General features: G+C 37.2%; 1 pseudogene; it reads left to right on the plus strand.

The window, feature by feature from the left end:
- Positions 1-25867: 25867 nt before the first annotated feature.
- On the plus strand, positions 25868-27450 carry LOC111883599 (CENP-B homolog protein 2-like; annotated as a pseudogene).
- Positions 27451-72089: the final 44639 nt, after the last annotated feature.

Genomic DNA, 72089 nt, shown 5'->3' on the forward strand with positions numbered 1-72089 from the left:
TGAGCCATAGTACTCACTAGTCAGAGGTTGTTGTGATGTTGTGGGAAGCCGTAGTACTCACTATTCAGAGGTTGTTGTGATGCTACGGGAAGCCATGGTTCTCACTAATCAGAGGTTGTTGTGATGCTACAGGAAGTCGTAGTACTTACTAGTCAGAGGTTGTTGTGCTGCTACGGGGAGCCTTAGTACTCGCTAGTTAGAGGTTGTTGTGATGCTAAGGGAAGCCTTAGTGCTCACTAGTCAGAAGTTGTTGTGATGATATGGGGAGCCATAGTACTCATTAGTTAGAGGGAGGTTGTTGCGATGCTATGGGGAGCCATAGTACTCTTTAGTCAGTGAGAGGTGGTTATAAGGAAGTACTCTTTGATCAAAGCACGACGCAGAAGATTTTTGGGCGAGGGTAGCCCTAATAGTTGAGTTTTTGGGAGCCTGGCGGTCGAACCAGGAAAGAGACGGGGGTCCCAATATTTTTCAGGAATCGTTAACTTCTGACTTGAGTTGTGGTTGTCGCATCATGAGGGAATTGGAAAAAGTGGTATTCGCATGGATTGCAGGTTGAGTCATGAGATGATTGTTTCATTGGGACAAGTGGTTCTAACTTTGGGTCGGACCAGACTCTCGAGTTTGAGTTTGGCTTTGGTAGTGCGTTGGATAGGCGAGAGGAGATTCTAGATTCTGAGGTAGATTATTGGTTGAGGGGTATTGTTGTCACCCGATATCTTAGACTTGAGTGAGGTCAGTTCTTTAGTACGGGAGATACCATGAGGTGCATGAGGCAAATGATTATTAATTCGGCTGAGGTCGAGGGTGAGACGATTTCAGATGGGAGTATAGTATTCGTTGGGATAAAGAGGACTTCGTGACTTGTGTGTCACTGGGCCGAGATAGTTGATGTGAGAAGGAAGTCAGTGAGACACTTGGAACATGTTAGGAGTAACCTTTGGAAGTTAATGGCTGGTTGAGAGATGACCTAGTACCTAGTGTGGAGTAGGGATCATTGAGAGTAAGTTGGGGGTTTATGATTATAGATGTTATAGGACATTTTTGAGGGAGCATGATTACTTTCTTATATATAAAGGTAGGGTGTTGAAAATTCATTGAACCGGTGGGGTTCGATTTCAGGGCAGGAGACGATTCTCTGGTGTAATGTGCCCCTTTCGTCTATAGAAGTGTATTCGAGATTGTTGGGTACGTATGGCATGGGTGATCGGTAACCGATTGTTGGGTTTATATTTGGAAGTCAAAAGGGATATCTTAGCGGCTGAGGGGCCGGTTTTGTTTCGAATTTAGGAGTTCCTGATCGGGTTTAGGTATCCATGGAGGAAGACATCGTATTGGTGTGAGATCCTTTCAGTGGTGCTTTTTGGGCGTTAGCTTTCTATCTATGTGGTTTGAGAAGCGATTTCGAGGGCGAAATCAAATTAAGTGGGGGAGATTTGTAACATCCAAAATTTCGGGTATGATAGTTCGTGTTTCAATTTTGAGGATTTAGGAGGGACTCAACGGGTCGTAGGTCTGACTCGCCGAGTCACGTCGAGTTGATCACGTGTATTTAATGAGAGCGGACTCGATGAGTCCAAGTATGGACTCACCGAGTAGGTACTGGGTAGAGAAAACCCTAAGTTCCGGTGTTGGAGCCTATTTAAAGGAAGTTATGACCTTGGATGTACCTCATATCTCCTGTGTGAAACCCTAAATCACCATTGGAGCCAAGGGAGAGTTCTTATGATGAAATCAAGTAATTTTGGGGTGATTTTGCAAAGGACGAGAAGGGATTCAGCTAGAAGGACCAAAGGAGGTTGTTATTCTAAGACATCCACGCAAGGATCTGCATTCTGAGGTAGTATTTTGCCCCTTCCTTCTGTTTTGTGTAGAATCCTTGAATCTAGGGTTTTCGTTACCCTTTCTTGGATAGTATATGATGCGTATGAGGTCCCAATGTGGAAAAAGTATTAGATCTGGACCTTAAGATGTCCATAGAGTCCCAGTCTTTCGACTTTTTTGCAGTTTCGTTAGAGTTATGAATCTAGGATGCCATTTTTAGAGCTATTTGTCCATACAGAGCCATATACGTGTTGCATGAGTATAAAGATTGGACCTTTATGTGATTATTGGGTGTTAGAAGGTCAGATCTATAAGTTAGAGAAACAAATCTGACCTCAGAAGGTCATTTGAGTGTTGACATGGAGGGAACTCGCCGAGTCCATAAAAGGACTCGACGAGTCGAGTCGAGTTGCCCTACGATTCGTGACCAGTGGTAACCCGTTGAGTGAAAGGTTGACTCGACGAGTTGAGTGAGGCCTTAGGAGGATTCAAAGGACACGCATGGACTCGCCGAGTCACCCGAGTGCACTCGACGAGTCTGGTCAAAGTTTGACCGATGACTGCAGTTGAGTTCAGTTGACCTTAGGGTTTTGGTCAAACTGATTCAAGGGAGGTCAGGGAGGGGTAGAATGATCTTCTACCCATTCTATAGAGATGATGACTAGAGGAAGTATTATTTAGAAATGTTTGCCTTATGTGTTAGGCGGAGGCTCGATCGAGGTTATCAAGCTAGAAGGTTTACTAAACATCATGTGAGGTGAGTCTTCTCACTATACTTTACCTAGAGTGGTAATTATGTGTTATGATAAGTATGTAATGTATGTTGCTATATGATATGTATGTGCTATGTTATGTTATGAGTATTATGATATGGACCGGAAGGTCAACAGTGTATGGTCCAGAAGGTCAAGATGATGCGAACCGGAAGGTCAGAGAAGTGGGACCGGAAGGTCTACCAGGATTATGGGACGGAAATCCCCTAAGACACATTGACGGGAAGGTACTAGTGAGGATCGCGGGAAGGCGTCGGCATGATCTGTACACACTGATGAAGATCCATGTGTTTGAGATTCTGGGATATGATTTCTGGGATATCATTTAATTGAATGAGTTTATAAATTCTTTTATGAAATTTATTATCTTGGAATGAAAAATTGTATTTAGATTTTACGTCGTTACAGCTTACTAACTTGTTGAGATAGCAATAACTCCTAAAAGCACAAAGCAAGTAGCATTCTAGCATCAAGTTAACAGAACTGAGCATAACCTAATCATGTCATCCTATCACTGACTGTTCCGTACTAGCATGCAAATCTGCAAGCTCATACAACAGGCATACAAAGGCATATCTCCTAGATCCTTTGCCCTAATCTAGCATGCGATTCACAATTTCACAATTCATATCATATATAAACATGTATGGATATTTTGGGATAACTTACTTGATCTCGGCTAATTGCATGCACCACACCCTTTTCTATTTTAGAAATTATTTTTATAAAAATGTTTCCTTTGAAAATTTCTACCAAGTCCTTAGTTTGAGTTCAGACACATCCGAGAGAGTACCCGAATCCCTCAATCCAAGGCTCTAATACCACCTTGAAACATCCAAAAATATGGTCCCAAAAATTTCAATTTAATAATAAATATAATAGTGTTTTCCCATAACATCCGAACACATGAATAAAACCAATGTATCAATTTATCGTAAATCAGAGTAAAACATCATTGCAGAATCTCAATGGTGTGTGTGCAATGCAGTCATCCCGAGCTCTCCCCTTTACAACCGGAAGTACCTTAAACATAAACTAAAAATTGTAAGCACAAATCTTAGTGAGTTTTCCCAAAATACCACATATCAAACATACATTAAACATATAGTAGGCCCTGCTTGGCTTCGGACACCGTCCGACATCGGGCCCCGCCCGACATCAAGCTGAGATCAGTAAAACGGGCCCCGCCTTACACACAACAACATATATCAAAGTAAACACATACTTATACAATAATCACAAAGATACATGGCATACAGAAATCCATCAGGCCTCGCCCAACATCGATCCTTAGCCCGAAAAACATATAAACACAAGCACATGCAAGAGTCACGAAGACAACTAGCATACTTACAACATAATATAAACATGGGTCGGCCTTAGTGCCTTCGACCCACTAAACCTAGTAAGGAAGCTCACGTTGAATACAGAAAGGCAGTTGAACGGATCCCGACTCCGAATATCGACTCTACTCAACCCCCTAAACATAAAAGATTTCCTTAATTTCATAGCTCTGAAAGAATAGCACTTGGGACGTCCTACAACCCCATCAACCACCCAAACATGACTAAAAGCATCTAAACTAACCCAAAAGAGATCTAATCACATATTGAGCAAGGTTAGAACTTTATACCTGAAATAAGTTGGAAATGGTGCAAATAATCAAGATCTAAGAGCTCCTTCTTGAACCACCACCTTGAACCAAGCTTTTCTTCCTTCCAAGAGCTTCAAACAAGCCCACAATAAGCTCAAAACACTCAAGGAGGCTCTATGGTTTCGAGATTAGGGTTAGAGGCTATGGAGGCTGGAAATGAGGCCAACGCCTAGGACTTAAGGTGTTTAAATAGGGTGCAAAACCCTAAAATTATGGTTTCCTCCCTTGCTGCTAACTCGCTGAGTTGAGGCACCTCAACTCATCGAGTTGACTCATTAGACTTCATGGCCAAAATAACTTCAACATGTCGAGTTGAGGCTTCCTACTCAAAGAGTCCTCTAGGAAAAATGCAATAATTTGAAATAAAAACATACCATAAACAAGGCATTACACTCGGATATTGGGCCTTCTTGTGGCCCTTCTGATTGCACTGAAAGCAAATCAGATCATATACTGGGGTGATGGTGGTGGTAGCAGTACAATCCCTATCATATGACCAGTTCGGCCACGCTTGAAGCAGCTAGAACCACCCACCATGCACGTCCCCTCGTGCGAATTGTCGCACTTGCCACAGTGGCCTCGACCCTGCTAGCCCTTCCCTCTCATATCAACTACCTCGGGCCTCTTGCCCAAAACCTCAACACTGGATATAGAATTTGGCTTCCTCTTCTTCTCCATATCCAAATCAATATCCCTCTCTCTGGCCCTCTCTATCATATCTTCCGGCGTCTTACAGCTGGATCGGCTGACAAACTGTCTAATATCACTCCTCAACATCTCATGGTATTGGGTCTTCTTCATATCCTCGTCTGCCACATACTGCAGAACCATAAGTTCCCTATCCCTAAACATAGTTGTCATCTCAGCCACTGTCTCAGTAGTCTGGCGGAGATCCTGGAACTCTCGTGCCAGCTGCTACACCTCAACCATCGTTGCAAACTCGGCTCGGAACCTGGTCGAGAAATCACTCCAGGTCATCGAATCAATAGCAGAATCATCTTCGATAGCACACCCTACCTCCTCCCACCAGTCACGTGCCCTGTCCTTCAAGAGGCAGGAAGCTAGTCTGACCTTGTCCCCCTCGGGACAACGGTTGGTACAGAAGGCATTAGCAACATCTGCCAATCACCTGCTGCTCCCAATGGGGTCCCTCGCCCCATGATAATATGGCGCTCCACATGCCCAAAACTAAACGAAAGTCAAAGAGTGTGTCCCAACCAAAGCCACAATCTCAGCACGAAAGGCGCTCAACTACTCATCAAGAAGCTCCATAATGCCCTCATTGACTGAGCCAAAAATCACATGAGTCTAGTAAAGAATACTACATGTAATCTTAGACGAGATGAACCCCCTCTTCTGGTCATCGAGCTACCCGGCTCCAGATCCTGAGCCTCAACCTTCCCCAGCACCAGAACTGCCCACTGGCCTGCCTCGCAATACCACCATACTGAAAATAGACCATATAAACCATTAGAATATGCATTAAATATACACATCAGGAAATCACAACTCTACAAGCTCCTTGGCTTCATTACAGCCCACCTTGAATCATGTATGAATCCTATGTTTCCAATAGTACGGGCCCATACTACCTTCCACATCCATCCGTACTTTCCTCAAGAAGTGCCTTAACTCAGCCAAGTCACTTTATATCTAACAATTCCGTCAAAAATAAGGCTCCCAACACTAAATGTCATCCTAGGTTTTCCTCATGCAAACTCCACACCACTCTCCGCCATCAGTTTCAGAAGGAACTCCCACTAACTTCATCTAACTAGCTCACGAATACAATTAATTACATAATACAAAAACTAGTTAATTCTTCGAATGAGAGGTTTCACACTACAATCGTTCAAATCAAAAAGGAGTTGCCTAATAGAGTTAAAACCTAACCCTCTAAAATTATTTAGTTCCCATAATATGTAACTTAGCATATTCGCTTACTAGTTAGCTGAAGCTAGTTAAAACTTCTAAAGCAATATTCAAGCATCAAGTAATCAAAACCAATCATACCCTAATCAGGCCATCCTATTACTAACTAATCGGTATTAGCTTGCAAATCTATAAGCTCATATAACAGGCATACAAAGGCATCTCTCCTATATCCTTATCCTTAAGTAGCACGCGATCACAATACACAGTTCAAACATATCATAACATGTATAGGTGTTTTGGGATACTTACTTGAGCTCAACTGATTGCATGCACCACTGCCTTTCTTATTTTAGAAAAGCTTTTCTTAATTATGTTTATTATTTTTTTTTAAAACTTACCAAATCCTTGGTTTGAGTTCAAACACCCCCGAGAGCGTGCCTGGATACCTCAAACCAAGGCCCTTATACAAATTTGAAACATCCAAAAATATTGTCCCAAAAATTTCGTTTTTATAATAGATAAAATAGTATCTTCAAACATCATCCATACATATCAACAAAATCAATGTATCAAATGTATCAAAATCAGAGTAAATATCATATACGTAATCCCAATGGTGTGTGCGATATAGTCAACCCGAGCTCTTCCTTTTGCAACCGAAAGTACCTGAAATGTAAACTGAAAAACGTAAGCACAACGCTTAGTGAGTTCCCCAAGATACCACATACCAACATATCATATAAATGGCCCCGCCCAATAAGCATACAATCCAAGCACATACAAGTATCACATAGACAACGAGTATATCAACATAATCAACAAAGTTCGGCCTTGGTGCCTTAGACCTACGAAACCAGGTGAGCAAAACTCACCTCGAAAAGTTGAATGAAACGAATGATCTCTGCTTGTTGGTCCTACATCCCCTAAGCTATCAATTACTAAATAAAATCTAATTAATATAGGGATCTACATCATTAACCAAACATACCTACTTAGGGTAAAAAGACTATTTTACCCTTAACATACCTTGGTCCAAGAATGAAACTCTAAATCATAAACCAATGGCCCAAAAGAGATAAACAATCCACCAAGGCACAACATATGGCCCAATTTCTAATTGGGCCCAATCCCTTCGCATAGGCCCTAGTGTAAGGCCCAATAATTCTTCCTTAGCCCAAAGGTTAGATTCCAGATGGCCCGCTAAGGCCTAAGACAAAAAGCCCGTGAAAGTGGTCCAACCCAATGCCCACACGACGCAAAGCCCAAATCCAATGACTACGTTGGCCGTACTCAACTCTACACTAAGCGTACAGGCTGCATGGCTAGTACGTTGTGCATACGAGCTTGTATGCCCAACGTACTTACTCATTAATCCATATTCCCATAAAGAACTTAAATCCTTAAGACCTAGGGTTCCAATCACCGATCTAAGTCATATGAAGTACCTAAAACCATAAAGTCGACAACTTGGTGGCTTGCATGCCCCCAAATGAACCTAAACTGGAAATATGACAATCAAATTCCATAAAAATGACCAATAATCATGCATGGATTATCTAAAGCCTCAAAGATGGCAACTTTGTGACTCTAGTACCTAAATAATACCAAGAGAGGGAACTCTAAGCTTCATAAACGGTATGGGATCACAAGATCTCACTAATGGGACCAAAAGGGTCCAAAACTCAACCAAAAGAGATCTAGGATATGAAGTATCAAGTTCAAGACTTTTAACCTTGCACAAGCTTGAAATGAAGCAAACAACTCGGATCTATAAGCTTTTCTTGAACCACCACTTTGCTCCAACCTTCTTTTCCTTGGAAATGGAACGAAACACCAAAAATGCACTCAAGGGACCTTCCAAGCTCAAGAACACACAACAATAGGGTTAGGGTTTCGTGGAGGCTGATAAGGGACAAGAGGGAGGCTGATAAAAGAGGTCCTTCTAGCATAATGTTTTCTAAATAGTGCTGAAACCCTAAAATGTAGGGGTTTGGGTCTAGACACATACGTTGCACGTACTCCTTTGTATGCAGCGCGTACATGCATGACACCCGTGTTGTAACGACATGAAAATTTAAAACAAATTTTCATTTTTCAACATAACATGTCTCATACAAATCATCTCAAAACTCAAGTGTATCCAATGTTATCACGGTAAAACATATCCCAAAATCTCAAATACAAAGTCCTCTATCAGTGTGTACAAATCATGTCGACGTCTTCCCACGATCCTCGCTAGGGTTTCTGTCCACAGCCCGGCCTCGTCGAGTCGACTTGCCGACTCGTCGAGTCCACTCATTAATCCGAGTCATCAGTCGCGATCCTACTCAACGTGTTTAGGCGTCAACTCGACGAGTCCCTCTTCTTAACTCAAAAATAAATACTTAAATTATGATACCTGGAAATCTGGATGTTACAATTCTCCCCCACTAGAATCAGACTTCGCCCTCGAAGTCTCATTCTGCAAACAACTTTGGATGCTGGTCACGCATCTCCGTCTCCGGTTCCCAAGTCAGCTCGAACCCTCTCATTTGTTGCCACTGGACCTGAACCAGGGGCACATCTTTGTTCCTCAGAACCTTGATCTTCCGATCCATGATCGTAATCGGCCTCTCAATGTAATTTAGGCCTGCATCCACCTGAATATCCTCTAGCGGAACTACCGCCGTCTCATCAGTTATACGCTTCCTCAACTCGGATACGTGGAAGGTATCATGGATCTGACCCAACTCCTTGGGTAGCTCTAAACAGTATGCTACCTTGCCCACTTTGGAGATCACCCTGAAAGGACCAATGTATCGGGGCCCCAGCTTGCCCCTCTTCCTGAATCGAATCACTCCTTTCCAAGGAGATACCTTCAGGAGAACGAAATCTCCAACCTAGAACTCGAGCTCGGATCGTCGCCTATTCGCATAACTCTTCTGGCGGCTCTGGGCTGTCAGCAACCTCTACCTGACCTACTGTATCTGCATAGTCGTCTTAAGCACTATCTCAGTGCTACCCATCACTCGCTGCCCTACCTCTCCCCAACAGATAGGAGTTCGACACCTCCTCCCATATAAAAGCTCAAAGAGAGGCATACCTATACTCGAATGCTGGCTATTGTTGTAAGAAAACTCAGCCAAAGGTAGGTATATTCCACAACTTCCACCAAAGTCCATAACACATGCCCGAAGCATGTCCTCGAGCGTCTGTATCGTACGCTCGCTCTGTCCATCCGTCTGCGGGTGGTATGTAGTACTGAAGAGCAATCTCGTACCCAACTCCTCATGGAACTTCCTCCAGAACCTGTAAGTGAAACATACATCTCGGTCTGACACAATCGAGATCAGAACTCCATGCTGCGACACCACCTCTCTCACATATATCTCTTCTAGACTCTTCGCAGAAGAGCTCTCACAGATGGCAAGGAAGTGAGCGCTCTTCGTCAACCGATACACAATCACCCAAATTGAATAAACACCCCTCGCAGTCCTCGGCAATTTGGTGATGAAATCCATAGAAATTTGTTCCCACTTCCACTGGGGAACCTCTAGCGGCTGCAATTTGCCATGCGGACGTTGGTTCTTGGCCTTAACCCGGCGTTAGGTCAACCACCTCTCTACAACCCACACAACATTCCTCTTCATACAGGGCCACCAATAATCTCTCTTCAGGTCCAAATACATCTTAGTGGCCCCGGGATGGATCAATAATCTTGATCTATGCGCCTCCTCCATCAATATGCCACGTGCCCCGCCCACAAACGACACCCAACCCCGACTGTGAAAGGTAATAAGCCCTCGGCTATCAGTAACAAAATCGGATACCTGCCCAATCACCCGCTCTCTCTTGTGGTTCTCTAGTCTCACAGCCTTTGCCTGGGCCTCTCGGATGGTATCCAATACTGGAGTCATCACCGTCATCCTCATGCATATATCTCAAATCGGGGCACTCTCCGCCTTGCGGCTCAGAGCATCGGCTACCACGTTAGCCTTGCTCGGGTGGTATAGGATATCACAATCATAATCCTTTACCACTTCCAACCATCTCCTTTGGCACATGCTCAGGTTGGGCTGATCCATCAGATACTTCAAACTCTTGTGGTCCACGTATATGGTACACCGAACCCCATACAAATAATGGCGCCATATCTTGAGGGCAAATACTACTGCCCAAACTCCAGATCGTGGGTGGGATACCTTGTCTCATGAGGCTTCAACTGCCTCGATGCGTATGCTATCACGTGTCCTCTCTGCATAAGCACCGCACCCAACCCCGATATAGAAGCGTCACAGTACACCATAAAATCATCCATTCCCTCAGGAAGGGCTAACACCGGGGCTTCGCAAAATCTCTGGTGAAGCGTCTCAAACGCGGTCTGCTGCTCTGAACCCCAAGCAAAAACCACGCCCTTCCGGTTCAATCTGGTGAGGGGAACGACAATCTTGGAGAAATCCTTGATAAATCTCCAATAATAGCCGGCCAACCCTAGAAAAATCCTGATTTTGGTGGGGGATCTCGGCACCTCCCAACTCACAACAGCCTCAATCTTGGCCGGATCGACCGATATCTCATTCTGATTAATAAGATGCCCCAAGAACTAGACCCCTCGTAACCCGAAATCACACTTAGAGAATTTGGCATAAAGCTTCTCCGATCTCAACACTCCAAGGATCTCCCTCAGATGCTCCTCATGCTGCTCTCTGGATCTCGAATACACTAGAATATCGTCGATGAACACAATCACCGATCGATCCAACATCGGCCTGTATACTCGGTTCATGAGATCCATGAATGCTGTTGGTGCATTGGTGAGCCCAAAAGGCATCACCACGAACTCGTAATGCCCATAACAAGTCCTAAACACCGTCTTCTAAATATCCTCATCACGCACCCTCATCTAGTGATATCCAGACCGCAAGTCTATCTTGGAGAACCAAGAAGCTCCCTGCAACTGATAGAACATATCGTCGATCCTCGGTAGTGGATAACGGTTCTTGACCGTCAACTTGTTCAACTCCCAGTAATCAATGCACATCCGGTATGAACCATCCTTTTTCTTGACAAAAAGGATTGGTGCTCCCCACGGCGAGCTACTCGGTCGGATGAAACCCTTCCTAAATAGCTCCTGAAGCTGAGAGGATAACTCCTGCATCTCCGATGGCGCAAGGCGATAAGGTGCCTTGGCAATAGGCGCCGCCCCCGGAACCAAATCGATGCGAAACTCCACCTGTCTCTCGAGAGGCATACCCGAAAACTCCTCGGGGAAAACATCTGGAAACTCTCACACTATCGGAACCTCACCGACAAAACTCGGCCTTTCTGTGGCAACTCGTGTATCCATAACATAGGCTACAAACCCTCTACATCCCTACTATAGACTCTGTCTCACTCTGGCAGCCGAGCAAAATGCTGACCCAGATCGGGTACCCTCGCCATATACCGTAAGTACTCCCCCACTAGGGTCTCGTATGGTCACCAACTAACGCTCGCAGTCGATAACAGCTCCGAATCCGCTCAACCAGTCCATGCCCACGATGACACAAACATCCCTCATCGCAATCGGTACCAAATATATCGGAAAGTCAACACCGAAAATCTTGAGTACACATCCTCGAATCTCATCAGTAGCAAGAACCGCTCGCTCGTCAGCTACAAAAACTCGCAGAGGTCAACTCTATGCCTCTCGTTGGATACTGATGTGCTGACTAAATGCTAAATACACGAAATATCGACTCGCACCCATGTCAAATAACACCAAAGCAGGTACAAAATTCACAAGGAAAGTACCTAAGCATACCACAATATAAGCACAATATTTCAAACTCAGCATAAGTAAATAAAAAATACATACCAGCCATGACATCGGGTGTTGCACGGACCTCCTCTGCTGTCAACTGAAAGGCTCTCCCGCGAGCTTCGGTGTCTCGGCCTTCACTAGTCGGGCCTCGGTGGCTCTAGTAGCAGCAGGTGCAAATCCCTGTGTTGATCCCTGAAGTAGTTGTGGGCACTCGGCCTTCCGATGGCCAGTCTGGTTGCAGTGGAAGCAAACTGCAAACCCCTTGGGGGCTATCCCTCGTGAAATGCCCCTCATTGCCACACTTGTAGCACACGCCCGTCTTGCACACTCCCTCATGGCTCTTGCCGCACTTCCCACAAGTTCGGCCATTTGGTCCTGCGGATCTCGAATCAGGGGCTTTGCCCGCTTGGCTACCGGTAGAGACTGTACTGGCCGCCTATCCCTCCTCTAAGACTCGGCCTCCTCCTTGCCCTGAGTCTCTAGCTCGATCTCCCTCTTCCGGGCATTTTCCTGGAGCTCAGAAAATGTCCGGTATGACAAGTTTGCCATGAACTCACGAATCTCTCGCCTCAGTATACTCAGATATCGAATCATGCGTGCCTACTCAGAATACACATGCTCAGGGCAAAACAACGCCCTCTCGTGAAACATCCGTGTAATCACAGTCACGGATCTGTCCCCTGCTTGAGGAGCAAGAACTCCTGGGCCAAACGTTCCCTCTCCACCGAGGGAACATACTTGTCTCTGGACATTGTGGTGAACCTATCCCAGGTCACCGTGGTAAGCTCTGTAGGAGTAAAATCCGTCGTCACGAACTTCCACCAGTCCTTCACTCCCAAGCGAAGTTGGTTCAGCGGGAACCGTGCCCTCAGATGCTCATGACGTGAAAATGTGTAGAAGCATCCCTCGATGTCAGAGATCCACCTCATTGTGGCTATTGGATCCTGAGTCCTGTCAAACTCTGGTGGCTTCGTGTTGTTGAACTCTCGGTACAGCAACGAGTCAACCACTTGCGGCCTCGCGGCAGCGACAACCGCAGTGGCTGCAGCAGCAGCTACGTCAGGCATAGCAGCATATCGCTCGTCGAATGTCTCAATCAGCGTGCTCTTGATAGACCCAAACACCTCCGGTATCTCAGCTCGGATGGCGGGGGCCACCTCCTCGTGAATCATCGTACAGATCTCTTCATCACTAGTACCACTGGTCCCACTGCCTCATGGGTTGTGGCTCATCCTCACCATGATGCCTCTGAAATATGACATAAAGTAATCAGAGACTCGACCGAGATTAGTCACACTTGATCAACCGTTCTTACTTGTTCCTTAGCACCCTAAGGATTCTTACTTGGAATGTTTACCGATCAGGTGCTTTCAATAGTACGGGCCCAATACTACCTTCCGCACCATATATGTATCCACACCGAGCCCTCCTCCTAGGATCCCAATTTGCAAGTACTCTATACCCCCTGAATTCTACCTACTCTCAAGGAGACTTCTCACAAGCTACTGTTTGCTACCTACATGCACTCAAAGCAACTCACATCAGCATAAACTCCTAGGCTAAGGCATCACATATCAGACCACCTAGTCCTAAGATATGATTTACCTAGCCTACTCTAGCATGCATAGCACTTCACATAATATCTCATAACACATAATGTAAGGGTATTTTGGGAAATCACCGTTCGGGCGCTGGCTGATCGTACACACTGCTCCTTTTTGCTTTTCTCAAAATCTTTTACTCTTTTTTTTTTTTGAAACAGTGTTTATTTTATGAAAGTTTTTCTCAAATCCTCAGTTTGAATTCAGATACGCCCGGAGGTGCATCCTAATCCCTCAAACCAAGGCTCTGATACCAACTTGTAACGACGTGAAAATTTAAAACAAAATTTCATTTTTCAACATAACATGTCTCATACAAATCATCTCAAAACTCAAGTGTATCTAATGTTATCACGGTAAAACATATCCCAGAATCTCAAATACAAAGTCCTCTATCAGTGTATACAAATCATGTCGGCGCCTTCCCGCGATCCTCTCTAGTACCTGAAACACATATCACATAACACGGTAAGCATAAATGCTTAGGGAGTTCCCCAAAATACGCATACAACACATAAGCCACTCGAGGCTATAAATCGGTATGACCCTCCGGTGAATTTGTCTCAGCGGGACCCTCCAGTCCCGTAGCTCCTTGGACCTTCCGGTCCGGCCTAACTCATTGCACCCTTCGGTCCGGTCTGATCGAGGACCCTTTGGCCTCGTGAGTCGTTGGACCCTCTGGTCCGGTCTGTATAACACATAGCATACATATAACACAATGCACATAAATCTCAACCATACACATACACATAAGACCCTCCGGTCTGCACATAGATACCATTCATGGTAATGTATAGTGAGAAGACTCACCTCGGGTAATCTTTGAAAGTCTCAAACTCGAAATACTTATCTAGCCTCCGCCTAATCACATAAAGTAATTTACCTCTAATTAACAATGATTCTCAAAGGCTAGACTAATCCCTTCCTATAATCTCACAGAAGGAGAAAAGACCATTTTACCCCTCCAATGGTCCAAATGTCCAATTGTTGACCAAACCCTAAAAGTCAACGAAAGTTAACTCCAGTCAACGTTCCAACTTTGACCAAACTCGTCGAGTGCAATCGGGTGACTCGGCGAGTCCATGCGTGTTCTCTGAATCCTCCCAAGGCCTCACTCGACTCGTCGAGTTAACATTTCACTCGACGGGTTACCACTGATCATGAATCGCAAAGCAACCCGATCCGACTCATCGAGTCCTTCCATGGACTCGACGAGTTTCCTCCATGGAAATGCTTAAACGAACTTCTGAGGTCAGATCTGTTTCTCTAACTTGTAGATCTGACCTTCTAACACCCAAAAGTAACGTAAAGGTCCCATCTTTATTTTCATGCATCACACACATGGCTCTATTTAATGAAATAACTCTTATAATGGTAACCTAGAGTCAAACTCTTATGGGACTGCATAAAGCTGAATGATTGGGACACTGTGGACCTCTCAAGGTCCAAATCTAAGGTCTATTCCTCAATGGGACTCCACATGCTCCATATTCCAACTAAATAAAGGGGTAAAGAAACCCTAGATTCATGAGATCTACTATATACATGAAAATAGGCATGGATTCATACCTCAAACAGCAACCTTTGATGAAGTGATAGTATATCTGAGCTCCTCAATCAGCCTAGCTTGAATCTCCTCCTTCCTTCTTGCAAGAATGCACTAATGGTGATGAAATTAGCTCCTTCCCTCACTCTCTGGTTCGTTTGGGTTTATCAAGTGTGTGTGTGGCCGCAAATGAAAGCCATAAGGATCCTTGAATAGGGCGTAGGCCCAAAGATTTAGGGTTTCTGTCCATAGCGCGGACTCGTCGAGTCGACTTGCTGACTCGTCGAGTCCACTCATTAATCTGAGTCATCATTCGCTATCCTACTCGACGAGTTTAGGCGTCAACTAGTCGAGTCCCTCTTCTTAACTCAAAAATAAATACTTAAATTATGATACCTGGAAATCCGGATGTTACACATGTCCAACCTCCATTAGTACGCCCAGCGTATGACACCCCCCTAAGCCCAAAATGAAATATAAATCCCAAAACTTCAAAGCCCAAACGAAATATTTACGCAACCAACAATATAAAAACAGTACCTTGGGAACTGAGCGTTACATTTTTCATTTTGAAAACCTGGTGGTTGTTTGACATAAACATTTTCTTCTAAGACTCCATTGAGAAAAGCACATTTGACATCCATTTTTTGTACACATCAATGTCTTTTTGTGCTGCATATGCAAGAAATATTCAAACAACCTTAAGTCTTGCGACAGGGGCAAAGGTTTCATCATAGTGAACATTAGATTAACCCTTTGGAAAATCATTTTGCTTTGGAGTGGTATTATTTTGAGAAAATGTCTTAACTTGTTCAGATGATTTTTTCTTAAAAACATTTTGTTTTTGAAAAGTTTTGACATTTCTCCAATAGACTTTGTTTCGTGATTTTGACATCAAAACACCTTCCTCTTTTGCAACCTTTTGAACATTATCATTGAAAATTTATGCTTTTGTTTTCTTAGTTTTTGAAATTGGTTCATTTGTTTGATTATCAACTTTTGATTTTTCAGATTTAACTTCCCAAACTCGTTTCGGTTTTTTTCTTTGAAAAGTTGTTAAGTTCTTGTTTAGGGTATTTTCAACTGTGATTTGATTAGAAAAGAACCCTTCTTTTTTTGTTGCTTTGTTGTCTTCCTTAACAATTTTGTTGATTTCAGGATTCACTTTGTCACTATTTCCAGTGGCAACAGATACTTAATTTAGGAACATAACTTCATCGATGCATTTGAAATTCGGATAGACAACAAAGTTGGATTCAAGATAATGAGGACCCTTTTCTTTCATCACCTTTTTGAACTATTTTGTTTCCTTATAAACTTGTTCGACAACAACTCAGGGAATAGTTTTTTCAATCGAAATGTCATCCTCATCACTATCAGTCTCACAGTCTTCGACAACCACATGGCTATATTCATGAATTTTCGATGTAGAGGATTGATCAATGTTAACCTTATCCATTGAATCATGACAAATTTCTTTGCATTTGGCCATTGAAGTGACATCAATGGCAGATAATTGAGAACAATCAACAGTTTCCTCTTCCTCAATTTCACTGATATTGTCAGCATCATCTTCGATATCAACAAAATTTTTTTGAGAGTCTAAAGTCTTAGTCACAGTCATGTTCAAAATTTTGATTTGTTTAGTTTTACTAAGAATCTCATTCACAATATGCATAAATTCATTAGCATTAAAACATTCAACAATGCTAACAATTCCATAAGCATAAGAATCATTAGGGACTTTATCGAATTCTGAGATTTAATTTTCACAGTCATAAGAAGTTGTATCTATTTTCTCTCTTTCGTAAACCATGCAAGTCAATAACTTCCTATGTTGCTTTTTGCATATTTCAGACGAATCATGAAGTTCAGTTAATTTTACATACATTCTTTTAGCACTGTTACAATAAATATTTCGTTGTTTCATTAACATAACATTTTCTGCCCTAACCGAATCCCTATCTAAAGTAATATTATTCAGTTGTAGCTCTAGACTATCTATTCAATTTCTCTTAGACTCCAAGTGTTTTTTAGTATCTAGCAACAAAGTTTATGATCGCTCAGCTTCTCTACTAACAGAGATTAGCATATCATTAATATAAGAGAGTATCATGAAAATCAGATAAAACAGTAAGATAAGAACTTGAAGTAATGTTAAAAGATTCAAGAAGAGTACATACCTTAGATGTCATAGGATATTTGTCTACTCTTGTTGACACGAAGCATTTTCCAGTAAAGTTTTGCTCTTTTGAATTGCCCTTTTTGAATCTTGCATACATTGCAACATGGGTGGGGTTTCTCATTTCTTCATCGTCGGAACTAGAAGACCAAATCTAGTAGGTTTCATCCCCTTCAACACCACCCTTCGCAACCAGAGACAGCCCTTTTGTTTTAGCTCTCACCTCTTCTAACCTATCGACATAATGTACCTCATCCTTAACTCTCTCCTTCTTCTCCTCTCTCTTTCTCAGCATGCAATCTACTGCCAGATGGTTCATACCATTACAGTAACTGCAATCGAACCCAAAATCTCCTTTCAACTTCTTATCATCCTTCTCAACAACAATCTTGATCTCTTTCTTCTATTCCTTCGACTCCACTCTAGTTCCTTTCCCAAATGAGGTGTTTCCCTTGAATTCATTGTTGTTTTTTTTTTATTTTGGATTGAAAGGCTTCTTAAACAACTTTTTCACTTTATTGTTAGAATAGTAAGCCACAACCTCATCCTCCGAATTCATAAAGAATCCTTCATCTTCATAACCAGCTTGCTTAGCAACCTCGATCTCAAAATCCTTCACCGACACCTTCGACGTCAAGGCCAGTAGACCTCCCAGATTCATCTTCCCTTCTTCATCTATCTCATTGATTTCGCTCTCATGATCTTTTAGCATATTATAAAAGTCTTCCAGTGAATAGCCATCGAAGCTTTGCTGAGTTTTTATCATCAAGCTTATATTCCTCCACTATTTTCGTAACCCAATCAGAAATGTGAGATTGTATTCGAGAGTTGAGCGTGTAACTCCATAGTGTTAGATGCCATTTCATTCATCTTATAGGGTAGTTTTTATTATAATTTTAACATCATATTTTGTACATTTTCATGTCATTTGTTTAAATAATTTTCAGCTCATGTCTTTCGTTAGAATTCTCGTACGGCTCATGTTTCTATGTCAATTTTAGATAGTTCGAGTGGAGTAGTGCTTTGGGAGCAGTTGGATGCGCGTTTGGAGCTTAAAATGGAGCTTGGAACTTATGGGATATGCTGAGGAATGATTGGAAGATGCTTTGATCTATAAACATCTGATCAAATTGATCACACGAAGATAGAATTTGCAATCTAAAGTTAAAGGATGTTGCTGGCAGATTTGACCCCTTGTCAGTATTGTAGCCATCAAGAACCGTAACTCCAATTGACGTGATTCAAAATGATCTGGAAAGTAGAAGAAATTTCGGACATCTTAGGCAAAACATGCAATCACATGTTGCCTTTATGAGATCGCATGGAACCTTTATGCGATCGTAGGTTAGGTCGCAACATGGATTCAAGGTTTTTTAGTGCCAAAAATCATCCAGAAGTGAAAAATGAAAACCTGCGATCACAGGTTGTGTACATGCGATCGCAGGTTGGCCAAAAAGTGCCAAAATAGCATCCTACTTCATTAAAAAGGCACGAGACGTGTTTTTTTCAAAACCTACGATCGCAGGTTGTGCCCATGTGATCGCATGCGCATCGTTTTTGTTGTTGGACATATAAATAGACCCTGATAGCATTCCAGTAACCTAACTTGGCGATTCCATAGGTACCAGACGACAAAAATACGATTTTGGAGGCGTTTCTTCTCCGATTTCAACAATTTCTGAAGATCTAAAGACCGTGGATCATCTCCTTCAAGTAAATTAGTATGATTAGTTGTTGATGTCTCTTTTCATTTGTTTTTATCAGATTTTAGCCATGTATGGCTAAAACCTTAGTTTTCAGTTTTGCAAAGGCAAGTACTTTTCATGTGATTGATCATTAGATCAGTTTTTTGATTTGTGTTTCTATCTAGATTCTTCAGTTTTGTTCTTAATGAATGCTTGATTTTAATTCTTGTTAGTCTGATCACCTAGCTAGGGTTTTATCATTCTAGTTAATTCGTTAATAGAATCTGTAATTTTTCTTCTCAACTACTAAAAGTAAGAAGTATCAGATTGGTTCCGTTTTGGGATTTAACTCTCATATAAACTGTAAAAATCATATATTTACACTTCCGAGCTTGTGAGAAGTATTGGGTATTGCTGGGAATTTTACAAAGAACTTAATGCAACTTTTCTAATCTTAATTAAGAACTTGTTTGATTAGACAGTAAAAAGTTAGGGTTAATTGAAGAGCTTGTTTTGATTAACTTGTTTAGGTTAAAGAGAAACTACTAGAGCTTATTAGTTTTTCTCAGTACTAGCTTAAATAGAATGCATCTCAAATAATCAGATCTGGATCAGTTGCATGATTGGGAAAGTCACAGCAGAACTGGAATTATTTTTATTATCGATTTTCGTTTCATTTAATATCACTGCATTTTTAGTTTTTAGTTTAATCAAAACCCCCCTTTTATAATTTTTGTTTTGACTAGATGTGCCTGATGCAAAAAGGCATTGACCATTAGGCTGTGTCCCTGAGGATTCGACCCTGTTTTCCTGTGCTATATTTTTAGTGCATTCCAAGTAGCGATAAATTTATTTGTTTAATACGTGCGCGACAGTGTGTTAACACATAGCGATTACACTTGAATATCAACTCATTCAAGTGTTCGTAGTAGAGTTCGATGGTTTCACTTTCCTTTTGCTTGAATTCACTATTTCACCGAGCTCTTCTTCGTTTTCTCACTTCGTTGATATTTTTCCTTCAAAGTATCCCAGATCTCTTTAGCAGTTTTGCAACCTAGGACAAAATTGTAAATAACTGGTGGAAGAGCATCACAAAGTTCACGAAGACACTTTTTGTCATTAGCTTTTTGTTTATCAGCTTGCAAGGCAACATCAGCAGAAGAACATGTTGTTCTAATTTGTTCTAGCCTTCCTAAACGGTAACTTCCACTCATAACACAACACCATAGATCCTCGTCGATCTTGTTGAGGTAATCTTCCATGCGATCTACCCATTGCTCTTAGTAATTTGGAATATGCTTTGGAATCTTAGTGGAAGATCCAAGCAGATGAGAAAAGCTAGACATTGTGTTAATGTTGAAATTCGCCATTGTTGTACGGACTGAAATGACGAAAAGATTCAGAAAAGGAGATCTAATGGATAAATCTTTCAGAAAATGTTCAGAAAACACTCGATTAATCAAACGATTGTAGAATCGTAACAAATCACTCAAATAAAACTAGTTCTCTTAATCAAAAGTGCAGAAATCTATTGAATCGGAAAGAACGATTCATAACTTTTGAAAAAGATGAGAAAACCAAAAATGATTGATTGTATCCTGCTTTGATACCAAATGTAGTTCGTTTGAATCAAGTATTAAGAACAAAATCAAGAACAAAAAGATTTAAGAACACATATGTAAATAAATTCGGTTTGGCTCGTTGATTGCGTTTGAACAACTACAAGAAGACAAGAGAGTAAAATCACAAAAGCTCAAAAGCTTACTCTTGACTCCTATACTTACCCTATTATAGGGTGATACAGACGCATACAAAAAATACATAAGGGCTTAACATTTGAGCTTCAACCTCTAAAACTGCGTTACATAATACATACATTCGAAGTGCATGACTTCGACATCGACACTACCCAAGCCTAAATGTACTTCGACACCTCACTATATACTTCGAACCTTACACTAAGGGAAGACAAACACTTGGTCTAGGAGTTTGGGGTGGTGAAGAAGATGGTAAATTAGTGGCTAATGTGAGAATCGTTGGGGTAACATCAAAACTTGGTAGAGGTGATGAGAGTACAGGAGGAGAGATAGACGAGACATGAAAACGGGAAAACTTCTTCATTGAAGACTACATGCCAGGCAATGTAGATTCGAGAGGAGGGTTCATGGTAGCACAAATAACCTTTATGAGAAGCACTGTAACCAATAAAGACACTAGGTAATGACCGGAAATCGATTTTATGTTGGTTATAAGGGCGTAGAAAGGGATAATAGAGGCAAACAAAGGTTTTGAGAAATGCATATTCAGGAGCTTTAGCATATAATTTTTGGTTAGTTGATTGGAATTGGAGAATAGGGGTTATGGTGCGATTGTGGAGATAAGTCATTGTTTTGAAGGCATGCTCCCAGAAGACATGATGAAGAAAGGAGTGCATAAGAAGAGTGAGGCATTTCTCTATGATCACTTGATTCCGCCTCTCGATTGCCCCATTGTGATCCTGAGTATGAGGACAAGAAACACGATGTTCAATGCCATGTTGGGTGAGATATGTGGAAACACTACGATATTTTTCTCCCCAATCGGATTGAAGGCTCTTGATGGTAGTTTGAAATTGTGTTTTGATCATTTGATGAAATTTTATAAAAGTTGGAAGCACTTCAAATTTGTGAGATAGAAATAAATCCACATAAATATGGTGCATTCATCAATAAAAAATACAGAGAGGGTCCCCATACATCACAATAAAGCAAATAAAAAGGTTTTAGTGAAGTAACATGAGAATTACTTAAAGGAAAATGGTGGTAGACTCATAGACAGTTGGGAAGTGCTTTGATGAAGTTGGAAACTTGAAGGAATACAAAAGATGCTTTAGAAGAGGAGTGTGGGGGTGAGCAAGTCTCTTGTGCCAGCCATGAAGGGAAGTACGAACTCCAGAAAGTGCCATAATATGAGGAGATTTATTTGGTAATTTATTTAGGGGGGATGGAACACGATAAAGACCATCTTTAACGTCCCTGGTTAGAAGAGTTTTTCCTTGCAATGACTTGAAAAAACAACGAGTACAATAAAATTGTAAATAGACATCGTTGTTTGAACTCATTTTAGAAACACTAAGGAGACGTTTGGTGATTTGTGGGACAACAAGAACAAAAGGCAGACGAAGGTTGTGCAGAGCAGATGAGCCAATATGCGAAATAATTTTTTTTTTACCATTCCCGTCTTGAAGCTTGTAAATGCCTTGATAGTCATCAACAATGGTCATGTTTTGGAAATCTCGTGTAACGTGGTCGGTGGCACCGATATCAAAGTACCAATTTGGATCAATTGTGTTAGACGAATTGGATTGTTCGACAAAGTGGGCTTGACGAGACTGTAGATTACAGGGATTGGGCCTACGAGATGGATAGTCCACTAGGCTGGATCGTTTCCAATGGTCCACTGCTTCATGACCTCGCTTATTACAAAATTGACAGTGTGGTCGATGTCTTCTGGGATCAGTAGAACGGGATCCTGGTGAATTGGTGGATGAAGAAGTTAAACCGGAGGCATGTGGACATAGTTACGTGCGATGAACATTCAGAGCAATTGGGATGGAAACGTTAGGAGCTGGAGAAGGAAGAACAAACTGTCGATTGTGCTCTTGTTCTATTCTTGCTTCTTCTTGAAGAAGAAGACTAATTAGGTCATCAACGTTAGATGCATCATCTTTAACCATATATGCGGCAGTGAAGGGACTATAAGAGGAATCAAGGCCACTAAGGATATGCCTAACTAAATCTTCATTGGAAATTAGGTGAAGGTTTTCCGCCAGGGAGTTCGCGATGGTTTGTTTTAATTTGCTCGAAATATTCTAGCATGGTCATGAATCCTTAGGAAAGGATTTGAAGCTTGAGCTTCATAGACACGCGATGAGACTTAGTTTGGGCCTGAAACGTTTGCTCAATAGTGATCCAAGAAGAGTGAGAGGTGGTAGTGCAAGCAACGATGGCTAACGCACGCTCATATAAGGTGGATCTAAGCCACAATAGAACGAATAAATCTCTTTTCTTCAACAATTAAAAATCAGGGTTGGGTTCGGTGGTGGGAGGAGTGATAGGGTGGGTTTCAGCATGGGGATTTGGGGCTAAGACGAAGGACTCGAGGGCAAATACAATCGTGGTGCACCATAGACAATAATTCTCAGTCTCCAATTTGATGTTAATTGAAGGAATTTAGAAGGAAGAGTTGGTAGCAAGACCAAGAATATGTTGATTGTTATTGGCCATGGGTGAGAAAAAAGTGACAGAGAAAAAAAATACTAGCTCTGGATATGATGTAAGCAATGAATACTGAAAAGTTCTTTTTGTATATTCAATGTTCTTAACATTTACATGAGATGAGTATATATACAGAGAGATACAAATGAATCCTAAATACAAGCACATGACTAGGTATGTTAATTTGACTAAGACTAAGTCTATATATGTGGTTGTGGCTAGACACACATGTGATAAATAAGAAAGTTACCATTATTAGACCACCTATGTAATTACTTTATCTTTTGCTTAGTTATTTATCATTTCGGTCATATTTATTTTGAATTGATACTTTAAAAATGTTTAATGTTTATATTTAACTCTTTTTTAATCAACTCGTGTAGTCGCGAGTCTCACAACTATTTTTATTTCTAAATTTTACTAAATGCTTAATGTTTATATTTAACTATTATTTAATCAACATGTGTACTATATATGTCTCATAACTAGATAAAGTCAATATTATAAATTTATATAGATATTGCATTTCAAATAAGTAAGTTTAATGTGGAAAGATTCTAAATAACATTTTATATATATTAGATGTAAATCGTGTGAGACCAAAGGAAGCAAACATTACCTAAACAAACCATAAAACATCATTTCTAATAAATAAAGAACTTTTTGTTACATGTTTTTTTCTCCTTCTTTTAGACACATAACATTTTCTAGAATTTTTGAATTTTTTATTTTACGCTTGTCATTTTATTGTATTTTTCATTTTATTAAATTAAAATTCCACATTTAATATGTAAGGTAATATATATGTAAGGTATTTATTAGAAAATGGTTTATATATGTAATGTATTCAATACATTAAAACCTCATTAATTTTTATAATTCAAAATTTTTCTCATATTTTTTATAAATTCAAAAATTTCAAATTGTTAAAATTTCATATTTAATTTTTTTTTTAAATACACTCATATAATACATGAGTCTCACACCTAGTAATACGAAACATCAATGAATCACTTAAACAAGAGCGGATTCACAAATTAAAAGGAAAAAAAACAAATAACATACATATTACTCAAAATTACAAATTCCAATTTAATGAACAAATATAACAATAACTTTGATCGATATCAAGTTAAAAATCAAAACACACAAATTAAAACTATATATATTTTAAACCAATTCACAAAATAATTTCTTAAATATATTTATATTTTTACTTTTTTTTGGCATGTTCGATGTCTATACTGCCATTACTAATGGTTTTGAATTACAAGCGTGATTGATAAAATTAATTTGTAGCTTGAAGCTGAAAGTTAGTATTTGGTAGTTAGAGTTGTAAATTGTATATTTTATTTATATAAAAATATTGGCAAAAATGGTTAGTTTTTATATGTGTAAATTTACATAAACTAAAAACTAAAAACTTCAAAAAAAAAAAAAAAAAAAAAACTCTAATCTCTGAAAAATTAAAAATTTTCAAAAGCTAATCGAAGTATCTTTTGGATCTTTAATTTTTTTAAAATAAAAACTAAAAAGCTCCTCTCGAAAGTTTTATATGAACACTACCAAAGATATCCGCAAACTTTTTCATGGATTTATATGAAAAAAAAAAAAAAAAAGAACTTGTATTACTTCAATAACAGTTTACCAAAAGTAACGTGACAAATTCCAACTTTTTATTTGGATTTTATTGATTTTAACTAATTATTTACATTTGAATAAAAAAAATAAAGTGGGTCCAAAAGCCCAAATTTGTGGGGAAATGCGTGGGGACTCACCTTCTGAGTAAAAACTAAAAAGTGAATATATGCCCACAGAAACTTGTATACGCCACCAAGCTTTTATGGTTCCACCCACCTTACTCTATTTATATCCTACCTTCTGTTTTTATCTTTTTCACACCAATGTGATGTCTATTCTCTTCATTTTTTAGACTTGAAGCAAATTAGAAAAAATTGATAAAACATCAGAATGGATAATTTCTAACATAAATTCATTGACGATGAGTTGTTATTGGGAGGCGAAAACTCTGCTAAATGGAATTAATGGGCACCAATAAATGTTCGGAGTATATTTTATTAGATAAACTAGTTGTGACATTTATATATAATATAAATTTATTTAAAAAAATAAACAAACATGAAAATCTTATAATTTAGAAAAAATAAATTTATAAGAAAAAAAAGTAAAATATTAATCATTAAAATTAAAATGCTTATTTATCTTTTAAATTTAAACTAATAAATTAAATAAATAAACAACTAAAATAATTAGATTCAATTTAAAAGATATAAGAAAAGTTGCATTAATAAATTGAATATACATTTATTATTAAATTTATTACATTTAAGTATTATATGAAATTTAATAAAATGAAAAAAAACACAAAATGACATTTGAAATAAAACATAAGAAAATGATAAGCGGTAAAATTATTTTTATTTATTAGGGAGAATTGCCAACTACAATAAACTTTGTTAAGAGAACCCTAAACCCTAAAACATCTATAAATTAATAATGTTGGGACTAAAATATTTTATTAATTTAGCAAGATATTATTATATCGATAAATTAATAAATTATTAATTTAAAGAGTTGACATATATTTGTGAGCAACTCTCAAATTAATGCATCAACCTTCAAAATTTCTATGTCCGTTCACTTTACTTATTTGAATAAAACAGAAACAATGACCTTCAAAATTCTCATGTACATTAATGAACTTATCAAGTTCAATGTACATAGATCTGGATTGATCACTATAAAATGTATAAGGATAAATTTTAAAATCACATCAACTATGACTTCTAAACTAAAAGGTGTTAAAAAAATCAATGATGACCAATCAACAACGAAAACTATTATACGAGTATTAGAGAGATCACCAAGAATGCACTCAACAAGATTTGGTGAAGTGGGCTGACAAAACTTTCGATTTTAGAGTTAGTCGATGAACAATATCAAACACTCTTAAGAGATCATCAAAGTTCCTATCGGCTAACTTTGACAAAGATGGATCTTCCAAGCGTCGGAAAGCAACCAAGTATCCGAACATGCAAAAAGTTGTTTATGAATGGTTTCTCCAACATCATAAGCATGTGGATATAACAGGAGAGTTAATCATAGAGAAGGCGGTTGAGACATTGAAGCTTTTGCATACACATGATTCTTCTGAGCATAATCTTCCACAGGGTTGGCTTGAGAAATTCAAGTTAAGGCATGGTTTCAAATCGTATCACCGATTCGGAGAAAGTGGTTTAGTCGACACACATGACATGGAGAATAAATTGGAGTCTATAAGGGAAAAAAATAATCAATTTCCAATGAAATATGTTTTTAATATGGATGAAACAGGTTTGTTTTATAGGTTACAAGTTGACCATTTACTTGCAACACAACAACTGGAAGGTAGGAAACAAGACAAGGAAAGATTTACAATTGTTATCTATTGCAATGTGGATGGCTCGGAAAAAAATTCTCCTATGGATCATTGGTAAATATGCAAAGTCACGTTGTTTTTAGAATGTCAACATGAATAGCCAAGATTGTGAGTACCGTGCCAACAAAAGAGCATGGATGACTGGGTTGCTTTTCGAAGAATATATTTGTTGGCTAGATGATCAAATGCACGGTCGGAAAATTCTCTTGGTAGTGGATGATTGTCCAGCCCATTTAAAAAATATTCAAGGGTTGCAAAATATCGAGTTGTTTTTTCTACCACCAAACATGACTTCAAAAATTCAACCATGTGATGCAGGGATAATTAGAGCCTTTAAAATGTATTATCGTAAAAAGTTTTATCATAAGATTTTGAAAGGTTATGAGTTAGACATTTCTTCTCCAAAAAAGATTAATCTTTTAGATGCCATCAACTTGGCCGTCTTGGCTTGGAGAAATGTGAAACAAAAGTCCATAAAAAATTGCTTTCGACACTGTAAAATTTGTTTGACTAATCCAACCGGCTCAAATGATTTAAACGACGTAAATTATAGAGAAGACATTCATGAGCTTGAGAACTTGATTACAGGAATGCATTCTCGGCACAAAATGGATGATGAAGTTGATGATGATTTAGTACCTTTAGAACCGGTCACTTGGAAAGAAACATTGCAAACGGCAATAACTCTTCACAACTTTTTGTTGCAATACGAGAATACAGTGCCTCAACTCTTAAGTGCAATTGAGAGATTTAAAGATGAATTCAATATAAATTTGAAATTTACAAAAAAAAAAACAAATGACTATAGATTCATTTTTACTAGACAATTCTAGAATTTTAGAATATTTTAGGAATTATTAATTTATAGTTTCGCTGGGACCAATATATTTACATTAAGATTTCAAAAAAATTATTATTTTATTATTTTATTGATTGAGGTCCAATTTTGTACGGGTCCCAAGTTGGAACCGGACAAATTATTAATTTTATCGAGTATTAATTTATCGAGGTTCTACTGTGGATTAAATTTATCGTTAGTGTGACTTAGATATGGCGTCATTTTCCATTAGAGAATGATAATATGGGTTGATCAATTGCGTCTTAAGTGAGAAGCTAAGAAAATAGTTGGCTGTGATTATTCTTATTTCTGCGTGGATTTTTTTAGAGTTTTCGGGTTATATGATTTTTTTGTTCTTAAAATCCATTCTTTTTCTATATAAGCGGTGGGATTTTCTTGAATATAAGTGAATAATTTGCTGTATTTTTCTGTATTTTGACTATAGTATAAGGTTTTATTTGAACATTAAGATAATCGGATGATTTATCTGATAGATGGTTTTTTTTTTTTTCTGTATTTCACCCACATTTTAATTGAACTTTCCAATTTTCGAAAATCATCTATGGAACATTTGATGACATGGCACCTAGAAGGCCCAAATGAAAGACTCGTGTGAAAGGTGGTGTGTCTACTTATCTTGAACTCGTGAAGTCTTGAATCGGAGTCGGCATGGTAGAATCTAACTTCGAAACTCGGTCACAACATTGGGACACAAAAGGGGAAAATGATATAGGGTTGTTAGGGTGCATATGGACCCACCACTAGATTTTCTTAGTCCAAATCCAACGTCTTTGAACATTTTCATGTCTTATTGTTTCTTTAATCATATGTTCCCCATGTGTTTATTTTTTTCGCAAATTCATTAAACACCAACATTATGCCACGATTGACTCAAGTAAATACCTTGAGTTTTGGAGCTTTTTATAAAAAATTATTGATGACATGTGGCATCAAATATGACCTTGCCGGGTGAGGACTTGTGGTTTGTTAGTTTATGCGTTGCTTCATTTGGCCAACATCGAGTAATCGACAATTGACTAATAGGGTTTGACAAGAAATGATTTTGACTTGAAGGTTTATATAGTTTAATCATGTTACAAGTTGTAATGAGTTTCTACTATTTCGTGTGTGATATAGAAAAGCCATGTTGTGTTATTTTCAATAATTTGGTGTTTTGTTGTATAAAGTCTTGAAAGTGTCTCTCGCCCAATTACATACCACATGGTTTGCTATTCGATTGGATTCATATGAGGTTAAATATCTTTTTGTTTTGGCTTCATCGTTTTTACATTTTAGGGGTCAATTTCATGTTTGTTGACTATAGACATGAACATCAAGACTGGTCGGTTTCAAAAATTTGACATGCACCCGTTATAGAACCCAAACTCATTGACTATTTATTAATGTTATGAGCATTGTTGGTCGTTTGATTTGGACGACCATGTGCGGAAATTAAAAAGCCAACCCATAAAATTCAGATTTGCAACGAAAAGGGTCAAATTAGCGAAAGATTAGTGACAAATTAAAATTCTGCACCCATGACGACACGGACACTGTGCGGTCAAACACCCTACATATGCTTATGGCCGACCCTGGATATTAGTTGCTTAAATATAAAAAGGGTCAAACACTATAGTGTAAAAATGGAAACCTATTACAATTGTAACATAACTCAAAAAAAATTTGAATGACAGAAAAGTATATTAGAAAAGCACTAGCAAGGAGCTAGGCAAAAACACCCAAACAACATTCATGAAGGCAAAAAGAGAAAACCTTACATAATGACTAAAATAGGATTCTGGGCCACAAAATCCACCTAAAACTCTTCTTAACCCTATTAGAACGCCATAAAAACTATATCATCAAAAATATGGCTCTTATTTGGTTGATCTTCACCAAACATAAACTTATTCCGGAAAAGCCAAATATACCACCACATCACAAAGAAAACATCTTCCGGAATAACCTTTACCATGTAACATCAATTTCCAGGTAATGTCTTTCACAAATTAATTATTTATGAAGGTTTTGCGTGGGCTACGACATGGTGGCTAAGGCCCCATGGTGTGGCAATAATATGATCTAGAATGCGGAGCTGCATAGTGCCACGACGTGGCTGCGTATTTGTCATGACGTAGCGGCTATTTTGGTGCAAACCTAAGATCTATGGGTTTGTATCCTATTTAAGGGCACTAACTCTTAGGACTGCCATATTTGGCTGTCTCCATCCTCTGAAATCGATCTCCACCCTAAACCCAAGCCCCCATGCAATTTCGAAGCTCATTTTTGGTGTTTTTGGTGCATTTTGAATGTGGAAGAATACGGTGTTGGTGAAAGGATCCAACAAGTCACTCATCCTCATCCTTGGAATCGGTATTTAGACCATTTGTAAGTCCTCAAGTTTCCAACTTGATGATTCCTTTTTTTTTGTAGATCTAGCCATTTTAGCAAGTTTTGGTCCATAAATGAAGTTGGAATGATGGGATGAGATAGATTCTGCAACTTTATGACTCATCTGGTGGAATTTGTAGGTTACAAAATCGATGTACTTGCGAAAATCACTTAACACTTAAGGGTACATGCAACCCAATGGATCTAAGTCCTTACACATTAATAGCAACATACTTATGAAACTTAAAACAAGAAACCATATAATAGATATCTACATTTTTTAATTACATACCTTTGATATTGTTATAGTAAACAATATCCTTGAATCTCTTCTTGATCTTTAGAAAGTTAGAACTAAAAATATGACCATCTCTAATGGCTCACACCCAAAATCCTAGAAACTATATAATGAAGAGAGAGAGAGAGAGAGAGAGAGAGAGAGGAAGAAGAAAGAAATTTTGGCTATAAGCCTCTTGGAAAGAGTATATACGAATTTTTCACTCCTTGGTGTCCTATTTATAGTGTTGGTGGTGCAAGGAAAAACCTAGATTTGAATAAAAAAAATAATACTTTTTATCTATTCAAATATGGTAATACTTATCAGCTTAACAAGCCTTTCAGTATCCCCCATGATCTTAGTAAAATTGTCCACCACCCTAAGAGGGTTCTAGAATTGTCTCCTTGCTCAACTCTGAACAATTACAATTCAACCATCGGACCTTTAATTAATTCAATTAATCCCGAATTAAATAATTAATTCCAACCATTTGTAATTAACTTAAAATTAATTATTAACTATTTCTAATTAATATATTAATCATATAATATATTAACAAATCATTTTACCTCTCTTCTAATATCAATTCTAGCTATTTATGGTTATGAGGGCAACCAAAAAACGACTTTGCTTTTATTCACTAAGAATATATCAATATAGTTAAGACCTTATTCACTTAATCCAACAGTCTTCCACTTGGATAAGTTGCCAACTACAATTGCAAGTATAACTATGAATAATCAGCAAAAATGCTTTCCAAAGCCACTGCCGAACTCTAATTAAAATAAAACTTTGGTCCTAAGATAAGTGATCAATTATTCCTTCGCTCCACAAGATTTCGTATGAACATAGTCATGTATTAAACGATCAACCCTATGTTCATTTGTTTGTTTCTTGGTTTTCGATTTTTATGATCAAACTTATACTACAAAATCGAACACATCAATTTAGTCCGGACCAGACCAAATTCTTATAGATGAACTCCAATCACCGAGGGGGCCAAAGATATCACTTTTCCTTATTCAGGAAAAAAGGACGAATAAACCTTGACTACATAATTATAACCTTTACTCATCATGTCATACATGAAACTACATTTTATAACATCCATTTACGGGTGTGTTTATGCAATACCAATGCATAACATATTCATAAACTATAACTTATGCATTTCAGTTTGAAGAATATTAGATGTTATCGTCTTAGAATCACTTGTGATTGACTCTATGAAGTAATCTCTAAGCGTGCGTTTATCCAATACTTAAAATCCCTTAACACACTCATGAGCATAATAACAATCTTTATGTAATACAACTTTACCACAAATAATTCTATTAACACTCCATGATAGTCTTTAATCATCACCTACTCCCAAAAGTATGACCGAATGTGGAATTTTTAATAATGTTTAAATTACTTAGGGAAGTAACATGCAAAGTGAATAATAAACTAATTAACTATGGTATCAAACCCTATAAATATAAATAAATCCATAATATTTAATCACCATAACAATTACAAATTTATTCATTGTAGATTGTTTCGTGTAATGAACTAACCACTTGAATTAAATAACATCAGTCATGCAATGTTATAAACATTTATACTATGCCTCTCTATAGTCCTTCTTTTGTGAACATATCGAATGAGCATTACTCCAATGATACTTATTTCATAATTCCTAATTCTTATTGTTATCTATGTTGGATAAGGTGTCTAAGTCCATAACTTATTTGGTATATACTTGACCCGACCCGGCATGGTCCATTTGGGTTGCATTTCACCCGAACAATTTATGGATACTTTATGAGAGTTATACACATATGTTTATTAATATATTATAAGTTATGATATATTAATATGAGGTTATGTTATTTAATTAGTCTTAGTCTTAAATTAATTATGAATTAATTTAGAGATTAAAAGGAAGACTAATTAGATTATGGGCTATTGGTTTTATATGGTGTGGGCTAACACTCATTTGTTAATGGGCTAGGCTTGGATGGAAGTCCATGGATGATCCATGGAGCTTTTAACCCATGGATCCTTGGAAAAGGAAAGGTCATGGGTTATTAGGGTTTCACCCTAACCATGTACACTATATAAGCATGCTTATGGTGCATGAAATGGAAACTAGTGAACTAGTGTGTGTGTGCATGTGTGTGGCCGAAAATTGCAAGTGTGTATACTCTCTCAAAGTTTTCCAAGTGTTTGTGGTGATTTGTGATTCCATTTGAGGCATTCACACTATTGGTGCTTGGCCCTCAAACTCCTCAAGAATCAAACTCATCAAAAAGGTATGTAATCTCTTCTAACTCTTTTATGTTGAAATGTTCCCCATGCCATGTTAGATAGGTTATGAACCTTGGAAAATTATTATTTTGCATGTGTTTAGACAAACATAGATCCAAGGTTTATTAGGGTTGCATGCACACTTAGGAAGTGTTAGATTGCTCAAAACCTAACAGTGGTATCAGAGCCTAGGCTTGCTTGTTTGATACTTGATGCAAAATAGTTGAAAAAGTCGAAAAACTTGCTGTCTGCCTGATGAACTCGCCGAGTCCATGGGGGGACTCGCCGAGTTTATGTGTATCTTCAACCTACTCGCCGAGTAGGTTCATGCACTCGACGAGTAGGAGCCACAGAGTGCAGATTTTCGACAATTTTGCTGCTGGAAATGGACTAGAAACATTACCCTAAACTGTTTTGGTGTTTTAAAACTTGTTTTAGTTGGTGTAATGGTTGTTCTAATCCATTTACAATAGCATATATCAAAATTCCATGATTTTATGTGTTCATATAATTCTTGAAATTTTGATGATCATGTTCATGTTCTTATGAATTTAGAAGATGATAGGAATTACTTGTTGAATTGTTTAGAATTAATTCTTGATCATTTATGTGTTTTAATGGAGTCCATAATTTGTCCTCAAGTTATGTATATCCAAAGGTCATTTTCTTTAACACACACATTTAAACACATAAGTTACATGAAAATGAAGAGTCTTCATTTTTATGAACCTTTAATTCATAAGTTATGAAATGAAAAGTTTTGGATAGTTACAAAACTTGTCCTCAAGTTTTGGAATTTGTACAGTTTCACACACTTTAATAAACTTTAATTCCAACCCTTAGAGTTTTAATAGTTAAAATTCAACCCTTATACTATTTATAACATTAATGGTTAATTATTATATATATATGTATAAGAATAAGTCGTTCTACCGTTAGTAGGCCTCATTCACGAAGCCAGTCTATAAGGTGGGTATAAGGTTATTGCCTATAAAATGGCGACTTAATGAGTGTCCACTCTCACCCACCGCTTGCTTGACTGGTGGCGGGTCGTTAGCCGAACGGGTAGGACAATGACTTTAAATCCTCATTAAAAGTATAATGATTATTATAAAGTAACTAAACCTTTTTAATTCCCAATCTTAGTTATTTTAGGAAAAATGTGAACATGGTGCTAGTCCATGGAATTCACACTTTGTACCTTACCAAGTCGTTGGTGGAGCGTGTGTGGTTAACCGACACACTAACTTGGACTAGTAAGGATCACGAAGGGTGACTTAATGTTTGTCATAGATCAATGGAGCGTGTGTGGTTAACCAACACATTGATTAGGTGATAATATTAAGCGTACCAAGTGAATTAGCATGGTTATTCACACCTTGTTTTGTGATCCTCGGCATCCCAGTCACAAAACTTGAAGGGCACAATCAAGATTGAAACATGCCATTGAAAAGTTCAATGAATCTCAAAAGAATCTAGGAATTTCAAATCCAATTAAAACCTAATAATTCATTTTGTTTTTCATGGTGGAAATTGGTGAATCGTCATTCACCTACCTTTCAAATATATTATTACTTAGATTACGGCATCCCTCTTCTAAGTATAATATATTGTGATTGGATCCTAGCCTTAATATTACATTTGGGTGTCTTATTAAGGACTCTATATATCTAATCTAAACTTGCTTTCTTCTTTCAGATGTCTTCCAACACTAATGCTTCAGGCTCTAACCCAACTGGTTCTTTCTCTCTCATGAATCTTTGTGGGAGGGTCATCTTTGATGGTTCCAACTTCATGGATTGGATTAGGAACATCAGGATGGTTACTCGTTATGAGGACAAGGAATATGTCCTCGATAAGGAGTTAAAAGAGCTTGATGAGTCTACTGCTACTCCTGAGGAGATCGCTGAATTCAGGACACATGAGAGAGATGCTACTAAGGTGGCATGTATCATGATGGCCACGATGACAGCCGAGCTCCAAAAGTCATATGAAGATTTCTACCCTTTTGAGATGCACCAAGACCTGATAGAAAGGTACCATCAGAGTGCTCGTCAGGAGCGGTATGAAATAATCTCCTCCATAATAACTACCCGCATGAAGTACGGTGAATCCGTCACGAGTCACATGCAAAAGATGAAAAGGTATGTGGACCGTTTGCTGAAGCTGAATGTGAACATCCCTGAGGAGTTGGCAATTGACATCATTTTGCACTCCTTACCTTCTTGTTATGACCATTTTCGTATGACATATCATATGAACAAGGAGGAAGTTACCCTCAGCAAGCTTCAAGGACTCTTGAAGACCGCTGAAACCGGTCTTAAGGGCAAGGCGGTTGTTACCTCTACTACTCCTACTCCAAAGCTAGTAGGAACATAAATGTTTTGCTGGATGACAATATCATATGAACAAGGAGGAAGTTACCCTCAGCAAGCTTCTTGTTATGACCATTTTCGTATGACATATCATATGCTTTTTTAAGTCACTAATTAGGCTTCTCAGGATTATGTACTTTAGTCAGATAATATATGTGTTCAAATCCTTCGAGATGTGATAAACATATCTTTTGAAAGTTTACACAATTCATTGTCATTCCTCACAATTCCTAATATGAAGATGGAATATCAGGAATAAGATAATGCAATTAATACAACCAATATCCATATTGATCTTTATCATATCTTTAAAATCTATCAGGGAAAGTATTTCTTCATAACCATAACCATGAATTAGAGCGAAACCTTTTACCACCTAGATTTAAAGGTGCATATGTTCCCATCCACGTGGATCTTCATTTTCAAACTACATTCACAATATTAGGTTTAAGACAAACCATATAAGAGAATGCAAGACCATTTTGGCGTATAGTCATTTTGAAATCCAGCAACCCAAGGCGACAATTTCCATTCTAGACACTTCTCCTATAAGTAGTCTAGCAGTGTAATTAATAATAATACTTTTATTTGTAGGTTTGAGGACAAAACTAATCAAAGTACATGTCCCTAGGCTATATTCGTAATTACCTAAGGAAGTACTAGTTTAGTATAGCCAATAACTCTGATACTAATCTGTTACACCCCCGGTCGACGGCGGAAACATCGGGCTATGCGATGTTAGAGTGTTGAATCATAGATATTGAACATACATCGAACAATAAAAAACAATATATAAATATCACTTCTATTATGGATAAAATTGTTATATCAGGATATGTTTTTGAAATACTAGAATTTCTAATTCAGATGGTGCCTTGACAGTTAGACATAACAATAAATGATAACAGACTTCCACTAGCTCCATCAATCAACCGTTGCTTTAGGGAATGCAATCTTCCAGCTCTCAGTTCCCTATAAATACATGTGGGTTCGAAAAGGTTCAACATAATGTTGGTGAGTTCACAAGTTTTTGAATAATGAAAATACTTTGTAGTTTCGAAACAGGATCTTTGTTTATGAATATAGCGATCCATTTCCTTATGTATCCTTAGTCTTGTGTTTTAGTTGGGTATGAATGACTATGTTACTAACTTTTGATTCCTTTTTTCTTGTGAATTCTTTTTTCTTGTGAATTCTTGTTGCACCCTAAAGGTACTCGTATGATGTTATGATCTTACGTATACTATAGTTGTTAGGATTTTATCTCCCTATCATTTCTTTACTGTTTGAATACTTGTGTTGTTACTACCTTTTTGTTTTATTATTTATAAATGTTTTTGTTTTCCTTGAAATGCTTCCTTGAGTACTCGTGTTGTTACTACCTTGAGTTATGTGTGTAATGTTTCTACTTCTTACGGTTTACCCCTCTATAAGTAGTTATGTTAGTTAAGACTAAACAATGTTACAATGAGTTCCTATAATCGAGCCTATGACGTTGAATCTCCCCGAAACGACGCTTCATCTGACGGTGGGGGTGTCAGTCCTGTATAGATCTATACATACCTCTCTTGCTCACTTAATATGTAATGATTATAGGTCGAGGTTAGCTAAAGGCCATTTAACTAAAGGATTAACAATGTCTCATTTAACAACTGCTTTCATGTAGCCATATCGTGTACCTCACTTTTCGTTTTAGTTGTACTTAATATATATATATATATATATATATATATATATATATATATATATATATAAAGTTAGTATAGTTTAATCTGGTAGGATATTTAGGCATAGTAACCATTAAGTACAATGTTATCCTAAAAGTTGGCAAGGGTAATGACTAGGTAAAATGATTTCATAGTGAGTTGGTCGGCGTAACAACTATGTATGATGTTACCTCTAAAAGTTTACCAGAGTAACAACTACGTAAAATGTTTTTCTAGTGAGTTGGTCACCGTAACGACTATGCATAATATAATCTTTGAAATGTTGGGCAGGTTTTCTACCAGACATAAAATTGCCATAATTTTCTAGACATAATTATATCACTAGTAATATACAATTAGCAATAATAATAAAATTAACATTGTAGTATTATCACATGTATTTCGATGGAAAACATTTTAAAATTGTAAAAGTGGGGCCATGGAGTCACACTTGAAGCGTGCTGCTTTTATTGACAAAATTATGAGTTGCTTCGGGGACTCGGGATCAATCGATGCTCAAGGAAAGGAAATAATAAAAATATTCAAAAAAATAAATTTCTAAAAGAAATAGAGAACAAAAGGGAAATCAGTCGAAAGTGATTTGTGAATTGAATGTGTAAGAATAAGGGGACTTGGGCTTCTTTTATAGATGGAATTACGGGATGCGCTTCATGCTTTCTTCAGGGTGCTGCATGCCCTTGCAACGTTGCCCCGGTGATTGCCTCCTACGTGTCAAAATTTTGTAGGTCCGCATACCCCCCCCCCCCCCCCCCCCAAATTCTAGAAGATGTGCGCGTCATGCCTGACGGGCGGATGCGTGCGCCTAAACGTTGATTTTTATAATTTGCGTAACTTCCTCATATGAGCTTCGTTTTTACGTTCTTTATATCCACACGAAGCTATCGATGAGTACTACAACTTTCCTATACGTTGTATTGGTTAATTCTGACTTTATTTTTATCCCTTATTTTTATAAGCCTAAATGATTTTATAAAAATCATATCTTTCTCGTATGGACTACGTTTTTGGTATTCTCTGTCTCATCATTCTTGTATTGAGAAGTACTTCAATTCTTCTTTACAAATTTTTGGCTAAAACTTGGCTGATTTTCCTTTAATTTTTTATGTCACACATTCCTTGTGTACGATTGATTTTTATATTTTAGAAAATTCATATCTCATTCATACGAAGTCAGATTTTTACGAAATTTGTATTTCGGGGATTGGTACAACATGTCCTTTATAATATGTTATTATTTCTTCAAAATAATGTAGTTTTTTGTGCACTTATTTTTGTAGCTTACGGACGGTTTGATTGATTTTCCTGATGTATCTCAATACGAAACCTTGTATTTTTTTAATCTTAGATTGATAGATATTACATATTAAATCTATTATACTTGACGTTTATCACTTTTAGTTATTATCCATCGGTGACAATTTGCAGAAATGTCACATAGAAGGGGTCTACAAGTGCTTCCATGTTGTTAGTAGCTCGCCCATATTGATCAGTGTAACTTCACTGAACAACGCGTTTTGTTTTTGCAGTTATTGAAAATATAGAACTCATAAGCATTGCCAACTTAACTGGAAGTGCACAAAAATTAGAGTATGTCAATTAAAAAACACAGCAAGTTTTTTTTGAACCTCAGGTCGCGTGCTAGTGACAATTACGACGATTATTGTCGCTTGACTCTCGCAATTCTCAAGATCAATACGACTCCCATTGACTTCTTGACATATAAGTTTTTCTCTCAAGGAATAGATCTTAATGAACTAAAACAAAATTCAAAGGTTCGTACGGATTTTTCGATAAGAAACATGATGTTCACAAAGTACCTACTCAATTTTAAATTTATAACCTAACAAACTTTTACTATCTATGTACCTATAGACAGTGTACCTAGTCAGTTCATAGCTTAGCTCAGGTAAGTCGGGTGACGATCACTGGGAACAAAATTTAATTAATTAAATTAACTACTTCTAATTAAAAGAATACTTCTGCCTAGATCCGATTTCACTTTCTCATATGCTTGATTTCTTATGAATAAATTATATTGATTACCAATTATCTAGCTATTATGATCAAATATCTACTCCTACCAATTTATGAATGACGAAGCAATGATCCTCCACAAGTTAAACACTAAATTGATAATATCACAATTGGACTATGAATGATATGAGTTACTCTCCTATGATCAATTCAAGAAAACAAGAACAAATTAATTCTAGTTATGCTCTATAACACAATTAAAGTTACTAGCTTTAATTACTTAAATTAAGATGTGATTAATCCTAACTCTAACTATTTAATGATCATAAAAATTAGGAGATAGATTCATGCAATTAATATGATCAATTAACACACAAAATCTAATTTTCAAGCAATATAAACTAGAACTAAAACATGCTAGGGTTAATAAATATCAAGCGCAAGTAAAATCAATAATAATCATCCAATATCGAAAACAACACATACGTATCATACTCATATTCACCAAACAGAAGCAATAGGTGATTAGCCTCTCATTATAACAGAAAAACACATTAGATCTAAGCAAAATAAGGTATACATAAGTTTAATAAGCAAACCAACTAGATCAATGTTGAATATCTTCTAAATCTTCTTCAATCCTTGAGCTCTCTTGAATTTTGACTTCCTCTAGGTTTTGTAAGGGTTTATTAGTCACAAATAACCTCAGAGAACCAAATGCATGCCTCCAATTTCGACGTAATGTCCGGGAATTTGTAATTAAGGAAATCTGACCACCACGTCGTGGTTGACCGCCACCACGACGTGGTCTTCTTATTTATCCCGTATCTGCGACGTTAGCATAGGGGTCGTGATTCTTCCAATCACCACGCCTCGGTTATGGCACCACGACATGGTCTTCAGACCTTATCTTTTCTTCTTTTGTTTTAACTCCCGTTTCTTGCTTCGAATTCCTTGTATGCTTCCTTTTTGTCCCGAACAAGTCTTCACAGCTACAAAACACAATTTAAACATATTAAGTATCTTTTGTCCCATATTAATCATAAATTTAGCTAAAATTATAAGAAATATGCATTAAATATGTAGTTAATTATGCACATATCAAAACACTTCACAAAAATGGACTCAGTTTAACTTTTGATTCTCGATTAACGAAAACACCACAACTCCAGTTCTTAAAGTGCTTGAGTGTAGAAATCATGCTTAGTCCACATCTAAGATATGCTATTGACCTTCTTAGTTTGGAATGAAATACAAGACATGATACTAGAGTATAGCTCTAAAACTTGATTTCAACGAAACATGACTCATCTATGATCGAACCATTTTCAACAATGTTCGATTCCTCTTCTTAGTTATACAATTTCACTAAGATGGTCTTTGTTGATGTCGAAATTAGTTGTGAGGTGTCGAAGGTCAAGGGATACTTGCGTTAATATGTAATGCTACTATAAGGGTACTTAAGTGTCGAAGCTTTTCATGTCTATTCCCTTATATTTTTTTTGTATGATTTCTAGTTGCCTATAAATAGTTGATCAGTACTAGAGTTAGATAAGAACTTTGCTGTGATTGTCTAAACACTCTGTACTCATTGAAAGCATAATCGAGCCAAACATATATTATTTAGATCTTATGTTCATCGTTTTCATATCATTCTGATTCTCTAATTCATACTCGATTACATAGGAACTACAATTGGTATCAAAGCAGGAATCATTCGACGATGATCTGATTTTCATTCGTGTCAAAAGTATTTTGAGTCTCGTTCTAAGATTCAACAGTTTCCACACTTTTGATTTTGAAAATATTCTTAGATCTTCGTGTTGGATTAGTGTCTAAGTCCATAACTATTTTGGTATGTACTTGACCCGATGGTGCATGGTCCTTTTGGGTTGCCTTCACCAAAGCAAATTGATAGGATGAATTATGGAGAGAGAAGATTAATTATGATTTATTAATATATTATGAGAATAATATATTAAAGGAGAGATCATATTGTTTAACTAATATTAGTCAAGAATTAATAAGAATTAACTTTGTGGTAATTAAACTTAAGGGACTAGAACTGTTAATTGTATGATAAGTTGAATATTGGGCTAATGGACTCCATATTAGAGGGGTGGACGAATTCTATGGGGAAACCCATTAGAAATCGTCCTAGGCCTCTAAGGAGGGAGTCCATGGGTTGCTTAGGGCCTAAGCATCCAAATTAGGGTTTCCTTGTTAGATAACCCTAATAGCCTCACTATTTAAAGATCCCTAGAGCACCAAAAACGTGTGAAAAAGAGTTCCTCTAGTGTTTTGGACGTTCTTGGCCAGCCTCCTCTCTCCTTATTCTTCATCCTCTTGCTCTTGGTGTTTGTGAACCATTAGAGGAGTGACACTTGTGACTCTAAGCTTTATAAAGTCATTACAAGGAGGATTTGAGAATGTTATTGCTACATAACAATCAAGGTAAGATCTAAAAACCCTTTCACATGTTAATATGATTAATTGTATGCTAGAAATAGGGTTTAAAGTTGTAACAACCCGAAATTTCTGTATCAATTATTGTAACTCTTTCGTAGTCCAATTCGCGAAACCAATCGTCATTCCAAATTCGATCTCCGATCTTCCGTATAAGTAAGTCATTTATTAGTACTCATTTAAAACGACTTAATGGGTGTCTTAATACGTTTAAAAATCACTTTAACACCCCACTTTAGTGATCGGGATAATTATAGAATCGGCCATATCAAGTCACGACAATTTGGTCGGGTATGACCAAAAGCCTCACTTAACGTCAGTATCGGGTAGAATTCCGTCGTGTCCAATTCCCGAACACTATATAAAGTGTTTTAAGACTTCATTTGAAGCCTTTGGCCAATCTCTCACTAAACTTTCACAACCTCTCTCCTCAACCAAAATCAAGGTCCAAAACAAAGAATTAAGGCTTGAAATCAAAGAGGTAACACCCCTAACTTGTTATTCAACCATTTTAGCCTTCAATTTAGTGTTTAGTTTGTGAATTGGGACCAAGAACATGAGTTTACGGCCAAGGAACTAGCTTGGGCCGTAAACTCCTATCAATGGGGTTTTTAAGCCCTAAAACCCTCTCCTAAGCAATGGTAGACATTAGTAATGGCTTAAAGACTTAATGGAAGGGACTTACAACAATTAAAACCTTGATTTTAAGTGACAAAAGTGAGTTTACGGCCAAGACATATTCTTGGGCCGTAAACTCATATTCAAAGGGTTTTTGAGCCAATTAACCCTTCCAAATCATAGTTGGGACTTAGATATGACTTGTGGGACATTGGTTTTAGCATCTAAACACCTTAAACATAATTTTTGGGGGACAAAAGAGAGTTTACGGCCAAGACATATTCTTGGGCCGTAAACTCCTCTTAAAAGGGGATTTAATGCCTTAAAACATGTCCAAATGCTTTGAAACTCAACCAATGGCCTTGTGGTAAAATCTAGATACATCTAAAAATAGTTTAAGGGTTTAAAACATATCAAAAGTGTCATTTATAGGAGTTTACGGCCTAGGAACACACCCTTGGCCGTAAACTCATAAAACCATGTTAATGATGCATCAAATACACTCAAATGGCTTGTATAAATTTCTAGAATCACATGTGATTGTTTTAAGCATCAAAAACTATCTTTTTCATGGGTAAAGGAGAGTTTACGGCCTTAGAACATACCTCTAGGCCGTAAACTCCAAAAAGTGTGTTAAATGGTGTTCTAAATTCATTTCAAGGCTTGGAAAATTAACTAAAATCACATGTGATTGTCCTTTGTAGCTTAAACTAACCATTCTTGGCCATGGGTGAGTTTACGGCCGTAAACTCTAAGAGTGTGGCCGTAAAATCATGTTTAAATGTTGTAAATTCATTCCAAGTGTCCCAAGGCATTTAGAAAAAAATTCATTCTAGCAATCCCCATGTCCATTTAAACCCTTAAACCATCAAAATCACACCAACATGAGTTTACGACCGTAAACTCATGTGTGGGTGTGTTTTGTGGTTGTAAAATCATTTAAATGTTTACTTATGGAGAGTAAACTCAAGTCCCAAGTCCCTAGTGCCATTACACGTCCGAAGATGTCACCCGGGTCACTCCAAACGCTCATTTTGAGGTGTTTAACCTCGTTGGAGTGTAATGTTCCATATGATTAGTGAATGTATCCCTAATTGTATATATATGGACATTATTCCATTTTACATAGGGACATCGCGAGTAATCAAACCCCGAACCAACGTCTAGTATCCAAAACCGACACGTTTCCGAGTCCGGTGAGTTCATACCCCTACCTTTTTCACTGTTTTTCACTGTTTTCAGGGGGGGAACACAAGCAAAGTACAAGGGTTTTCTTGTACTCAAAACTTATTTTCGTGTGTGTGTGTTTCACATTTCATATGCTTTTAATACTGATATACGTAACTGATAACCAGTAGATCATACAGCTCACTTAAACATTTATTTGTGAAATGAAATTTATAAACGATTATGTTTTATATATTTCACAAATGGTTTCCACATTTTATCAGTTAAAAGCATGACATTATAACATATGAACAATATAATTCGTATACTGTCTTGTCCTCGGTAACATTCCACAGAGATACGCGAATGGAGGATTATCCTATTATTACTAGTAAATTTGTTATTCCGTATGATTGGAGACACGTCCTCGGCGAACACTCCACAGAGATACGCGAGTGGAGGACTACACCCGTAACCAGAATCTCTGGGATTTAGAGAGCGTGACTTGAGTGTATAGATCTATACGGGGCTGACTACCCCACACCTGGCTGCTAGCTACAGCCGAACCGAAATGGTTCAAGGGTGACGAAAGTCATAAGTATGTGGACGACTTATTGCAACATGTGGACTACTTATTGCCATAGGTTTTAGTCTATTGTATGGTTATGGAACTCGCAATTAGGATAACAGAGATTTACTTATAGTAATAATGAACCATATACTACATTTTACAGATAACCAGGATTTAGTTTACATTTTTTACATCTTTTACATCTTTTACAAATGATAACCAACATTTAGGAAGGTATGGGACCTTCCTGGGAAATCTTGTACATAACCAGGTCTAATAGAATACATCTTTTACATTGAAAACCAACATACAGGAAAGCATGGGGCATTCCTGGGTAACATACACATAATCAGAAAAGAGTAACCAACTGAATAACATTACATCTTTTACAATAACTACCCTTCAGGAAGGTATGGGACTTTCCTGGGAATACACTGATACATTAAAGACATAAAACAATGAATTGGATAATTAATCCATACTTTACTTTTGTGAAACAACAACTAACTTTTAAGAAAATATGGGATTTTCTTGGCGTGTGTTACATTTTCAGAAACAGAAAGGAGACATAAACATTTTCACAAAATTGCTTATGAACTCACCAACTTTATGCTGATTTTCAAACCGCTTGTGTTCTAAGGTCAACGTTAGAACAGGTATCCGAAGATTTCTTTTGATCAGATGACGGAGTACATGAAGACCCGTTTCATTTTGTCTATATATACTATGTATCACAACTGTACAAACTTTACGTTTGAAATAACTATAAAACTTTATTATGTAATGTAATGGTTGTTTTACTTTACTTACTATGTGCATTGGATTTGATACTCAACGTGGAGTCAACCCCGGAAATGTTTCCGCCTTCGGTTTTTGGGGTGTGACAGATTGGTATCAGAGCCCTTGTTTATAGTGAATAAAGTATACCAAACCTTACATGGTATAAAACTATAAACACTAAAGGGCCTAAGTGCTCTGAAATAAAGGTATCTCCAGACTACAAATATTTTCAAAAATATACAAGTATACCGAACCGTCGAGATCCGTATCTATAAGTAGAACAAAATATAAGTAAATGGGTGTTGTGTATTGCAGTTAAACCTGGGCAGTTATGTAGTCGTGTCTAGGGTCAATATAGTCTGGCCAACTATATTCATTCGAGACACGGCCAACATGTGCCTGGGAGTGATTGTGGTATGCGACATGCCTAAAACTTACCCTAATACCACAAACATCGAGCCAGAATCGTAGCAAACCATGAAATACTATGGGAGTATTTCTCGAACCGTTCCTTTGTAGAAATTCTTATATACGCGTTATTCCTTGATTATTACTCTAGCGATAAAATGTTCTATCTTGATAACTCCTTTCTGCTTTATCGCTTGGCATGATGCTATATTTGCCTTGATGAGATATCTCCTGTCCCATATCTCTTGATTCAATTCAGAGGACTTATGATCCTCTCTTTCCTGATCTTTTTAGATCAAGATGCCTCCAAGAAAGAGACCCAACTCAAAGAACAACGATAATCCCTCTTCGCCGCCACCCCTCCCCAGTTTGACCTAGCATCACTCCAGACGATGATGACAGCTGCAATGGTAGCAGCTATGTCGCAAATGAACTCTAGTGGTTCAGGAGGTAGTCCTCAATCTCAAAACCCTGAAGGTAGTCAGGGGCACCAAAGAGGAAGTTCCTATAAGGATTTCATGATACCGAAACCAACATCCTTTAATGGCACTGGAGGTGTCATTTCCTTATCCCGATGGTTCGAGAAAATCGAGTCCATCTTTGAAATCTGTGCTTGTGCAGAATCTGATAAAGTTAAATTTGCGGCTTGTACCTTCAATGATAAAGCCTTGACTTGGTGGAATGGCCGAGTCAAATCTCTGACCTTACCCGTAGCCAATGCCATGGGCTGGGAGGCCATGAAAGAACTTCTCATTGCTGAGTACTGCCCCCGTGGCGAAATGCAGAAATTAGAGCATGAGCTCTGGAACTTGAAGATGAAAGGTTCTGACATTACTGCATATACTTCCCGATTTGATGATCTCGCACTTCTCTGCCCGGGATTAGTCACTCCTGAAAACAAAAAGATCGAAAGGTTCGTTTGGGGGTTATCTCAACCGACAAAGAGTCATGTTTTGGCTGCTCGTCCGAATACTTATGATAGTGCCAAGACATTAGCTCAAATTCTGATTGATCATAGCGTCGATGTTAAGGAAATCACTACCACTTCTGAGCCGACTCAAAGGAGTGGTGAAAAGAGGAAATTCTGGAAAAAGAAGAAGGGTCAATCTTCTCAAGGATCTTCCAAGAAACAACAGACGGTAGCAGTCCATGCTGCTACTACTACCCCTGTTACTGCTGTTTCTATTATGGGATCCACAGCACCAACTCCTACCAGCCGATATGTTGGTAACCTCCCTCTTTGCGAAAAATGCAAGTATCACCACAACCCTGGTCCCTGTCGAGAACTATCCTGTACAAATTATGGTAAGAAGGGGCACACTGTTCGATACTGCAAAGCTCCGACTCAGTCAGCAAATCAATCCTCTGGAATAGGCGTTGGTCAAGCCTGTTATAACTGTGGTGAAGCCGGACACTTTAAAAGGAACTGCCCCAAGAAGACTACTGCTGGCAACGCCGGAAGGGTCCTTGCTATGGGACGGGAAGAAGCAGTTGCCGATCCTAATGTTGTCTCGGGTACGTTTCTTCTCGACAACTCGTATGCTAATATTCTTTTCGATTCGGGCGCTGAAAGAAGTTTTTTGGTCCCTTGTATGATGAACTCGGCGAGTTCCAATGTGGACTCGGCGAGTAGCTCCAACTCGGCAATTCCATAAAGGAACTCAGCAAGTTCTAGCGTCAGAAGGAGGTAATTTCAAGATTTCTTGCTGCTTTGCTTGAGGATACTTGCCTTAATTGTTTTGGATCTTTAATATTGAATTTTTATCTTATATTTGAGAATATCCTTTATTAAACAAAAGAGAATTACCAATTGATTAGATAATAACTTCCTTATATGATTAAAGATTGATTATTTGTACTAATTAGGTAACTTATCTTGTAAGAAATTGAAATTAGGTCAAATATAGATAATGACAAAATTAACTGTTAAATTTCTATTATTTGTTATTTGATCTTTGTGTTGTGAAAAAGTTTCATTTGTGCCCATGTAAGTTTTATGGTTTAAATTTGAACTTAAAGGTTTTGTTTTGAAATTTAAATAGTTGAAACCCTAATATTTTGAAATGTTTCAAAACTTGCCCTCAAGTTTTGGAATTTAAAAGTTGATTAAAAGTTTAATTTAGAAATGTTAAATTCTAAAACCCTAGTATTGTTTTGAAAAGTTCAAATCACACCCTTATGGTTTTATTAATTAATTAAAGTGTATAATTAAGAGAGATTTAATAAATCCATAAAAAGTTTTGGTTTACAATTTAATTAAATTAAAAGTATAATTATTAAATTTGACCACCTAGTATTTTAAAAGTGTAAAATACACCCTATACTATATATATAACATTAAAAGTCTAATATATATATATATATATATATATATATATATATATATATGTATGAGTAAAAGTCAGTCTTAACGTTAGTAGGCCTCGTTCACGAAGCTAGTCTATAAGGGGTGTTTAAGGAAATTGCCTATAAAGTGGAGATTGAATGGGTATCCACTCTTACCCACCGCACTTTTGACTAGTGGAGGGTCGTTAGCCGAACGGGTAGGACAAGACAGAAACCTTCCATTGTAATTATAATGAAGTACAAAAGTAACTAAATGCTTTTACAAATTCCCAATATTAGTTACTTTAGGCAAAAGTGAATTGATGCAATTCCATGAAATTACACTTTGTGCCCTTGAGAAGACGTTAGTGGAGCGTGTGTGGTTAATCGGCACACTAAATGGTTCTAAGCAAAGGTAGCAAAGGGTGACTCAATGTTTGTCATAGTTCGGTGGAGCGTGTGTGGTTAACCGACACATCGAATAGATGACTGTAACATGTGGGGGCACCATGTAAGTTTGCATGGTTATTCACACCCGCTTTGTGATCCTTGGTATCCTAGTCACAAACTAGAGGGGCATATCGAGATTTAAACATGCCATTGAATAGTTCAATGAATCTCAAAAGATCTAGGAATTTTCAATAGATTTAAAACTTAAATTTCTTTTTCGTTTTTCATGGTGGAAATTAGTGAACCGTCATTCAGTTACCTTCAAATATTTTGCAACAAGATTACGACATTCCTTTTCTAGGTTGTAGAGTATTGTGTTGGGTCCTAGCCTTGATATCTCATTTGGGTGATTTATTAAGGACTCAATCAATCAACTAACTTGAATTTAATTTTTCTCCCGTTTTGTAGATGTCAAAGTATGACAACTATGGTCTTCCCAAATCCCGTGGAACAAGCCTTTCACATGAAGATGATATTCCACGATTCGATTGAGAAACACGAGATCATGCTTCACTTCCTCCACCTCCTCCTATTATTCTCCCTAACCCACAAGTTCAAAAGATTGAAAAGCACAAACTCACTCAAGCCCTTTTGGCAAGTAAACATGAAGAAGGAAAGTCAGTGTGTGCACACATCCTAGAGATGAAGTCACACATTGATAAATTAAGAATGTTGGGATCTGTTGTCTGTGAGGAGCTGGCTGTTGACTGGATTCTTCAGTCACTTCTTGACTCATATAGTGAGTTCGTAAGAGAGTACTATATGATGAACCACAACGTAACCCTCATTGATCTCACCTATATGCTTATTGTTGCTGAATCAGCAATGATTTGGCGCACTGGAAAAGCAAAGCTGATTGGTGGATCTGCCTTCCGGACCTCTATAGATATAGGCAATGGCAACGAAAGGCATGCCATGATCGAAAAGTTTGATCATAAGAGAAAGGAAAACTCAGAAGTAGTTCCGTGTGTTGTTCCAAAAGAGTCAATTTGCTTTTATTGCCAAGAGAAGGGGCATTGGAGACGAAGTGCCCTATTTACCTAAGAGATCTAAGAGATGGGAGAGTCAAAACGTATGGCTCTACTTTAGGTAATTCCATTAACTAACTCTTTTAAGTTCCTATTCTAGATTCTTAATACATGATGTGATAAGATTGCATTTCGATGTTTTGTAGGATCAAAGAAAAGAAAGGAAACTTAAGGGAAGAAGTGAGCAGAATCTAATCAAGAAGAAATGGATTTCGATCGCATTGCTTGAAGATTGGATTCTTGAGCTACTACTTAGAGTTAGAATAGATTGCTAAGAAATATGTATTAACATAGTTTTTCAATTAAATGCATTGTAAGGACAAATTTTTCCGCAATAAAATAAATTTTGATTTATATTATTTATTTATCCTTGCAATGGCGTGTATGAAAACTTGATGTTTGTAAGTTTCTATTATTAGCAATAATGGATTTGATTCTTAATTATGTTATTTATGGCAAGGTCAAGAATTTACCAAATAGGGAAAGTTTCTCATCGCCCAAGTTTCAATTGGACAAAAACTTGGAATCATACAACTTGGTTGCATGATGAATGAGAAATTTGATATTTGGAAATTAGACTAATTCGTTGACAGAGTGTCAAGTGAAGGAATAGGAGATCGAGTACACAAGGTTGTGTGTTGATCAAGCCCACCACAAGAGTAACAAAGATATTCGTCATGATTTGCTAAGGTTAAGTAAATATGATTATACTTATAAGATTAAGTGTAATTCCGAGTTGATTGAAAGAGTTTAAATCAATAGCAGAACGAATAAGAAAAATCAAGTAGGGAGAAAGATAAAAGTTTCTCTATTCTAAGAACAACGGAGAGTACCTTTTATTATGTTTTATGATAGGTCTTAATGATTAAGAACCATATCTCAATTGATCCTCTAAATAATTCTAAGTGCAATTGTATGTCTGAAAAGAGGAATCAAGAATTGAAGAAATGGTTAAATCAAGAAGTCAATCATACTTTGTTCCAAAAACAAGTCTTAGAGTTAAGATTGTGAATTGAGTGACAAGTCTTAAGAAGGTTTATAACATTCATCAAATGTGGAATCTGAAAAAAGGTTTTCTTATTCTTGTACATTTGAAATTGGAATGTTTTGATAAGAACTACACTAACTCTTGAATATATGTTATATGTCAAGGAGTCAGTGGGAGTCTCAAAGGTCTTGAAAGGTTTCAAGAAAAAATCAAGAATAAACCTTATCGATCATCACTAGCACACGACTTGAGGCTTACAACCTATCGTGTTGACACTATCTTGTTTTTGTGTGGTTCCAGTTGAGTTAATTATGCATGTGACTTCTATAAGTTCTCATTTGAATGCATAAAAGACAAGGACCTTGATCAATGAAAAGTACATTGATAAGAAAGGATGAGCTGCTTAACTACTTGGAAGACATGGTGGGCAGCCGTGTTACCATAAGGCAAGAAATCAAGATTGAGAAGGTTCGGTCCATATGAGTTTGGGTTTGTCGTATACTTTGGTTTTGACAAATTCATAGGGATAGGAACACATACACCATTAAAATCTAAGTGTCATAAGATTCCCTCCTTCATGAAAATGATTGCGAGGAAACGCTTTCACTAAGAGAGATTTTAAGAAGATATTGATTGTGAAAATTGTATTCTCGAATTTGATTATGGTTACGGTATCCCTTTCCATAATTAGAATTGTGAGATTTGGCAACTAGTCTGAATTGTTTAAGACAACATATGAGCTATCTAAGGCAAAGGTGTATAAATTAAGAAGCTTTGATAAAAGATTATCAAAGCATTAGGTATTAGAAATATAAACTTAAGAAATTCAATAGGTATTGTTTTCTGGAAGTTTAGTTGTTTTCTGAATACATGTCAAAGCTAGTGGGACCATAAGTGTTATGTTTATTTGATAATAATCATCATGATAGTGGGAGCATAAATATTATGCTTGTATGATTATTAAGGCAAGTATTGCAAGTTAGCAATATTAATTATAGAAAACAAGAGTTATACTTTGCAAAGTCGTAAGGGTTGAATTGTTGTTTTGCTATAATTAAGGGAGAGAATATTATGCTTCATTTCAAATCTAAAGGCTTAGGTTGTGGAATGTTAATAAATTTAGTCAAGAGTACATAGTGAGTTCTCAAAATTTCGATTATGATTGTGGCATCCCTCTTCATAGTTCGAATTGTGAGAATGTGACACATAAAATATTATGGCAAAAGATTGATAAAGTATCGTATCTTTATATAAGACATTATGCATCGTATCCCATACGCTTCGGGTAAAGGATCGATTGCAAATGCTATAATATTTGACCATTCTAAAATTTTCCAAATGTCTAGCGCATTTAGAGGGAAAAAGGACAAGAATCGGTTTTGACTAAGATAATTAAACAACTATCAAAGGACGATCCAAAGTTCGCTGAGGATTGGTCGCTTGTGAGTAGTTGGAAGTATGGTATTGGATGGACCATATCGACATTATTATGAATAGATAAGATTCTACTAAGAATGATTTGTCATATGGCAAATATGGAAATGTTTCCATATTGGGAGTTGGATATTGATAATCTATATTAGAAACTTTTATGTAAGAAGGATGTTCAAAGGAATGTACTTTGAGTGAGAGACATCATATCTATAGAATTGTTTCTGATAGAGATTAGCCAAGTCTTGATGACTTTGAGCTATGACTTTACGAAAGAATCATTGCATAAAATGTTAGAATCTAGCGTAAGTAATAAGAATTTGATATTCTTATACTTATGATAAGGGTTGGGAGTTGTGAAATGAGTATGATTGGAAATGTGTTCATTTGATCTATTTCACAAAGTAAGGACCGTAGGTAAACATTGTGTGCATGCTAAGAGCATGGGACAATTGTTGTTATAATTCAAGTAAGAAGTTGATTACCCGAAACAACAAATAATGAGTAATCAATATGGTGATTAAATAAAATGTTTTATTTATACCTAGAGTTTGGGGCCATATGGGATTAGTATTATTGTGTTTCACTTTGCATGTTTTGACTTCCTGAATAATTAAATTGATTCAGAACAATCAAATTATTCAAACAGACCATAGTCGTTCATATGTTGGAAGTAGGTATGAATGAAGACTATCGTGAATTGGTGTGTGGATTGTCTAAAGTGTATTAGACATAAGCAAATGTTTGCTGCAATGTTCATGAGTGCTTATGAATATGAGTTTGAGCATTGGATTAAACCCACGCTCACTTGGATCACTTCATGGATTTTATCACGAGTGATTGGTGAGACGATAATATCTTATATTCTTGAAACCGAGATGTGTGAGTTGTATCTTGCAAGTCGGTTACACATTGATAATATGTAAATGCACCAGTAACTTGGTGTCATAAAACATATTGTTGTGTGTGATTTGGTGAGTGAGTGCAAGAAAGCATTGAATCAAAGTTTATCCGTTCCTTTTATCCAAAGTAGGATGAAAACGATATCTTTGGGCCCCTCGATGATTTAGTGATGACACTAAGCGCTTGGCCAAGCCGTGACTAATTTGATGTGCTCAATTGTAGTCTGTTGTCAGTCGTCATAAATCAGAAATCGAGAAACAACACATAGACATAGAGAATGATTTAAATCCATGTCTCAGTCTATATGATATCTAGAATGGAGGAATATATGATCCCTTATGTAAAGGACGCGTATCTGAGAAGATCAGAGTTGACAACGGCTTTTGAAAGCTACGATTGCAGATCATGATCTGAAGTCATACGCAGAATAGTTATTTGACTTATCCAAGTGGGAGACTGTTGGATTAGTGTCTAAGTCCATAACTATTTTGGTATGTACTTGACCCGTTGGTGCATGGTCTTTTTGGGTTGCCTTCACCAAAGCAACTTGATAGGATGAATTATGGAGAGAGAAGATTAATTATGATTTATTAATATATTATGAGAATAATATATTAAAGGAGAAATCATATTGTTTAATTAATATTAGTCAAGAATTAATAAGAATTAACTTTGTGGCTAAAATACATTAATTAAACTTAAGGCCCTAGAACTGTCAATTGTATGATAAGTTGAATATTGGGCTAATGGACTACATATTAGTGGGGTGGACGAATTCTATGGGGAAACCCATTAGAAATCGTCCTAGGCCTCTAAGGAGGGAGTCCATGGGTTGCTTAGGGTCTAAGCATCCAAATTAGGGTTTCCTTGTTAGATAACCCTTTAAAAAGATCCCTAGAGCACCAAAAACGTGTGAAAAAGAGTTCCTCTAGGGTTTTGGACGTTCTTGGGCAACCTCCTCTCTGCTTATTCTTCATCCTCTTGCTCTTGGTGTTTGTGAACCATTAGAGGAGTGACACTTGTGACTCTAAGCTTTCTAAAGTCATTACAAGGATGATTTGAGATTGTTATTGCTACATAACAATCAAAGTAAGATCTAAAAACCCTTTCACATGTTAATATGATTAATTGTATGCTAGAACTAGGGTTTAAAGTCTTGGATGAATTGCATGTACAATAGAGAAACCTAGATCCAAGCATTAGGGTTTGCATGAGCACATAGGATGTTCTTATGGCTAAAACCTATCACTTCGGTAGTGATTTGATTATGCGATTAGGTTGTTTAATCGAGTGTTCGATTTGTGTTTTCTGAAAAATTCATCCATACATTTTCAAAGTCCTGAAGCTTTTATGAAATTGTGTCCTTACAACAATGGCGAACTTTAACATGAACACGATGACGTCTTACTCTCATCTCCTTGGTTCATCGACGAAGATTCGGATGCTGATTCTCGAGTACTATGATCAGTGGGTTGATTGTATGGTGGATTACTTGAATGGAATTGATGAAGAATTGTGGAAATGTATTCTCGGTGATGCTCGTCCACCTCCTGATATTCAGAGTATTGGTACTTCTTCCAACAATCAGATTTTCACTGAACAAACTGAAAGATTGTTGAAGAACGAGAAGAAGCATATGAGAGAACTCAGAGGTGATCTACCTCCTGTTGTTTACAATTACATTTGTAGTTGTAAAAATGCAAAAGATATCTGGAATACTCTAAAGGAAAAGTATCAAGGGGTGAAAAGACAAAAACCAATTCAGTGAAAAGGTGTCTGGTTGAATTAAGAGAATTCAAACAAAAAGAAGGCGAATCTATCGAATTGTACTACGATCGTCTGAATGATCTTATCTACAAGTGCAATCAATATGGAATCACCAAGTCTACAATGGAGCTTAATCTCACATTCATAATGGGTCTCCGAAAGGAATGGTGGAATGTTAGCTTGATGGTGAAGACTCAACAAAGTTTTGATTATTTTTCCTTGAATGATCTTTACAATCTGTTGAAAACTCATGAATTCGAAGTTAATGAAATAGCCGAAGAGTAAAAAATTAGTATTGGTGGCCCATTGGCTCTTGGATCGAAGATTTCTGGGAGGGAAGCTGAGAAAGAGGCTACTGAAAAGGAAAATTCGAATGATGAAGGTCTGATTGTAAACTCTAATCATGAGGCTGTTGCATTTTACTCTAACAATCGAGTAAAGAAGTTTTTCAAGAAACCATTAAATGCAAGGTCGGAATCAAGTGAAGTGAAGGGAAGTTTTATTGGGAAAGTAGGGAGTGATGAGAAGAAGGTTGAGAAAAAGGAGGTTCGTGTAACATCCTGAAATTTCAGAAGTTCAATGAAGGGCAAAAGTGTAATTTCGAAGAAGGGACTCGACGAGTAGGTACACTTACTCGCCGAGTCGGAGCGGGTTTAGGTCGCAAATTAAGTGATCAACTCGCCGAGTCGGAAGCTTGGGCTCGACGAGTTGGTGCTGAAGAGAGAAAAACCTAATCCCGGGGGTTGTGCCCTATATAAAGCACTTTATGTCTTCCCCTTAGCCTCCTTATTGCCTTGAGAGTTAGTAAACCCCAGAAATCGTGTGGGCTTCCATTGTTAAAGAGAATTGAGCTTTGGAGGAGGAATTTTGGGAAGGGGACTTGAAGACCAAGAGGCTAGCATCAAGGGATTGGTGTAGATCCAGAATCTACTTCAGCTGGAGCATATATTGGAGGTAATAATTTGTTGCTTGGGCTCTTTTGCATCTAGATCTTTTGTCATTTGAGATTTTGGGCATTTTTGGTATAATGGAAGATCTATTTCGAGTTAGAGGCTTAGATCTGAGGTTATTACTTCAGATCTAGGCTTGTGATGGTCCTAAATGTCATAAAGTTTATGTTTAAGAGTTATTGGTGAAGTCCCTTAGTCCTTAAACCTAGCCATGGTGTGTTTTGGGCCTATATCTCCTTGGTTTCACGTAAAGGTTGCAACTTTAAGTGACAGATAGACTGTAGAAGAGTGGATCTATGTGTAACAATTGGTAAAAATAGGAACGACCGTGCGATGCTATGTTTTGATTATTAAGCAATATGAGTATTTTATTAAGAATGGTTGAAGGAATTTAACCTCTTTTATTTAAATAAGTTATTGTGAAATATAAAACAAGTAACTATTGATAAATTTCGTTATGATGTATGACTACGAACCATCACCGGTTTGTGAAATTAGCATATAACATCATTTAAACGCAACAAACTTAATTTTTGTATCAACATGTCTCTAGTTGATAAGTAAGTTAGGTTCTATGTAAAACGTTTACTTAATAGATGTGAAGGATCTAAATTTGACAAAAATACGAACCAAAGTGACAAAACGTGTTTAACGATATGGTTAACCGGTTAAATGTCACGAAATTATACATTGCTCAATAAATTTTATATTTAAATAAATTAAAATATAAAATGAATTATTATAAGGTATAATTAAAATGTATTTAAGTGTTTTTGAATAAAAAGAATAAAACATAAACATTAAAGTTCAAATACACAAAAACTACATTGTTATTTTATACTAAGTATACATGTATGTATTTGTATATATGTATTATTATCTAGTGAATGACTAGTTATGGGTCATGAATTAAAGTGATTTCATGTAAGTTTTATGATGTCTAAATCAATTAAGATAAGAGAATTGGTGAAGATAAGTGCCAACTTAACTAATAAGTGCTTAATCACTTAAAACATTTTACTAAGAATGCTTATTAATCCATCTTCTATTTTTCGAGATTAAGACCTTCCCTCTCCTTAACTAGAACTCCTAACTAACTAAATAACTAGTAGTTAGTTAGTTAACTAACTCTATCTCTAAACAACCACCCAAGCAAGTGGCTAGACAAGATCACACCACTTAAACTCACATCCCATCACAAGCTAGTCTAGGTTTTGTCCCCTTATCCTCTTCCACTATTTCCTCCTTCATAATCACGAAATTTCATCTTCATTTTACCCTCATTTGACCAGCCAATACTCCAGGGAATTACTCTCAACCTTCATCTCATTTTCAAGCACAAGAACTTCTTTCCAAAGCCATCAAAACCATGAACTAAAGGGCTGCTGTCCCTTTTGTGTTTCAGCCACCATTTCACCCATCTACACCTTCCTTTTGCTTGATATTTTTACCACCAAATACCCCTGGAAGTTACTTGTTATGATACTCAAACGTATTGATTCAAAACAGTGAGTAAACTACCCTTTTTCTTGCTCTTTTGGTTTGAAATTTCGTGACAGCAACATAGCCAAAAGAGTGGCTGTTTTGGAGCATCAAACCAACAACCAAAAGTTCATCTTCAACCTTCCATTCTTCAAGTATTCACATAAGGTGAGTTCATACCCCTACATTTTCATGTTTTCTTCAAGTTTTATGGGGGAGGGGGGGGGGGGGGGGGGGGAATACAAGTTAGAACACTAAACATAACTTAAATTTAAATGACAGCTTTCTACAGAAAAGTTGAGTCCTGTTCACGGACTGTTTTGACCATCTTAAACTTAATATCTTTCAAAACTGTACAATATACAAATAGTTCAAGTTTATACCTTTCTAATGACTACTCGCACGCGTTCATACGATTTTTCTACAATTTATGGCGATTTTTATAAAACTGCCTGTCATTTCAGAAGTGATTTCGGACCAGTCTGTGAAGATGTTCATTTTCACACTAGTTTGAGACCACTAAAAATCATAATAAAAATTAGGAACAAAGTAGACTCATTTTATAAACTCTCAGAGGTGACGGATTCAGTTTTTGACTTACGATGATTTTTCTATGAGTTTTCTAAAAACAGGGACAGTAAAGGGTAAAACTGTCAAAAGTGGTTTATAGATTTATTAACACCTTCTAACATTTTGAGCAATGTTTATACATTAAGGAAGTTAAAACACAATCATTTAAATATGTTTAATTACCATTTTTACAAAAGTGATAAGTACAAAAAGGTCTTTAGTATCAAACTTAAGGATTATTTCATGCAAAGTTTCTAATAAAAACGTAAGAATATGAACAACAATTACGAAACATACCAAATCATCTTTTAAAATTTATACACATATATAACCATATACATATATATGTTTTGTTTACAAACTTGTCTTCCACATCGAAAATATACATATATATGTTTTGTTTACAAACTTGTCTTCTACATCGAAAATATACATATATATGTTTTGTTTACAAACTTGTCTTCTACATCAAAAATTACACTTTTCATAACAAGTGATTCCTTTTCTAGGTAATTCTAAACAAACAAGACAAACTTTTAGAAAACTATAATAGGTATAGTTTTACGAACAAATTTCTAACTCTTATGTACTAGAAACATGAATTTCAAGAAGTTTACTTTCATATACAAGAACAAACATAACATTTTAACAAGTAGATCTGTTTTTATACCACGGTTTTGTGAGACACTAACTTCATGTACGTTCGAGTACACATTTCAAGTCCTGTATTATATACCAGAATCCCTTGGAGGGGGAGCATGGTGTTTGTGTATAGATCTATACGGGCTTGACAACCCGCACCCTGACTGTTAGCTACAGTCCACCGTTTGGGGTGACAAACGTCATAACATTCCAACGCCTGAAGAACGTTGTGTATAGGCATTCCGAGTCAATAGTATGGTTATAAAACTCACAAGGGGTATTAAAAACACATTGATTTACGAGGTTTTCAAACATATTGGTTATTTTACACTTACATACATTTTTAGAAACAAACATTGGTCTTGAGAGAAGGCTACTTTTATACTAGTAGAAAATATAGGATTTTCTAGAAACAAACAAACAAGGACAAAACATTTCATTTCATACAAACATTTTCATTTAATACTTATGAATCTCACCAGCTTAAATGCTGATCTACTATTTCAAAATTACTTGTATGTCCCAGGGATTCAGTAATTTCAGGTACTAATATGCTTTTGAAGAAGAGATGCTGCGGCGCCAGTTTAATCTCATATTTTGACATCATATTGTAATTGGTTTTGAACATGTAACTTTTGACAAATGTAAACTTTCAATTATATATATGATGGTTGTATTGCTTTCTTTACTATGTATTCATTTGTTACGTTACCACATGAAGTCATCCGCCCCCTAACGTTTCCGCCGTTCAGGTTTGGGGGTGTGACAGATTGGTATCAGAGCAATGTTTATAGTGAACTAAGTATATCGAACCACATAAGATATACAAACTATAAATGCTTAAGGGACTAATACTCTCTGACAAAACATTTTTCTTTTTACGCTTAAACAGCGTTACGCTTAACTTAAATTGATAGTTCATTTAAGTACAACTACATGCATACAACAAATTATTTTCATGATATCTAACTATACAACAAGTATTTAGACAAGTTGACACTACGATTAAGACTCTATATATGTAATCAGATTTTGGACAAATATAGCATGATCAACTATATTTGCCCGAGATTGGACCAACGTATATCGAGGAATGATCGTAGTAAGCAACAAGTCAAAACTTACCAAACTGTTACTAGAATCAAACACAAGAATTTAAAATACTATAGGAGTATTTTGCGTTACAATAGAACCACACACTTAGATTCTTCATATGCTTCTTACCCCTATTCTCGCATAGGCATATCAGCTAAACTTCATCTCGACATAGACCCCTACTATCCTGCCACCAAACCCAATAGATGGATCAAGAAGGATCCAGAAGAAGATTTCGAAGAGTACCAATAGATGAAATACGAGGAAGAAGATTTCCTAGAAGGGACCAGATGGTGAAAGAAGTCTGGGAGATACCATCAATAAACCTTACCCTATCAAGAGGGGTGTGAGAACCTCCACCTCTCATTTCAGGAAGCAACCCATAATTAACTACCTAGCCACACATATATAGACTGGAGAGGACAACCGATGATCCACAACCAACATAAACTCACTGCACCGTACTTAGGGCCATAGCACCCATAGACCGGCAAGCAGATCAAGAGAACAATACAGATCACCTACACTCCTTAGAAAAGGAGATAGTCGCTATAGGACAAAGAACCCTTACAGCTACAACCTGGACAGTCATCACAGAACTGAGAACAGAGGAGGCCACTCGCGAAATAGAATCATGCCGACACATGAAGGTAATCAGCATACTAGTGCAACACTAGTTCTATAAATAGACCCTACAACATTTCAAATTGCGGTAACAACCGTCGTGACAGCAGTCATGGCACACCTCGGCGCTAACAACACAAACAAAAGCGGGAACGGCGCCGAAAGTTCCAATCGTAATAACTACCAGGGACACCCTGAGTATGTTCCTGCAACGACGCCCCAAATCAAGGATCTACCAAAAGACAACAAACAGTGACATTCCATACCACCACCATCCCTACTACCTCAGTGCCAACAAGACCATATGTTGGAAACCTCCCAAAATGCACCAAGTGTAGCTTTCATCACAAAGGAAAGTGGAGGGAAATGCACTGCAAGAACTGTAATGAAAAAGGGGCATACCACAAATTTCTGTAGGGTGCCGGCTCAACAGACCAACCAGAACACAAAAGCTGGGATGAGTCGGACTTGCTACAGATGTGGAGAAGTAGGGCATTTCACAAAGGAGTTCCCGGAGACTAAAAACAAAGATTTCAGGAGCGTCGGAAGTGTTTTAGCAACAGAGCGTGGGAAAGCAGTAATAGACCCCGCTGAGATTCTGGTACGTTCATTCCCGATAGCACATATGCATGGATACTATATAATAGCAACACAGAGAGGAGTATTGTGAGTTGTAGATTTAATCAATTTCTCAACCAAAAACCTCAAAAACTTAAACGAAATATTTACAGTAGAAATGGAATAATCAAAAGCACTAGAGACGTGTACATAGGGTGCACTCTAACACTAAATCAACCAATTCGTTCAAAGCATCCTAAAACCGGTCACAATAAAAATTTACAACATTTTCATTTTAACAACGTATTAGTTAGTTTCCTCACCATACCGATATCATATATTACAAAAATTCCATTCGCCTAAACCCATCGAGTAATAGAACCCTCGTTGTCTATGGCGACAAACTGGACACAATCCCCCGACTCACCTTTTACAACAAGACTCAGAAGTACCTACACATGAGGTACCACGCCGTCCTAGCCCGTGCTGTGGATAAGAAACAAGAAGAGAAAAACATCATGGATGTTGAAAAATCCCATAACCTTCTCGATATATTCCCAGAAAATCTCCTGGGAATACCATCCGTACGGCAACCCGAGTTCAAAAATCAACCTAAGTGCAGTAGTTGCGGAAAAGGGTTATTGTAAATGCCAGCTCACCTAAGTTAATCACCCCACTCAAGTAGAGACTATGGACCCATACTAGTGAATCTATGATTACTAAGTGTATATATTGGAGCCCTATATAATTAAGATTCTACGGACTTAGGGTTGGTAATTCCGCTTTAAATCCTTTTCCTTGTTTGGATGTGGGCTTAGAATAGAATCACCGATTCGACTGTCTTTTCAATCTTAATTATATACGAATTATAAACACAAAGAGATGATAGATGAATCAGTTATGAGTCATACCATGAACTCCATGACAAGTTACCCAGGACAGTGGATGGACATGCTACCACTTGAGCGATCGTAGACAAATCAACCAAACCCACACACTTTCTACCGACCAAGGATACAAAGAAAAATAGAAAAGCTGACAGGAGCATATCACAAGAAAATTGCGAGACTGCATAGTATACCACTATCTATCATTTTGGATAAGGGACAGGCGAGTCGCCTCGTGTTTTTAATAGTCGTTAAAGAAGTCCTTTTTATCACCCTCAAACTGAAAGACAAAGAGGAAGAACCATTCATCGAATCCTTATACAACATCAACTATTACATTAACATCAAGGTCGCGTCATTCGAAGCTCTCTGCAGAAGCAAGTGTAGATCACCTCCTTGATGGGATGAGGTAGGTGACACACAAATAGCTAACCGGCAAGTTCCTAACAACACTCTTACCAGCCCCCAGATCATACGAGAAACTATAGAGAAGATTGTTCAAACCCGTGAATGATTGAAGGCATCCTAGGATTGGAAGAAGAGCTTGTCTAATGAGACTCTTGTTATTCCACTGGATGAAATTGAAATCAACGGGAGTCTAAACTTCATCGAAGAACCGGTGGAAATCATGGATCAGGAGGTCAAAAGGACGAAACAAAGCCGCATACCCATAGTGAAGGCCCGTTGGAACGCCAAGCGAGGACCTGAATTCACTAGAGAATGCGAGAATCAAATGAAAAAAAAGGAAACACCCCCAATTGTTTAGTGATATCCCGTCTACAAGTTGAATTTCGGGGCGAAATTCTTTTAACGGGGGGAGAATGTAACAATTGGTAAAAATAGGAACGACCGTGCGATGCTATGTTTTGATTATTAAGCAATATGAGTATTTTATTAAGAATGGTTGAAGGAATTTAACCTCTTTTATTTAAATAAGTTATTGTGAAATATAAAACAAGTAACTATTGATAAATTTCGTTATGATGTATGACTACGAACCATCACCGGTTTGTGAAATTAGCATATAACATCATTTAAACGCAACAAACTTAATTTTTGTATCAACATGTCTCTAGTTGATAAGTAAGTTAGGTTCTATGTAAAACGTTTACTTAATAGATGTGAAGGATCTAAATTTGACAAAAATACGAACCAAAGTGACAAAACGTGTTTAACGATATGGTTAACCGGTTAAATGTCACGAAATTATACATTGCTCAATAAATTTTATATTTAAATAAATTAAAATATAAAATGAATTATTATAAGGTATAATTAAAATGTATTTAAGTGTTTTTGAATAAAAAGAATAAAACATAAACATTAAAGTTCAAATACACAAAAACTACATTGTTATTTTATACTAAGTATACATGTATGTATTTGTATATATGTATTATTATCTAGTGAATGACTAGTTATGGGTCATGAATTAAAGTGATTTCATGTAAGTTTTATGATGTCTAAATCAATTAAGATAAGAGAATTGGTGAAGATAAGTGCCAACTTAACTAATAAGTGCTTAATCACTTAAGACATTTTACGAAGAATGCTTATTAATCCATCTTCTATTTTTCAAGATTAAGACCTTCCCTCTCCTTAACTAGAACTCCTAACTAACTAAATAACTAGTAGTTAGTTAGTTAACTAACTCTATCTCTAAACAACCACCCAAGCAAGTGGCTAGACAAGATCACATCACTTAAACTCACATCCCATCACAAGCTAGTCTAGGTTTTGTCCCCTTATCCTCTTCCACTATTTCCTCCTTCATAATCACGAAATTTCATCTTCATTTTACCCTCATTTGACCAGCCAATACTCCAGGGAATTACTCTCAACCTTCATCTCATTTTCAAGCACAAGAACTTCTTTCCAAAGCCATCAAAACCATGAACTAAAGGGCTGCTGTCCCTTTTGTGTTTCAGCCACCATTTCACCCATCTACACCTTCCTTTTGCTTGATATTTTTACCACCAAATACCCCTGGAAGTTACTTGTTATGATACTCAAAAGTATTGATTCAAAACAGTGAGTAAACTACCATTTTTCTTGCTCTTTTGCTGTGAAATTTCGTGACAGCAACATAGCCAAAAGAGTGGCTGTTTTGGAGCATCAAACCAACAACCAAAAGTTCATCTTCAACCTTCCATTCTTCAAGTATTCACATAAGGTGAGTTCATACCCCTACATTTTCATGTTTTCTTCAAGTTTTATGGGGGAGGGGGGGGGGGGGGGGGAATACAAGTTAGAACACTAAACATAACTTAAATTTAAATGACAGCTTTCTACAGAAAAGTTGAGTCCTGTTCACGGACTTTTTTGACCATCTTAAACTTAATATCTTTCAAAACTGTACAATATACAAATAGTTCAAGTTTATACCTTTCTAATGACTACTCGCACGCGTTCATACGATTTTTCTACAATTTATGGCGATTTTTATAAAACTGCCTGTCATTTCAGAAGTGATTTCGGACCAGTCTGTGAAGATGTTCATTTTCACACTAGTTTGAGACCACTAAAAATCATAATAAAAATTAGGAACAAAGTAGACTCATTTTATAAACTCTCAGAGGTGACGGATTCAGTTTTTGACTTACGATGATTTTTCTATGAGTTTTCTAAAAACAGGGACAGTAAAGGGTAAAACTGTCAAAAGTGGTTTATAGATTTATTAACACCTTCTAACATTTTGAGCAATGTTTATACATTAAGGAAGTTAAAACACAATCATTTAAATATGTTTAATTACCATTTTTACAAAAGTGATAAGTACAAAAAGGTCTTTAGTATCAAACTTAAGGATTATTTCATGCAAAGTTTCTAATAAAAACGTAAGAATATGAACAACAATTACGAAACATACCAAATCATCTTTTAAAATTTATACACATATATAACCATATACATATATATGTTTTGTTTACAAACTTGTCTTCCACATCGAAAATATACATATATATGTTTTGTTTACAAACTTGTCTTCTACATCGAAAATATACATATATATGTTTTGTTTACAAACTTGTCTTCTACATCAAAAATTACACTTTTCATAACAAGTGATTCCTTTTCTAGGTAATTCTAAACAAACAAGACAAACTTTTAGAAAACTATAATAGGTATAGTTTTACGAACAAATTTCTAACTCTTATGTACTAGAAACATGAATTTCAAGAAGTTTACTTTCATATACAAGAACAAACGTAACATTTTAACAAGTAGATCTGTTTTTATACCACGGTTTTGTGAGACACTAACTTCATGTACGTTCGAGTACACATTTCAAGTCCTGTATTATATACCAGAATCCCTTGGAGGGGGAGCATGGTGTTTGTGTATAGATCTATACGGGCTTGACAACCCGCACCCTGACTGTTAGCTACAGTCCACCGTTTGGGGTGACAAACGTCATAACATTCCAACGCCTGAAGAACGTTGTGTATAGGCATTCCGAGTCAATAGTATGGTTATAAAACTCACAAGGGGTATTAAAAACACATTGATTTACGAGGTTTTCAAACATATTGGTTATTTTACACTTACATACATTTTTAGAAACAAACATTGGTCTTGAGAGAAGGCTACTTTTATACTAGTAGAAAATATAGGATTTTCTAGAAACAAACAAACAAGGACAAAACATTTCATTTCATACAAACATTTTCATTTAATACTTATGAATCTCACCAGCTTAAATGCTGATCTACTATTTCAAAATTACTTGTATGTCCCAGGGATTCAGTAATTTCAGGTACTAATATGCTTTTGAAGAAGAGATGCTGCGGCGCCAGTTTAATCTCATATTTTGACATCATATTGTAATTGGTTTTGAACATGTAACTTTTGACAAATGTAAACTTTCAATTATATATATGATGGTTGTATTGCTTTCTTTACTATGTATTCATTTGTTACGTTACCACATGAAGTCATCCGCCCCCTAACGTTTCCGCCGTTCAGGTTTGGGGGTGTGACACTATGGATTGGAGCCCTTGCATGGCTTAAAAAGCCTCTGAATGGATTGAGAATTGGAGAGACTCGGCGAGTCACACGGGTGTACTCGACGAGTTATATGAACATGTGCATGGGCTCGGCAAGTTGGAAGAACAACTCGGCGAGTCTGTTGAAGATTGCCTTGGACTCGACGAGTCTGTTCTTGGACTCGAAGAGTCAGGTCGCAGAACCCCAACCTCTTTTGATTAAAGCCATGGAGTAAGTGAGTCGGCTGGCGACTCAGTGAGTTGGACAGGATGGGGTTCAGAGATCGTTGGACTCGGCGAGTCTTGTGGTGACTTGGCGAGTTAGGTTGTGCTATGAGAGTTTCCTGGATATGGGAACTCGGCGAGTCGACGAGTTGACTCGGCGAGTAGAGTCAAACAGGAAGGTTGACTTTGACTGAGGACTTTGACTATGACCAAGAGTTGACCAGCTTGACTTCCAAGGGTACTTTGGTAATATTTGTATTTATGGAATTGGTTCTTTGTTAGTGTTCTGTGGTGAAGAATCGTGTCGGTTGTCGGAGCAGATTGGTCTTATCTTTTTAGTCGACAATTGCAGGTGAGTTATCCTCACTATATCAATAGGGTCTAAGGCACTAAGGCCGACCCTTTTAGTTGTTATCTTGGTTACAGTACGCTACATGTGGTTATGATATGTTAGATTGGTATCAAAATAGACAACATGTCGTTATGCTAATATGATCCGTTCGGATTGATGCCATGTTAGTGACCTGGTTTAGGTCGGTATCCTGGTCTATAGGATGATGCTATGTTAGTGACCTGTTTAGGTCGGTATCCTGGTATATAGGATGATGCTAGGTTAGTGACCGGTTAGGTCGTTATCCTGGTTAGGATGATGCTATGCTTTATGATCTGCTAGATCGATATGTTTGCCTATGGACTGTTATGTGATTACCTGTTATATGTACACATGGTTATTTGCTTGATGTTTGGGTTAAGGCGGTCCTACTTTGTGCTGAAGGCCAACATACCCTACGAGCGGTCCGGATAGATTGTAGGCCCGTATGGCGGTCCAGTCATACTGAAGGCTCGGATAGATCCAGATTGACTGAAGGCCCGGTGTGGGCGTTCCAGTCATACTGCAGATTCAGAGAGTGGACCAGGTGGACTGAAGGCCTGTTGATGGCGGAAGAGTCACACTGCAGACTTGAGAAGGATGGATGTTCTGTATTTTGATATGATATGATTATGGTTGTATGTGGTTGGTATTTTGGAGGTAACTCACTAAGCTTTCAGGCTTACAGTTCAGTGTATTGTTTCAGTTACTTTAGGAGATTGTGGGAAGGCGAAGGCGTGATCTTACCGCTCCTCATGTTTCATGATGTATGTGATATGGTTTTGGGGGATACTCTGATGTTTAAACTATTTTGAAAACAAGATGTATGAACTTAATGGCTTTTGAATGAAATAAAATGTTTTAAATTGGCTCAAATTTTATGGGTGTTACAGTTCGTGCTGAGGAAGAGAAGAAGGAGAAAAGCTAAAAGGCGATGCTGGATTCGACTATCATTACTGCAATGGGGAGAATCATATGGCTAGTGACTGCATGCTTCAAAAGCGTGCTGAGAAGAAAACTAAGGTAAAAGATGAGGCTTACTATGTCGAAAGACTGGAAGAGGTACGTGACAAAGCGAAAGGTTTATCACTGGTGGCCAAAGGTATGTATGAGGATGAAGGTACATACCAGAATTGGTCATCTGGCTCAGATGATGAAGAAGCGAGAAATCCTACCCATGGAGCGATGTTCGCTATGCATGAGGATGAAGAGGAAGAGAAAATAACTATAAAATGATTTGTTTCGACATCTTCTCACAAATCACCAATAACTTCTGAGGTACGCTCTCTTTTACAATCGTTTAGTATTCCCTCTAATGCATATGATTCGATTCTTTTTGAGTTTGATGCAGCTATTACTTACGTTAACGATCTACTTATTTCTGCTAGTAATGACGCTAAGAAGTGAAACAGATTACTCTTAGAAACTCAGAGGATGTTGGATTTGAAGAAAATGAAAGTAGAGTACTTAGACATGCAAATAACAAATTTAATGTGTGATAGAGATAGTGTAAGTGCAGATGTTAACCTCTTGTTAAAACAACTAAATATTAACTATAAGTCTACCAAAAGATTATATAGCTAATAAACAACATTGCATCATTCTTCAAATATTAGCAAGGAACAACATAGGAAACTTTTACCCTTTTTGGAATTCGAAAAGGAGAAAATTGACTCTATTTCCTATGATTGTGAACAAACTATTGCTGAATTTGATAAAGTACCATATAATAGATATGATTTTGGTGTTGTTAAAATTGAAGAATGTCTGAGTGCTGATGAATTAGTAGATATTGTAAATGATACTTTGACAAAAAAATGAACAAATAAAGATTTTGAGAAGAACTGAGAATTCGAAATCTAACTCTCAATCTAATTATACTGATATCGAAGATGATTATGATGATATTAGTGAAATTATGAATGAGGAAGTTATCGATTGTTCTTAGTTGTCTGTCATTAATGTCACATCAATGGGTAAAGGCAAAGAAAAATGTAATGATTCTCTTGTTCAAATTTACATTGACAAACCTTCAACTTCGAAAGTTCATGATCGTAACAATGTGACTGTTGAAGATAGTCAAACAGACCATGATGATGAAAATGAAGATGTTCGAAAGAAACTATAATTCAAAGGGTTGTAGTTGATCAAGTTTTTGACGAAACAGAAAAATTTGACACACTTATGAAGGAAAAAGGTTCTCATTACCTTGAAACAAACACAGTTGTGTATCCGAATTTCAAGTGCACAGATGAGATTGTTTTTCCAAATCAGGTTTTTTTCACAAAAAGAAATAGTGATAATATTAAACCCGAGATGCATAAATTGGTTGAAGAGGATAACAAGAAAGCATCAAAAGAAGATTTTTTCTCAAACCAAAGTACTGTCGAAAATAACTTAACAAAGAATTCTTACACTTTTCAAAGACAAAAACCACAATGAGTTTGGATTGAGAAATCTGAAAAATCAACAGGTGTTTCAAAGAAAGATGAAAATGTTTCTCAAAATGTGAATATTAATTCTCAAGAATTTAAGGAACAAATTGAAAAGATTTCGAAAGAAAGTGGTATTTCTACAAGACAAGCACGAAAGAAAGTTTTTTTTGGCAAAACATTGAGTCTCAAAAGAAATCAAATGTCGTGTTAAATAAATCTTCTGAACTGAAAAAGTCTAAAACAGTTCAGACTTCTTTTCAAAAGAATGTTGAAAATAAGAAAAATCCCGCTCTAAATAAAAAAGATTTGTCTTCAAACAAAACAAAAAATGATTTTTCGAAGTCTAAATCACAAGAGTCAAAACCTACACAAAACCTAATTCTCAAACATGAAATGAAAAGCAATTCACAAATCAACAATCTTCAAGGAATTTCAATTCAAATCATCAAACAAAGTTTTCACCAAATCATTTTTCACGGAAAAATCGATTTTTCAATAAACCAACGAATGTTCAAAATCAAAAGTTCGATAGAATCCAAGTAAAAAGAAATGTTCCTTTGAAACCAACCCAAACACATTTTCCCAATACTCCTACGAAACATGTTCCTAAAGTTTCTCATGTCAAAGGAAAATCAAATGTGAAAAACATTAACCATTGGCTTGAAGGAAAAGGGAAATCCTTTCAGTCAAGAAAGTTTTTTCAACAACAAAGCAAGGATGCATATGAACAATACTTGAATGAATCTTAGAATGAAATTTGTTCATCCAAAGAATCAAATCCTCCTGTCAAACAATGGAGAGCTGGTTACCGAGAAACGAGCTGAGAAGAAAAAGGCAAAAGCCAGTGAAAATTCTAAACCAGAGAATACTTACTTTTCTATGCCTTTAACTAACGAAGTTGATGTTGTTGATATTCTCAAATCTAAAGTTCGTAATTGGATTTTAGGATCTTCATTTCACAATGTTTTTCAATCTAATAACCAAGGACCTAAACAATCTTGGGGACCTAAATTCTTTCATTGATTGTAGGTGTTAAGTGACGAGCAATAAGATGAAAAATGGTATATCAATAGTGGTTGCTCTCGTCACATGACTGGGAAGAAAGAAAACTTGTGTGATTATCGAAGTCTTGATAATGCCGAAGTGGTGAAGTTTGGCAACAATAACAAGTGTCACGTAAAAGGTTATGGCAAAGTAACAAATGGGAAATTCACAGTGAATAAGGTAGCTTATGTCGAAGGTCTTCAACATAACTTGATAAATGTTTCACAACTTGTTTTAAGCACTGGCAATCAAGTGGTGTTTAATTAAGAAGGAAGTATCATTTCGAACATTGATACAAAAGAAGTATTGCTGAAATCTAAAAGAAAAGGTGATATGTTCCCTCTCGACATAGAACCCATTGTTGGTGTTCCTTCAGAATGCTTACTCTTGAAAGCTTTATCAAATCTTAGCTGGCTTTGGCATCGAAGACTCTTATTTTGAATTTTCGAAATCTCAATAAATTAGTGGTAAATTGTAACACCCATAAAAATTATGCCTAATTTAAACTTTTAAATTAAACATTTCAAATCCATAAACCATTACAAAATTGTTTTCAAAATGTATCATATTAGAGTATCCCAGAAACAAAGTTAGAAAAAGTAAGGAGCTGTACAATCACGCCTTTTCCTTGGCACGATCCCCTGAAACAATAAACTGAAACTATAAGCCCAAAAGCTTAGTGAGTCACCCCCAAAATACCAACCTCACATAACCATATTCATATCATGTCAACAAATACAGAACAATCATGCATAATGAGCCTTCAGCCAGATTGGACCGCGTCGCTTGGCCTACAACCTATCTAGACCACTCCCGAGCCTTCGGCATGACTGGATCGCCTCGCAGGGCCTACAGCCTATCCAGACCGCTCTCCAGGTATGTTGGCCTACAACACAAAGCAGAACTGCCTCAACCCAACCCCCAACCAACAAACATGTGCACATAAATATCATACGCTAGCTCATATCACATAACAATCAAACCGATTTAAAAGATCTCTAATCATAGCATCATCCCTATAACTGGGACACCGACCTAACCAGGTAACTAAGTATAATCTAATCACCATCCTAACTACAAGGATGTAATCAATAAACATTTAATGCATTATCCAGATACAAATCCATAAGGGTCGGCCTTGGTGCCATAAACACTATTGATATAGTAAGGATAACTCACCTCGCAACTGTCGACTCGAAAGATAAGCTCAAACTCTCAGATCGCTGCCACAAACTCCACCACCTATTGTAACGTCCGCAAATCCGGGCTAGTCAATTTAGAGGCAATAGGGGTCGAAAAAGACTTTTCGACAAAAGATTATTTAGAATAAATAATCTTAACCAAGTTTTAGTATATGTCACGAGGTTTCCGTACATATAAAGAACGCCGAAATCCGAGTTATAACGAAGAAGTTATGACCCGTCGAAGTTTCGCGACAGAACCGGCACGGCACCGGGAAGCGTAAATAGTGAATTTACGATAGAGCGAGATTTAGCCTTAGCAATCTAAACGAAATTCATAGAATATGTTAAACTAAGAACATCGATAAAAAGAACGCCCAAATCTGACTTCGTATGAAGAAGTTATGATTTTTCGAAGTTTCAGAATAGCGGTGCGGTGTACAGCCCGAAATTCGAATATTAGATCGAGCGGTTTTTAGCCGACACGACCTAAACGAGAATCGAAGATCTCATTGAGAGTAGCATAACGAGAAAAAGATGGGCGAAAACAGATGTCGGATGAAGAAGTTATGAGGATTTAACGGACGAATCCTGTCCCGGCCCGTTAATAATATAAAATTTAAAATCGAGCCAAAATTAGCCGACGGATTCTAAACGAAAGTTGTAGAGTACGTTCCCACCTTCACGTGGATATAAAGAACGTCAAAAACGGAGCTCGTACGTGAAACTTACGAATTTTTAAAGATGAGCATGCAAGTTGCGAAATCTGATGCAAGATAGATGACGTGGCCTCATCGCAACCGTCCATCGTCGATCAACAGAGCGCCCTTCGGATCTCGCCACGTCGCCTCGCTTCGCCTTACGCCCCGCGTACGAGGTTCGGTACGCCCCGCGTACCTTCGGTCTTATCCGGGTCCTGTTCGAGTGCGAGCCAGCTGGATCATGCGTGTCAGCCCCATCCGAAGTTACACCCCGCGTAGCCAAGGATTACGCCCAGCGTAGTCCGAGGCCTCGCAGGGTATAAAAAAGGGCGGGGGCCTTCGCATTTTTCACACAATTCTCCTTCTCTCTCTAGATTTCTTTCTCTCTCTTGGGTTTCTAACCCTCCCTAAGCCCTAGTTAAACCCCTAGCACCCTAGGGAAGCCCCGAGGCTCCCGGAGTCCCAAGAAAAAGGAGTTTTTCGGTTTCGAAACGCTACTCCAATTAAGTTCCGATTTTCGATAAAATTTGCTGTAAGTGTGCTACGCTTACGCAGTTTTTAATATAGCTTTCAAATGATTATAGGAATGTTATTAGGTCCTTAAAATAATTATTTGGGCTATTATTATGAGTTATATTGAGCGTTATTAACGCTTAATAATACTCAGACTAATTAATTTGTCGCGGTTATCGTTAAACTAAACCCTAGTGGTATCGATACTAGGTTTTATCGAAGGAATATTTGAGAGTATCGAAGTGCTGTCCGAGTGCTGAGTCACCACCTAATCAAGTGAGTGCATAGTCCCTTTCATCTTACACATAGATATGAAGTATTTTATATAAACTACGTGCTATGTGTGCATATTATCTGAATACTTGCTGTCTATGCTGGATGAACGTTTTTTACATGTTTTAAAGGATTTAAACTGTATACGTATTTTATATATACAAATATGTTGGGTATGAGATGGGTAGATGAATGATGAGAGATAGAAGATGACGTGAGTATACATTGGCAGCTATAGACTTAGTGCCTATGGGACAAACACCGGTAGCTATGGACTTAGTACCTGTTAGACGTTGGTAGCTATAGACTTAGTACCTGTTAGACGTTGGTAGCTATGGACTTAGTACCTGTTAGACGTTGGTAGCTATGGATTTAGTACCTATTAGGAATTGGTAGCTATGGACTTAGTACCTGTTGAACACTGGTAGCTATGGATTCAGTACCTGATGAGTAGGATATAGCAGCTATGGAATTAGTGCTTTACGAACGAACATTGGCAACTATGGATTTAGTGCCAGTCCTATAACCCTGGAAGTAAGGGACTTCGGAATAAACGAATGCAGGATAGATGACTCTTAGGTTAAATCCTTAAGAGTAAAGAAGATAACGGGGATGGTTAATTTGGTTAATTGTTTGATGATTGAACATAACAATTATATTATTGTGGGTTGAAAACCCTATGTACTCACCAGGTTTCCCAACCTGACCCACTCAGTTTATGTATATCACAGGTGACGAAGTGAGGTGACATTACACTGAGAGATTTAAAGAGATGTAGATCACTAGTGTAAATCATTGTAAGTTCTGTTTATGCTTATGTCTCGGTATTAACGATAACATCCCAAACGTTTTAAAATAAATACGTTTCTCCGAAAATGTTTTAATAACGTATTTACCATGTTTTTCTGGGAACAAATTCCGCAACCTTTTTATAAAATGAAGTACTCTGATTTTTATAAAGCACAAACAAAAATCGGTCTTTTCTGGCCGTGATTTTGGGGATGTCACAGTTGGTATCAGAGCATTAATTTAAGCGAACTAGGAATATGGATTTATTTCTAGACTTAAACTTTGAATGCTAAGCGATGATTGTGAGGTGTGAGCACTAGCTTATTTTAGGAATGATGCCTAAAATGCTTTTATGTGCTAAATACTTGTGC

The sequence above is a fragment of the Lactuca sativa genome, chromosome 8 (assembly GCF_002870075.4).
Source record: "Lactuca sativa cultivar Salinas chromosome 8, Lsat_Salinas_v11, whole genome shotgun sequence".
Classification (NCBI taxonomy): Eukaryota; Viridiplantae; Streptophyta; class Magnoliopsida; order Asterales; family Asteraceae; genus Lactuca; species Lactuca sativa.